Source organism: Carassius auratus, unplaced genomic scaffold (assembly GCF_003368295.1).
Source record: "Carassius auratus strain Wakin unplaced genomic scaffold, ASM336829v1 scaf_tig00216164, whole genome shotgun sequence".
NCBI classification, from domain to species: domain Eukaryota; kingdom Metazoa; phylum Chordata; class Actinopteri; order Cypriniformes; family Cyprinidae; genus Carassius; species Carassius auratus.
In genome coordinates, this window is record NW_020528437.1 from 249142 (window position 1) to 321030 (window position 71889).

The 71889-nt window shown below is 39.8% G+C and overlaps 1 protein-coding gene and 1 pseudogene across 1 annotated transcript; one reads left to right on the forward strand and one right to left on the reverse strand.

The window, feature by feature from the left end:
• The first annotated feature begins 26321 nt into the window (after positions 1 to 26321).
• On the forward strand, positions 26322 to 45539 carry LOC113097266 (gastrula zinc finger protein XlCGF8.2DB-like). Its single transcript, XM_026262492.1, has 3 exons — positions 26322 to 26364; positions 26947 to 27089; positions 43322 to 45539. Exons 2-3 carry the CDS (start codon positions 27008 to 27010, stop codon positions 44368 to 44370), a joined length of 1131 nt encoding a protein of 376 aa, XP_026118277.1. The 5' UTR covers positions 26322 to 26364; positions 26947 to 27007; the 3' UTR covers positions 44371 to 45539.
• Positions 45540 to 70315: 24776 nt separating this feature from the next.
• The window catches only part of LOC113097262 (uncharacterized), a 2588-nt pseudogene continuing 1014 nt past the window's right edge, over positions 70316 to 71889 (reverse strand).

The window sequence follows — 71889 nt, forward strand, 5'->3', positions numbered from 1 at the left end:
GAGGAGAGGAGAAAAGAAAACGCTAATGACAAGCTAACGAGTGCTAACGCTTTGCAGGTGTGCTGCAGTCACGGAAGAGTGAACGATCAAAGTTAATCTGATAAGATTGATCGGTAATATCAAAAATATGGTGTGAATTAAGTTATATTTTACAATTAAAAAAACAAACAGACAGTGATAGTAAGAAAGATTATAGAGAAAAAATATAAAATAAAAACAGCTACATGGAGCTATGATTAGCTACAGAAGGCCAACAGGAAGTAGAGAAAACACTATCCAACAGCGACACCAACAGGCACCAGCCAGCTACTGTCGTCAATGGGTCAGAGCGAGAGCGTCGCGAAAAGGTACAATGACTTAGTCATTGGTCAATTAGGTAAACCGGAACCGGGAACACTTCACATAACACCGTACATTCTACATCATTAGAAGAATGGCATCTACGCTAATATTTGTCTGTTTCTCTCTTGTTCCGAGGTCACCGTGGCCACCAGATCCAGTCTGTATCCAGATTTCTCCCAAGGTTTTTTTCTCCATTCTGTCACCAATGGAGTTTCGGTTCCTTGCCGCTGTCGCCTCTAACTTGCTTAGTTGGGGACACTTCATCTACAGCGATATCATTGACTTGATTGCAAATAAAAACAGACACTATTTAAACTGAACAGAGATGACATCACTGAATTGCATTATTGAGACACTGTTTTCCAAATGAATGTTATTTAGTGCTTTGACGCAATGTATTTTGTTTAAAGCACTATATAAATAAAGGTGATTGATTGATTGATTGATTGATTATACTTTCCGCATGAGCAATCCAGACGCAGACAAGGCCAGCGCGGACGCAGACTTCTTCAATTTATACTTCTGAATGCGCAGGCTGATGGCCAGCTCTGCAATTGCCCAGAATTATTGCACATCTGACTGTCTTTATATTTTTTTATTGACGGATTGCACAGGTTTGAGTAGCAATGAGCTTCTTCACTCTGCCTGCACATGTGCAATTTTGTTTTTGAAGCCAACTGACCTGTCCGCGCGGTAGTCTGCTAGAGTCTCTGCACACACTCTCCAATGACGATTTTTACTTCACACCTACCTAGCGGTCCATAGTGGACTCGCGGACACAGAAAGTTTGACAGAGGGTTTAAGATGCAGGCTTGCATGACCTGACGTGCAACATTTCAGAAAATGTGCGTTCACAAATGTAGCCTATTTTGATCCAAATATGGAAAGCACTTTTGAATTTAATAATATGAGGTTCTCTCTTGAGATATTTTGCCACATTTCTTCAATTAAGGATTGTTACATAGTGTATGAGTGTTTCCAATTATCTGAAGTTCTTGAAGTGAGTTTCGGGGCAAAAAAAAAAAAAAAAAAACGAAAATCCAGCACTTCTCCTTCAATACTGATACTGCGAATATTGACAGTTTGTACATGTTCATTCGCTGGCATTTTTTGAATTTCTTTTATTTTCTCCCTTAAAAAACTAATTTTTCCATTCTGATGCGCAATGACTATTTGAATTGAATTCTGCCAAATTGCGCGCTTGTATGTGTTCGTTAAATGTTTATGCCAGTGCTCATGTCTTAAAATAATATATGAAGAAGAAAAAAATCACAAAAAACATTAGGATATAGCTTATATTTCATTAGTAGCATATTTGTTTAGTAGCATATTGATGTAAACCATACAATTTTACAAACTGATAAAGTTTATTTGTTTTTCAACATGTGGTGCAGGCCGCATTTGAATTCGTGACGGGCCGCGGGTTGAGAACCACTGCTTTATATCAAACATTTTTAAATCGTCCACAGCTGAGCATCGCAGGAGGCTGATCTGCACCAGAGCAGAGCACGTGAAGTGAATGTAATGAACAAAGTCATTTTCAGATGCAATGAAAAAAAAAAAAAAAAAAAAAAAAAAAAAAAAAACCTTGGATTACCTAGATTAGTCCCAGGCTATGTTCAGAAGTAAAATAATTATAATTAAAAAAATCGCCTATTTTCATTTGCTGAATGTTTTCTTTATTTTTTATTTTTTAAACATGCAAAAAAATAAATTAAGTTTGTCAGAGGAAAAAAATATATGAGTCGTGTATAGGTTTCATTTTAACGGATCAATCACCTATTTTCGTTTGCTGCATGTTTTTTTTTAACGCTAAAATATAAATCAGAGTTTGTGAGAGGAAATAAATAGGCTAATAGAAAATATTTTACAAGAAATCCTTTAATTTTAACAAATTTATCAGAACAAAACAATAATTGAAAATATATAATTCTAGTGGATAAATATAATTGCAGTATATAATAATAATAATAATAATTTAAAGCTAAGCATAAGGTAAGCTTGTGCTTTCTTAATCGGGAGAAATCAAACGTTTCCATATTTTTTTGATGTTTCCCATTTGAAGCTTAACTATTATTCATGAGGTAAATAGGCTGTGTGCGTTTCAGTATCGATGAAAAAAAATCATAATTAACAATATGTCAAAGTGCTCACACCGAATGTCTGGTGAACGACTGCTGTTTCCAGTAAATATGTGCGCGAGGCACCAGCACGATCAAACAGCTGAAACAAATAATACTTAATTTTTGGTCACACATAAGGCATAATTCAAAAATGCTGGTAGTTTGAAAAATCAAGAATAATAAGAGTTAATACTAATTATTGCTAAATGCTGGACCGCTCCCATTTCGCTCTGAATATGGAACCTGAAGATTTGTTTAAACCAAGAATGAATCGAAATGAAAATTAAATTAAAACATTTAGCTTATATATATATATATATATATATATATATATATATATATATATATATATATATATATATATATATATATATATATATATATAGGCCTTATATTTATTTACTGTTTAATAAAAATAGCATGCATATGATCCTTTGTGTTAAGGTCTTCTTTTAATTTTTGTTTAGTAGACTGTGGTCTAAGACTATCCTACATTTTAAAAATTAACAAATTGTAAAAAATTATTTTTTTTTTAAATCTTACAATGTTACATCATAATGTTATTGTTGTTTTACTTCCTTCTTTTATCTCATTTTACAATTACATTCATTTCGCAATCCGTCCCTTTGCGCCACCTGGCGGTAGTTTCGCGAATGATTTTAACACGCGACTGAATTACAGTTACCACCGCGGGTACGCGCGGCGGTAAGCCCCACAAAGGCTGGCTACCTACTGTATTGATGCAATAGGAACTAGTGATGGGATTTATGGCTCTTTGAGGGGATCCGGATCTTCGCGATCCGTTCCTTTCAAAGAGCCGTTCAAAAGAATGGCTCTTTTGGCTCTTTTTAAATATTTAGTCAGTTTTAAGAAGCCAGCTTGGGAGCATCTCAGTTTATCCTGGAAATAATCACTGGGAGGTATTATGAGGTGAGATTTGTAGTCAAATAATTAAAGCTCAGATATCACACACCAATATCTGAGTTTGAATTATTCTGAAATATTGATTATTACCTCATTTCTCATGTGTCGACTATATTCCATAGGGTTGCACAAATCCCTCTGCTTAGACAGTGACATCATTATTTTGATTTACCTTTAGTACAAAGTGTGTGTGTGTGTAAAACTACGTTGACTTATGTTATTCATACAATACCTACTCACAAATAAACATAAAAAACAAAGCCGGCTGCAATGAATTTCTGTGCAAAACAGCTTTTACTACAAATACTTCCACACAAGAACATTGTTATCACACAAGAACATTTTGATAGAAAACTAATTTTTTTTTAAGTAGATAAAATTAGAATAAATAAAATGGAAATGTCTACATACTACATACTATTACTACTGTAAACTTTGCAAATAGGACATCAGCCCCTTCAAGTCAATGAACAATAACAAAGTGGGCTGCAGTGAATGTCTGTGGAAAACAGCTTTTAGTGAAACATTTCTATACAAGTACAGTATCACAAAAGAACATTTTTAATGATTTTAAAATAAGTTTTAAATGAACACAAAATGCAATGTAAATGCATGCACAACTAATAACTAATATCATCACGCTATAAAGGGTTGGCCTGCGCTGGGTGCGCCCCTCCCCCTATAACTGTTCTGTCTCCTGGCGGAGCTAATTTGTATGAACACGCATAGGAAAAAAGAACGATAGAAAGAACGGCTCCTCTCCAGTCGCGACTCGGCTCCCATCGTTCATGTTTATGAGCCGTTCAAAAGAATCGGTTCGTTCGCGAACGTCACAACTCTAATAGGAACAGAAACACAAATGATGGTTGCAGAGCCAAAAGCAAATGTTTATTGGATAGGACAGATAGAACAAGATGTGAGACAGACAGTCAATAAATGGAGAAAGTTTATTGAAGTACAGATACCTGAAGCACAGCTATCAAAGTCTGAATTTCATTGCACAATGATGTATGATCAAGAAAGGGATGAAAACATAGAACAGAAATGGCAAGAAGAAACAAAAGGACAGCGGATTGAGATAGTCTCCCAGTACACCATCATAGGTAAACAGGGAGCAGCTTTAAACATACCAGAAGGTGAATTTGTCAAAAAATGGTTCTATGTAAATAACTCTGTCCCGCATATTGCAGTATATGTAGGGAAATTGGGAAACAAAAGATTTAGGACCAATGATGAAAAGGGCAGAACAAAGCAAATGGGTATCAACAGAAAACCCATTAATTTTTCATTCAGCTGACAAAAATTACATCAAAATTTTGTGTGCAACCAGTTTACTGGGAATTCCACATGAAGTAGTCATCAGCCAAAAGAAAGTGACACAGATGACTACAGCATCTGATTTAATAAACACAAATGAGACTGAATTATTTAAGGAAATGGAGTGTCAGGTACCAACTGAACTATGGTCTCAACATGACACAGATATTGGATTAATAAAATCAGCAAATCCAGTAAGAGTTCAACTTAAGCCAAATGCACGTTTACCTAGAAAAGCACAATATCCTTTACAGGCAGATGATGAAGCAGGAATAAAGGACACAATTGAAGACTTAGTGAAGGCAGGGGTATTGATAGAAACTACTAGTTACTGTAACACTCCAATTATGCCTGTAATCAAATCAGACAAAAACAGATGGCCACTTGTTCATGATTTACGAACAATAACACCCTCCTGATGCCAAATACTTTATTGAAATTGATCTTTGCTCTGCCTACTTCAGTGTACCGCTTGCAGAAGAGAGTAGATATCTATTTGCATTTACACATGCCAATAAACAATATACATATTCTAGAATTCCTCAGGGATATAAACATTCACCACATATATTCAACAAGATTCTTAAGGCTGATTTAGAAGACCTCGTAATAGACGGTACACTATTACAATACATGGATGTTTAATTATCTGTTCTACTTCACTAGAACAATGTCACAAAGACTCAATTAAGGTGTTGACAAAATTAGCACAAGGAGGACACAAGGTGTCTAAAAACAAATTGCAGTATTGCCAGCCTCAAGTGGAATACTTGGGAAGATTAATTGTATTTGGCACACGAGCTATAGCTCCAGCTCAGTTAGAAGGTATAAGTAAAACACCGTTACCTCAGACAGTAGGAAAAATGATGACTTTTCTAGGAATGACTGGCTTCAGTGCCGACTGGATAGAAGACTATGCAGTAAAGACAGGGCCTTTGAGAGAAATGATGAAACAAGCAGGATTACAACATTTAAGCAATCCATTAAAATGGAACACAGATGCCTTACTAGCATTTGAAACAATAAAAAAAGAATTACAACAGGCCCCTGCCCTGGGAATGGCAGAATATGATAAAATGTTTCATCTATATGTAGCAAATAGAGTTGATGGTTATGCATCAGCTGTATTGATGCAAGAGACCTGGGAGGAAAAAACAGCCTATAGCATACTACAGCACAAAGTTAGACAATGTAGCCCAGGGATACCCACCATGTTACCAACAGGGTTTAGCTGCAGTGTATTATGCTTATAAAAAAGCATCCACAATAACTATGGGGTATCTAGTAACAATATATACCCATCACAAAGTTGTGGAATTAATAGAACAAGGGAAATTTGTTCTGACACAAGCTCGAATTCTAGCCTATTCCTCATTACTCACATATCCAGATGTTAACATTAAAAGATGCCATACAGTTAATCCAGCTGAATTAATTCCTTTGGCTTTCGAAGGAGAACCTCATGAGTGTGTGAATGAGTCCTTGGCATTTACTAGATTTCGACCAGATCTGGAATCAACACCTATTACTGAAGCAGAAGTTACTTACTTTGTAGATGGTTCTAGCTTTAGGGATCATGAAGGAAATCATACAGGATATTCAGTAGTGAAGAAAAACAAAAAAGAATTTGAATCTGTGATATCACAACATTGTGTACAGCCTTGCTCTGCTCAATTAGCAGAATTAAAAGCTCTCACAACTGCATGTCAGTTAGCAAAAGGACAAACTGCTAACATTTTTACAGATTCAGGCTATGCTCATGGTGTCAAGGGCGAGACTGGGACTCAGTTGCAGGTGCTCAAAAGGTCAGTTTATTAGATGGGCTTAATTTAAAAAAGGACAGAAAAAATAAAAATAATTAACAACAAAAACTATCCAGGAACAGGGCAGTCTGGAGCAGATCCAAAAGAGCCTCCTGGACGAATTCCACTTGGAAATCCTCTGATGCAATGCCCGGGTAAACAACTCGACGATCTGACAACAGACAGCACACATGAGGAGACTAAATAGAGAAGGAGTGATTTTCATAATGCAGAGCAGGTAATGGTGACCAATAACAAGATAATAATGAAACAAGAGGGCGGAGACGGGCACCACGGTGAGGGAAGGTACCACCACGCTGCCGGTTGAAGTCCTTGATCAGCGACCAATCCAGAATATCCCGAGCCGGGACCCAACTCCTCTCATCCGGACCATATCCCTCCCAGTCCACCAGATACTGAAATCCCCGACCTCGACGTCTGACATCCAGCAACCTCCTGACAGTGAAGGCTGGGGAACCATCCACTAGACGGGGAGGGTTAGTAGCAGATGGGTTAAGGCGAGAATGAAACACAGGCTTGACCAGAGAAACATGAAAGACTGGGTGTACCCGACCAAGTATGGGAGGTAACTTGAGCTTTACTGCCACCGGACTCAATACCTTGGTGATCTGATATGGCCCCATGAACCTGGGGGCTAACTTGTGAGAAGCCACCCGGAGAGGAAGGTCCTTGGTAGACAGCCATACTCTCTGACCACATACGTAGCAGGGAGCAGGAATACGGTGACGGTCAGCCGCTGCTTTGGTTCGTCTGGAAACCCGAGCCAAGGTTTCCTCAGCCCTCCTCCAGGTGTGGCGACGCCTGCGGACGAAGGCTAAGGCAGACGGAACAGCAGCATCGGGCTCCTGTGAGGGGAACATAGGAGGTTGAAAACCAATGGAGCACTGGAATGGAGACATACCTGTGGCCGCCACTGGCAAGGAGTTATGGGCATATTCAATCCAGGATAACTGTTGGCTCCAAGAACTCAGAATATGGGACGTCAGTCTGCGGAGAGCTTGTTCCAGAACCTGGTTTGCCCGCTCGGATTGCCCATTGGTCTGAGGGTGAAAACCTGACGACAGACTCGTAGAGGCCCCGATCTGTCGACAGAACTCCTTCCAGAACCGGGAGAAAAACTGTGGCCCCCTATCAGAAACCACATCCACCGGAAGGCCATGAATCCAGAAGATGTGGTCAACCACCACTTGAGCGGTCTCCTTAGCTGAAGGCAGTTTGGGAAGGGGGATGAAATGGGCTGCTTTAGAGAAGCGATCAACCACCGTCAATACTACGGTGTTACCCCTCGATGGTGGAAGACCAGTGACAAAGTCAAGGGCTATGTGTGACCAGGGGCGGGAGGGGATGGGTAAGGGGTGTAGCAGAACAACAGGAGGCTGATTAGAACTCTTGTTTTTGGCTCAAATTGGGCAGGCAAACACAAACTGCCTGAAGTCCTGGGCCATGGATGGCCACCAAAATCGCTGGCGGATGGCAGCCAGAGATCTCCAAACCCAGGGATTACAGACTAACTTGGATGAATGCCCCCACTGGAGGACTTCAGGTCGCAGGCCAGCCGGCATGAAAAGTCTACCCTCTGGGCACTCCCTTGGCACCTCTCTCTCTCGTATGGCTTCCAGCACTCTCCTCTCCACGTCCCAGGAGAGGGACCCTCCCACAATTTCTTTTAGGATAATTATTTCAGTAGATACACCGGATCTTTTTGTATCCCTATAAAGACGGGAGAGGGCATCAGGTTTTATATTTTTGGAGCCTGGGCGATACGAGAGAGAGAAGTTGAACCGGCCAAAGAAGAGTGCCCATCGGGCCTGGCGTGAACTCACCCTCTTGGCCGAACGGACGTATTCCAAGTTCTTATGGTCCGTCCAAACCAAGAAGGGCTGTGCTGACTCCTCCAACCAGTGACGCCACTCACCCAAGGCCAGTCTGACCGCCAACAGTTCCCGGTTCCCCACGTCATAATTCCATTCTGCTGGGCTCAGGCGTTGAGAGTAGTAGGCACAGGGATGTACCTTCCCAGCTCTAGGGGATCTCTGAGAAAGGACCGCACCTACTCCAATCTCAGAAGCATCCACCTCCACAATAAACTGACGTTCAGGGTCTGGAAATGAAAGAACAGGAGCAGAAATGAATCGGGACTTTAGGTCATTAAAGGCCCCCTGAGCCTTCAAATTCCACCTAAACGGTACCTTAGTGGAGGTAAGAGCTGTCAAGAGTGCAGCAACCTGACTAAAGTTTCTGATGAAGTGCCTGTAGAAGTTGGCAAATCCCAGAAACCGCTGCAGTGCCTTTCGTGAGTCTGGAGGTGGCCACTCAGCTACGGCCCTTGCCTTAGCGGGATCAGCTTTGATTCCCTCCGCCGAAATGATATAGCCCAGGAAGGGAACTGACTTGGAGTGGAAAACGCACTTCTCCGCTTTGACATATAGCTGGTTCTCCAGCAGCCATTGTAGCACCTGGCGCACGTGTTGGGTGTGTACCTGAAGTGAAGGAGAAAAAATAAGAATGTCATCAAGGTACACAAAGACAAACTTGTTAACCATGTCTCGCAACATGTCATTAACCAGGGCCTGGAAGACAGCTGGGGCATTTGTCAGGCCAAAGGGTAGCACCCGGTACTCATAATGTCCCGAAGGAGTGATGAATGCTGTCTTCCACTCATCCCCCTCTCCGAACCAGGTGATAAGCATTACGGAGGTCCAGCTTACTGAAGACCTTGGCTCCCTGCAAAACTTCAAAGGCAGATGACATTAAGGGCAGGGGGTACCTATTCTTAATGGTAATGTCATTCAGACCTCTGTAATCAATACAAGGGCGCAAGGAGCTGTCCTTCTTCTTAACAAAGAAAAACCCTGTGCCAGCAGGAGACGAGGAGGGACAGATGAGACCGGCATCAAGGGACTCACAAATATATTTGTCCATAGCCTCTCTTTCTGGACCAGACAGAGAATATAACCGACCCCAGGGCGGAGAAGTGCCTGGGAGGAGGTTGATGGCACAATCATAAGGCCGGTGAGGAGGCAGGGACACAGCCCCGGGACTTGCTGAAGACCTGCCGCAGATCGCAGTACTCCTCCGGCACCCCGGACAGATCAGCCTCATCCACCTGCACAACAGGAGACACAGCACCAGGAAAAGAGGCAGAACCCAAACAAGACTCAAGACAAGACTGTTTCCAAGACAAGACGGAGTTTCTGGCCCAATCCACATGAGGGCCGTGCTGCACCAACCACGGGTGTCCCAGAACCATGGGGGCACTTGGGGAGTCAAGAAGGTACAGCTCGGTTATCTCATGGTGATTGCCAGAAACGATAAGACTTACAGGAGGGGTGAGGTGAGTGATGGTAGTGATGGGGGAATCATCCAGAGACCGAACAGAGATAGGAGTAGAGAGGGGAATGGCGGGAATTCCCCACTGCTTGGCCAGTGCCATGTCCATGAAACTACCACCAGCCCCAGAATCCACCAGGGCCGAACAGGAGTGACTAGAACCTCCTAACTGGACACCCACGGGAAGCAGTGTGCGGGAGGTGTGGGGGAAATTAAGCGGAGATGTGCCCACCGGAATCCCCGTGGCTACTGATGGGCCTTGGCTTTTAGCGGGCATTTTCCAACAAAGTGTCCGGCCCACCCACAGTAGAGACATAAGCCCCGGGTGAGTCTCTCTTGCTTCTGCTGAGGGGTAAGATGCAGACGTCCCACCTGCGTGGGTTCAGGGTCAGCAGGAGATGGCAGAGGCAGGACGGGGGTGGATTCGCAGTCAATTGTAGGTGACGAAGGCGAAGGCGGCTTTCAACACGGAGGGCCAGGTCGACCAGATCATCAAAACTGCGTGGAAGCTCTTGGGTGGCGATCTTGTCTTGGATCTCCTCGTCTAGTCCAGCACGGAACACAGCTCTGCAAGCCCCCTCATTCCAGTCACAGGCCGCTGCTAAGGTCTTGAATTCAATGGCAAATTCAGTCACTGAACGGCCTCCTTGCCGTAGCCGTGCCAGCTGGGCTGCTGCCTCATCACCCCGAGCAGAACAGTCAAATAATTTGACCATCTCCTGTCGAAAAGACTCAAAAGAGGCACAAAAGGGAGCCCGGGCCTCCCATACCGAAGTTCCCCAATCACAGGCCCTGCCTGTGAGGAGGGTTAGAACATAAGCAACCTTAGTCTCTTCCTGGGCATACCGGCGGGGCTGGAGGGCGAAGACTAGGGAGCACTGAGACAGGAAGGCTTTGCAGGAATTAGGGTTCCCATCATAGGGAGGTGGGTTGTTGGCATGAGGCTCAGGATCATGACGGATAGAGGAAAGGCTAGTGGGGTCCTCCGATCTAGCAGACGTCTGTCTCCCAAGTCCCTGGAGCTGGGCAGTCAGCTCCGACAACTTGGCATTAAGGAACTCAACCTCCCGGGACGTGGATGTTAGCTGGGAGGCATGTTGGCCCAAGAGAATGCCCTGCTGGGTGACGGCTGATCTGAGGGGATCTGTACCTGCTGAGTCCATGGTGGTCAGATCGTTCTGTCAAGGGCGAGACTGGGACTCAGTTGCAGGTGCTCAAAAGGTCAGTTTATTAGATGGGCTTAATTTCAAAAAGGACAGAAAAAATAAAAATAATTAACAACAAAAACTATCCAGGAACATGGCATCCTGGAGCAGATCCAAAAGAGCCTCCTGGACGAATTCCACTTGGAAATCCTCTGATGCAATGCCCGGGTAAACTGACAGGGAGGCGGGGGCGCTGTTGAGGCGGGGAACTGGTGGCGCGCTGTGGCGCGGCGAAGAAGAGGAGTGACAGCGATCGGTGATCACTAACACGGAAGGCTGGGGAGTAGCGCTGCCTGAAAGCAGGAGGAAGCGGGAGAAAACAAAACTAGAGGATGAAAACAAAACGGGCACGATCTCTGTGCAGGCTAAACAAGAGATGTGGACAAAGTTGAGACATGGACGAGAACAACTCGATGATCTGACAACAGACAGCACACATGAGGAGACTAAATAGAGAAGGAGTGATTATAATAATGCAGAGCAGGTGATGGTGACCAATAACAAGATAATAATGAAACAAGAGGGCGGAGACGGGCACCACGGTGACACAGAAGCACATGGTAATTGTAAACAACACACACTATGGGGAAAAAACAGACAGATCAGCCCGGGGGCGTGACACATGGTGTATGTCATCTATTCGGAGCAGTGTGGAAACAAAGAGGTTTCAAAAAGAGTGATGGGACTCCCATCCAACATAGTGAACAAATAGGGCAATTGATTTCTGCTATGATGCTACCAAAATGACTAGAAGGGAAATGACTATGTCATTAAAGGAAATAATGCAGCAGATTTAGAAGCTAAAAAAGCTTCAGGGTGTCAAGTAGCAGTATTAGCACCTGTACTTATTGAACCTCATCCTCAATTGGCTGACATTATTCGAATTCAACAACAAGCAGGCCCCAATGAACAATCAATGTGGCAACAAAGGGGAGCTAAAAAAGACTCACAGGAGATCTGGCGTACACATGAAGGACACATTGTTGCACCTACTTCACTGTTGAATATTCTTATTACAGATGCACATGGTTTTGACCATTGTGCAAGGGGAGAAGTAGTAAGAAAAATTAAACAGCAAGGATATTGGTCTCCTTATTTATATGCAATGGTGGATGAATTTTTGTCCACATGTGAAGTATGTGGTAAATACAATGTAAGAAAAGGCATAGTGACACCAATAGGCCATATTCCAACACCTGAAGGCCCCTTTAAACATCTTGTATGGGATTATGTGGATATGATAAAGCGTGTACAAGGCAAAAGATACATGCTTGTTATCATAGACAGGTTTAGCAGATGGGTGGAGGCGGTACCATCCGCAGATCTAGGAGCAGGAACAGTAATTAAATTTCTAACAAGAGAGGTAATTCCTAGATTTGGAATTCCATCAGAAATAAGTTCAGATAATGGGTCGGCATTCATACAAAAAACTGTGAAACAAGTGTTGCAACAATTAAGAATAAAACAGAGACTAGGATGCGTTTATAGACCTCAGTCACAAGGGTCAGTGGAGAGGGTTAATGGAGTTATCAAGGCCAAAATAAACAAAATATGTGAAAGTACTAAACTTAATTGGATTGATGCATTACCGCTCGCACTAATGAGCTATCGCATGCAAACTAACAGGAACACGCACTTAACACCGCATGAAATGCTTACGGGTCGACCCATGCCTGGGCAATATTGTAGAGGTCCCTATAAAGGACCGCCTCTAGAACAATTACAAATGGAACTTCGCTCTTATATGAAGAAACTATCTGCCATACATAAAGCTATCTATTTACAGGAAAAAAGAAAAGAGCCCAGTGAGGAATCGGAGACTGCCTGTCCAGTTGTTCCAGGGGACCAAGTTTATCTGAGGGTATTCCGGAGAAAATGGAATGAGCCCAGGAGAGAAGGACCTTACACAGTGGTGAGAGCTACTCCAACAGCAGTCCAAGTGGAGGGAAGCACAACGTGGTATCATCTAAACCACTGTACTAGAGTTCCCACAGGAAAGGCAGAACAAAAGGAAAACAGACAACCAGACAATGCAGGAGAGAGCAATGAGAGAAAAATCCCTGACTGAGTGGGATTCTTCTGAGAACTAGCAAAATACACCCAACTACCAGCGCCTCCCCACGTCTCTGCTGAACTAACAGCCTTTCCACGCCTCTGTGGAACATCCAGAGCCTCGTCACGTCTCAGCCGAACTCTCTGAGAGCTCGACTGATCCTGTCGTGGCCACGGAGGCTACCCTTAACTTGTTAATGTTCTCGGTTTCAGACTTGCCGAACCAGGCTTGCTCTCCTGTTAATTCGATCCCACTGTGGTGGTCTTCTGCACCGCCCTGTTGGACTTCTGTGTCAACCACACGGATGTGGTGGTCTTCTGCTCCGCCCTGGTGGGCTTCTTGTCTCGACCACACAGATGTGCTGGTCTTCTGCGCCCCCTTGGTGGGCTTCTGTCTCAGCCACATGGAGGTGGTGGTCTTCTGCTCCGCCCGGGTGGGCTTCTGTCTTGACCACATGGATGAGGTGGGCTGCTGCGCTGGCCTGGGGGCTTCTGTATCGACCACACGGATGTGGTGGTCTTCTGTGCCGCCCTGGTGGGCTTCTGTCTCGACCACACGGATGTGGTGGTCTTCTGCTCCGCCCTGGTGGACTTCACGTTAGGTCCTTCCTGAACTTGTGTTTGTTGTTGTTTGATTTTAGTTTTTGTTTCTCATCTATCTGTTTCCATTTATGGACCTTGCCCTCCGTCCCTCCCCCTGATCCTCCGCCGGTCCACCTCCCTCCTGGGCTCCTTGTTTTTGTGTTTGCACTTCTTGTCTCTGTTTTCCCATTTTACCTGGTCCTCTTGTCTCTGTTTCCCCATTTTACCTGGTCCTCTTGTCTCTTTTTCCCCATTTTACCTGGTCCTCTTGTCTCTGTTTCCCCATTTTACCTGGCCCTCCGTCCCTCACCCTGGTCCTCCACTGCTCCACGTCCCTCCTGGTCTCTTTGTGTCTTTGGTCTCGTCTTGGGTTCGGGTGAATCATCTGGAAGCTGCTCCTTGGAGGAGGGCATAATGTCACGGATCTCTCTCTCCCTGTGTTTCAATGGGTCACGATCGTCACACAAAGAAAAAGCTTGCTGCTGCTGGTGAGGTAGATGGTCTAATATATCCCTGTTTCAAGGTTTCTTCAACATACTCACGCATTGCAGCTTGTTCTTGAAGGGTCAGAGAGATATCCGTGGGATATTGATGTGCATGTTGTTCTAGCGCGAGAGAGCATTGTAATAAGAACCCGTTGCAGTCCTCCTCCCTGCCTGAGAAGGGAGCTGGTCGAGTGATCGTGTTCGCGATGTACACCAGTGTGGAAGCGGGGTTTACGGAAGTGCCGTCCTCGGGTGGTGTTGAATCCATCAGTGTTAGTATGCTTCTGTGAAAGCCAGGTGAGTATGCTTATATATCGAGACGTCAAAGTCACACAATAAGAGATTACGATCCTTGTCTCTTCTCTTGCAGTGGGAGTTCAATATTTGAAGGATCACTTAGGCACTCAGGAGATATCAAGGCACGTAAGGGAGTTCAGATCATGGAATATGCCTGGGGTGTTCTGGAGACAGGAGAACAAATACACACAGGTTACTTTCTCAAATGTGAGTATACTTTACGGCTGGAGTTTTCGTGAAGACGAGGTGAGTCGGAGACAAGTTCACGAGGTCGATCCCTGTTGGAGGCTTGACAATGCATTGGGGTTTCCGGAGGTGTTTTATAGTGCAGGGGTAATGGAGATCAGGTGCTGGTGATTAGTATTCGGGAGAGAGTGAGCGCTGGTGATTGGTTGGAACCAGGTCTGCCCGATCCCTGACACTTACGTATTCAAATATGTCTGTTAAATAAAGATTGGAGAAATATATATTGGGGACAAAAACTGTAAGAACAAGGTAATAGGGAATGTATTAAAATGTAAATTATTTTCAGACTTCAATACACCTTCAAAATTAAAACAATTTGAAAATGAAATATTTACAAAACAAATTCTGTAATTATCTTAAATGGCCAGTTTAACTAAAATGAAAGATATTCAGTTTAGGATTATTAATGATGTGTATCCAGCTGCTGAAATGTTACGGAAAAGATTCAATTTTGAGGAAGATCGTTGTGTTTTTGGTTTAGAAGAGCCTGAAACCATTGAACATTTATTTTTCTCTTGTCCAGTCACATTAAAGTTCTGGCAGGATCTTTACAGCTGGCTAAATATTGATATCAACACTGATATTCCATCAATAAATTTGTTTCAGGTTTTGGTTTTTGCCGATGTAGATGGTCTTTCGAAAAATGTGTCATTGATGTTAAACATTATTATTACAATGGGCAAAAATCATATACGCCAAAGTAAGTGGAGTAACAGTAAACCCTCTTTAAACTGCTTTAAAAATGAAGGAGGGACTTTATAGAACAAGGAAGTCATCAGCCCGTTTTTATGACAGTGAAAACAACGTTATTCATATAGGTGAATTGTGTGAAAAATACTATTTTTTTACACGCAAAACATGAACACATGTTATTTTGTACACTGTAAACACAATCAAAGCTTCAAAAAAAGCACGAAAAACGGGACCTTTAAAAGATGTCTGCATAATAATAGCAATGCAATTCAGGGTGGGGGTGCAGACAGGGGCACAATTAGAAAATTAATCTTAACCTACTTTTAAGTATTATAATAATATTAACTCTTGTTAGATTTAGATGTGTGTTAAATAGAGAATTGTGTTTTGCAAAAAGTGTTTAATGAAAATGAAAAGGCTGAGGATTAGTGTGTGGTTTTGCAGATTTGGTGTGTGTTACTGCTGTTGGAGTGTCAGCTATCGGAAATTGTGTGACAAGTGAAGATTTTGTGTAAGCAGCTTTCCTGCCCTGTGAACACTGAGATCAATAACGCTTTAACAAAAAACTCTTACTAGGATCCAGGAATTATTTTTGCTGCTCAATGTCTATTACAGTATTCAGCAATGAACTTTTGCGAAAACAAAATTTTCATGTTACTACTGTAAATTGTAATTGTAAGAATTGTATGAGCTCCATGAATATTCAAAATATCTTTTTACAATGACCACAAATTAATATTTTATTTTTTCCCCATAGGTTTTGTGTTACTATGTCAAGTTAACACACATGGGTCCAAAATGACCCATCTATGAAAAAACTAAACAATAAAGACATTTTGTTAAAATATTTATTTTAGCAGTAATTTAGACTAACATATTTAACAATTTAAATATGTTTACATGCTACTTAAGCCCTATTCGGACGGGACTAATTTTACAGGTGGACGTTAGAGAAATCTGCGTTTCACAGACGTACTTGGTGATTTTAATCCCGTCCGAATCTGCCACGTCTGTGTTTTTCTCACACAACCTCTGTGATAATGCCAGAGCAAATTACCTACTGTTTTTCAGCAAACTCAGTGATCCTCTGAGAAAACTAATCCCGTCCGAATGCGGATGTCTGTGATTGCCGGTGATATTTTATTTCACAACGCGTTTCCTTGTGTGTTTTGTCCAACGTGAATTACCGTAGATGCTCTTACCGCGCGGATGTTTGATATATTTAATATATATCAAATAAATAATAAAAAAATTATAATAAAATAAAGAGCAAGATCGCGTAAACTGTTAATACCGTCTATTGTAATATCAGCATCAGGTAAGATTACTCACGTTCATTTATGCAGTCTGTGGCAGGGGGGGCGTGGTTTAGCGAAGTCTGCAGCGGGAGAGAGGATCGGGAGACGAGCGGTAAGTGAGTGGTTTGGGCAGAAATTATTATCACCTGTTTCTTGTTCTAGTAATTGGCGGGGAGAGGGTATAAAACGCCAGGAGAGACGGAAGCAAGTGAGAGAGAGTCGGACTGCTGACGAGAACCGAAACCGGAAACCGGAAAAAGGAAAACGGAAATAGCGCGGGAACGTGGCAGAATAAAAGTCACCGTCTAGTGCTAGACTTTTGAGTTGTTTTTTTATTAAATAAAGATACGTCAGCAGTCCAGCCGACCCCTTGTCCTCTTCCTTGCCCACACAAACTCACTACACTGGTGCCGAAACCCGGGAGATAAGACGAAACAGGGCATCCGCGACACTTTTGGCGGAAATGTTGCGGAGGGCCACTGCTTCAGGATATCGTGTTGCATAATCAACTATGACTAGTGCAAAGCGATGTCCTCGTGCCGATCGCTCTAATGGCCCGATGAGGTCCATACCAATTCTTTCGAAGGGGGCCTGCATTAATGGGAGAGGACGCAAAGGCGCTTTTGGGGCGGCCGGTGGGTTCACCAACTGACATTCCGGACAAGACGCGCACCACCTGCGCACGTTGTCATGAATGCCCGGCCAGAAGAATCGGGTCATGAGGCGATTTAGTGTTGCTGCCTGTCCCAAATGGCCCGCCATAGGATTAGAATGAGCCGCATGGAAAAGCATTTCCCTGCGGCTCTTTGGAATTAACAACTGGGTTGTATTTACTTTTGTCTGAGCGTCTTGGGTCACTCGATACAACCGGTCTTTTAAAATGGCAAAATATGGATAGGAGAGCGGGAGGGCAGGTTGGAGAGACTGGCCATCGATGGTGCGGACCTGTTGGAACGCATGTTTTAGCATCTCATCCTGAGACTGCTCCAGAGGAAAGTCATCGTGCTCCGAAAGAATTAGTCTCCCGATTCCACTCGGTTCCCCTGAGGCAGACCTCAGCGGTCCTGGCTCAGTTTCCCCCACCTGAACCCGCGCGGTCTCCTTCCGTGCCTTATTTCCCCAAGGGGCATCCGCACATAACGACCCCAATAAAACCGTAAACGCGGGCCAATTCGTCCCCAAAATTATTGGATGCCGGAGGCGGGGACTAACCGCCACCTCCACACTATGCTTTTGTCCCCGAAATTGAATCAAAATTGGGACGACCGGATATTCCACCACATCCCCGTGTACGCACCGCACCTTAACCACGCGGCTTGTATCCAATGCCCCCGGTTGAACCAGGCTTTGATGGATTGAGGTCTGGTTGCATCCTGAATCCACCAAGGCCGGATATGTACCCCCCTTGATACTCACGGGAATTTGGTACTCGCCAGCCTGACCGGGGGTAGCCTGTGGGTCGTCCGGGACCCGGATCATCATCTCCACCTCCATCACTGGACACCTGTCCACAAAATGGTCCGGGTCCCCGCAACGCCAACAGGCCAGCCCAGACCTACCCGCCGCCCCAATGGCAGGGAGTGGAGAGGGGAATTGGCGTGGAGAGAGCGGAGAGATGGAAGCGGGGCGGTGGCACTGGACCCACTCGGCCGTCTTCTTGGGGAGGCGAGTGATGAACTGCTCCAGCACCACCAGGTCGACGACATGCTCCACGTCGCTCCCCTCGGCCAGTAGCCACTTGCGGCAGGTGTCCCGGAGCTGTTGGGCCATCGCGAAGGGCCGGCCGGCCTCGCCCAAGTCCAGGGAGCGGAAGCGCTGGCGGTGTTGTTCTGGCGATCGGCCGACCCGCTGGATGATGGCCCTCTTCAGGTCGTTGAAGACCAGGAGATTCGCCACCGGAAGTTGTTGGGCGGCCACCTGGGCCTCGCCGGAGAGCAGTGGAATGAGGCGCACCGGCCACTGCTCGCGGGGCCACCCGCAGGCCTCAGCCGCCTTCTCGAAGAGCTCTAGGAAGGCCTCCGGATCATCCTGGGCCCCCATCTTGTGCAGTGGCAGGTGCCACCTCCCGATCAATCCAGCCCCGGAACCTCTCGCGGTCCTCCTGCTGGGCCTGGACGATGGCCTGGAACCGTCGCTCCTGATCAGTCCTCAGGTCCAGCAGCGCCTGGTGTTGCTCGCGGTGGAGGACCGCAAGGGAAGAAATGATGTCCACAAGCGGCGTGGAGGACGGGCTTTGCATGGCGGCGGCGACGGTCCTTCTTCCTTCCCTGGTTTCGGCACCAGTGTAGTGAGTTCGTGTGGGCAAGGAAGAGGACAAGGGGTCGGCTGGACTGCTGATTTATCTTTATTTAATAAAAAAACAACTCAAAAGTCTAGCACTGACTTTTATTCTGCCACGTTCACGCGCTATTTCTGTTTTCCTTTTTCCTTTTTCCTTTTTCCGGTTTCGGTTCTCGTCAGCAGTCCGACTCTCTCTCACTTGCTTCCGTCTCTCCTGGCGTTTTATACCCTCTCCACACCAATTACTAGAACAAGAAACAGGTGATAATAATTTCTGCCCAAACCACTCACTTACCGCTCGTCTCCCGATCCTCTCTCCCGCTGCAGACTTCGCTAAACCACGCCCCCCCTGCCACACAGTCACATAATGTTTTTTAATTACATATGTACCTTTATGAAAATTAAACATACGGTAGGTTTAGCCTACTACACACACACACAAAAAAGGAAAACTAATTAAACTAAAGTAACCACACGTTAACATGGTTTTGCTATACTAGCCATTTAGTATTTATTGTGTAATAATAATAATAATAATAAGGCAATCATTCTGAATGAATGCAATGCACGCATACAGAGCACGTGATCTCTGTGACGCCCAGATGCACAAAACAGACCCTCCCAACTCTGTAAAAAACACGGAGATACTAGTCCCGTCCGAATTGGTACATGAAAATCGCAGATGTCAGGTGGTAAGAATCAAAACAAACGTAGTTTAGAAAACTAGTCCCGTCCGAATAGGGCTTTAGTCACACATGACACACAGATCACTGACAACCGATAACACTGAAATTGAACTGTCTGTAGTGCAGCTGTAGTGAATGTGACCGAATAGATGAGAATAAAACTAACTAAATAAAATTACACAGCTACAGCGACATCTTACACTGACATCTCAGTGCTGATGTCACGGAGTGAGAGGAGAAGTTCCGCCCGGACCGAAATGTACAAGCACCCGTCACTTCCGGAAACTCCGGATAGCTCGAATCAAGGGAAATCTTCAGCAGGTGTGTCCAATGACGTTTCGATCGCGGATGGGGCAGTTGGGACGCTGAAGGGAGTATAAAGAAAGCATTGAAGATACAGGAAGGTGTGTTGTTTTTGCTTCCCAAGGAACGGCACGAGTGAGACGGAGTGTTTTGGGTGCTGGAGTAGGGCGAAGCAGATGAGAGTAATTGTGAAGTCGCTAAGCGAATTGGAGGATTTAAATACGACTACTGGAACAGGTTTGCCAAAGCGAGGTTTTTGTGGAAAGAAGTCATACTCACCCGTGTCTGTTGTATGAAGGTCCCGCAGGAAAATAGTGCCATTGTGGAACAACGATAACACTTCCGGGCGTCTGTAAGAAGCTGGGGAGAGAAAGAGAGCAGGAGAAGATCAGTATCACGAAGACTGTGAGTACATTGTATTGCTTATATCATTGTTTATATCTGGATGAGAAAGAGAGCGGGAGAAGATCAGTATCACGAAGACTGTGAGTACATTGGATTACTTATATCATTGTTTATATCTGGATGAGAAAGAGAGCGGGAGAAGATCAGTATCACGAAGACTGTGAGTACATTGGATTGCTTATATCATTTTTTATATCTGGATGAGAAAGAGAGCGGGAGAAGATCAGTATCACGAAGACTGTGAGTACATTGGATTACTTATATCATTGTTTATATCTGGATGAGAAAGAGAGCGGGAGAAGATCAGTATCACGAAGACTGTGAGTACATTGGATTGCTTATATCATTTTTTATATCTGGATGAGAAAGAGAGCGGGAGAAGATCAGTATCACGAAGACTGTGAGTACATTGGATTACTTATATCATTGTTTATATCTGGATGAGAAAGAGAGCGGGAGAAGATCAGTATCACGAAGACTGTGAGTACATTGGATTACTTATATCATTGTTTATATCTGGATGAGAAAGAGAGCGGGAGAAGATCAGTATCACAAAGATCGTGAGTACATTGGATTGTTTATATATCATTGTTCATACCTGGATATGGATAACTAATATCTGCTGGAATGATTAATAGTTTGTTGAGCGGCCCCATCGTGGAGGACGAGACTAGTGGGTGAGCCGAAGTAAAGTGGGGGTGAACGGAAGTTATTTGGCTGTGGCTACACCGCAAAGTTTGGAGCACTTACTGTGCCAGCGACTTTAAACTCCTCCAGGACGAAATCCGACCGGGTGTGGAGTACCGACCTTAAAAATCACTGAAGTGTGTGTAGTGCAGTGGGTGAGTCTGTCTTTGACGTGTGTACACCTGAAGTTTTTCAGTGCTGTGCCGTGTCCCTGTTGTCTGTACTCGCCCTCTAGGCCGAGAAAAGTTCCTGTTGGAGAGAACGTAGGCTGCCGTGGCGGTGCCCACCTATCCCACCTACGCCCGCCCATAACTCTGTTCCCCGTATTCAGCCTGAAGGAGGTGAAGCGTGAATGCAAGACAAGGTATTGTGTGGATATTGTGGGGAAAGCCATTTATTGGAGGGGAGCAATTGACCATCATAAGTGAAACAGTCCGCTGTGTATAATTACTGTGCTGTGGAGCAATTCCAGCTGTACGCCCCTATCAAGATCTCTGTCCTGTTGGCTGGAGGAGAGGAAAGGGAAGCGGGCGAGTCGGCCCAGCAGTATTTACCGGGTGTAGCCAACCTACCTGAACTGTCCACCGTGGCACCACTGGCTGCACCAGGTCCAACGAGCCGCAGCTTGGAGTTCGTAGCCTCATTTTCGCCTTTGAACGAAGCCAAGAGGTGAGGTATGGTTTTCCCACTTATCTGCTAGAGCCCACGCCCTGTAAGCCCAGCGTGAAGATACAGTCACTATGTTGAATGCATACCCGTCTGCACGAGCTAAAATCTATTGACCTTGAATACGCCCTGTAAGTCCAGCGTGAAGATACAGTCACTTTGTTGAATGCATACCTGTCTGCATGAGTTAAAAGCTATTGACCTTGAATACGCTCTGTAAGCCCAGCGTGAAGATACAGTCACTTTGTTGAATGCATACCCATCTGCATGAGCTAAAAGCTATTGGCCTCGAACATGCCCTGTAAGCCCAGTATGAAGGACTAGTTATCTTGCTGGATACCTACCTGTTGACACGAGTTAGAGATCACCTACCTCGGATGCACCCGCATGCGTCCAGTGTGAAGATTCAGTCACCTTGCTAAATGCTAGGAGGTCTATTGGAGTAGAGGAGCTGTCCAGACACTGGTGAAGCAAAACCCGAAGAGCAACGAATACAGGAACAAGGCATTCTTCTCCGTTTCACCCATTACTCATCGTGTGTTTCTGTTGCCTTCAGGAGAAGAGAAGGGCGCCACGGGAAATCAAGCCGATAAGGAAGGACCTAGGATCAGTCAGGAGATTGGTGGGAGTTCTGCGAAAGGACGAAGGAGCCCTTTGCCCCCTCCCCTGGTGATCACTTACCTAACGACCTCCAGATTTCTCAGGCCCAGTCCCCTCCTGTCAAGAGACGAAAATCTAATTTTAGATTCCCCTTTCCCCTTCCCTAAATTATCTTTTTAAATAATTTAAATAAAGTTTGTTTTAATTATACTTAACTTCTCTCGTGTGTCTGGTCATTGGGGTGCTCTTGGGACCTCCTCGAGGTGGAAACTAGGAAGGGGCGTGACTCGCAACACCTGTGGTCCGCTCCGACCTGTGACACTTACTTACCTCACAAATGACAACTACAAGTTTGTGCTCCTTGCACACAGTTCTGACACTGAATCACAGTCTTTGTCAGATCCTGCACCTTTTGCTCTTCCATTGATCCTCCTGCCTGCTGATAATCAGCATGTTTAGAATCAAACCATCATATTTAAAAACATGATATTAATAATTTCATATAATAAAATATCATTTGTTGTTACTACTGTAAACATATATTCAATTATTATTGGAATTCCTTCAATACATTCAGAATCTTTACTTTATTTTAAAATATTTTTTTATTTTAACATTTTATTGGCAGTATATTTATTGAACAAACAAAAATTAATTCTTTTATTTTCAAAATAAGCAGAAAATAGTACAAACTTTTTTTAAAGTGATTGTTTTGAACAAGTATTAACTTATTATTTTAAAAACATTATTTTAGCTGAAGTATTTGTATCAATACCGTGTGTGGAGTAAAAGGCCCCTATTGAATTACTGAACAACTTGAATGATTGATTTTCACACAAAACCTGTTGCTCCATTAAAGAGCCAGTAAGATGAAAATTCTAAGCTTCCTATCACTGTTTATAAGTCCTGTACATAAGGTTTAAATCCATCCAAGGTTAAAAAACATTGTCATTTTGTCAAAATATCATTTTAAAATTACCTCAATTCTCAGAGATCCCCAAACGGTTCGCGCGAAGCTGTTCAAAAGATTCAGTTTCCTTAAACCCCACCTTTCGGTAGCATACTGTGTTCTGATTGGTCAACTAACATAGTCAGTTTTGATTGGTTGTTCCGCACACACCTCCACAGTAAACTATGCGTTAGCATCTGTTTGGGGTGAATTATGTCTTATTCCTCTCACCGTGAAGCAAACAGTAAAATAAAAAACTTGAACAGTCTCGCTGCTTTTTCTTCTGTGTGGGCGGATTCAAGCCACGTGCTTCAGTTTGAATCTGAATAGCGCGTTCAGCGCGGGGGCGTGGTCACATTAGACATAATGAAGGGAGACATGAAAAACAGACATCGCGTTGTTTTCATATGGATTACTTTATCACAGAATATCTGTTTTCGGCAGCACTTGTTTCGTTTTAAAGTAGACATGTCAAGCTTTCTATAGATATCTCTCTCATGTCTCTTCGTTGAGTATTCACAGAGTTACACTTCATTTTAATGACGTGTTTGTACATGAAGATCAGCGCAGACAGGCTGCAGACAGCGCACATACTGATAAGACGCTCGGGAGAAAACCAACACATAACTTCATAATCATACTTCACGTTGAGATTCGGAGATGCTTGTTGGTCTAAATCAACCCTCTTTTATGGCCAAACGCTTTGAAAATCCTGCTGTACTCACCGAGATTAGAAAAGCAGTCATCAGTGAAATGTTGTGAACACAACAAAAGGGATTTGTTGTACTGCTCTGGTATTGTGGTGAAAATGAATTTTAGCCATTGGTTCTTCTGATCTTCATTCTTTTGTAGTGAAAATAAAACACACTGTCTCCTCGACATGATGCTCTCACACCAACCAGAGCGTCTGTCTGTGTGTGTGTGTGTGTGTGGGGGGGGGGGGGGGGTCAGGTCAGAGGTCAGTTTCTCCGAAGACGGTAGGCGGAGATTATTATGCTAAGTGCTCTAGTGACGTACATAGAGGCCTAACCTGATTTTACCAAGTGAGACATGTTCCTGGGACAACATCGTTGTTGACCCTGGAACAACATTGTGATTAACCAATCAGATTTGAAGAACCAGTTTATAGATTTTGTGAAGTTTATGCTTAAAATCAGTGTTTGGTGCTTGTACATCAGTGCCATTCATCTATCATTTCCTCTGATTTTAGGGATTACTCATGGTTAAGGTTAGGTTTAGGTTTAGGGATATGGTTAAGAATATATTTTTGGAGTAAAATGTTGTTCCAGGGTCAACAAAATATGTTGACCTAGGAACACATCGGACTTGGCAAAATCAGGACGTGCTACATAGAGATGGGCAAAAGATTTGAAATCTATAACGACTCGTTTCAGCGATTCAGAGTCGACTCCTAACTTTAGAAGCCAATAACTTTATAAATCATGTACTTTTTGGTTTAATTATTTGCACATTGTTTACACAGATGGACAGCTACATCATACACTGTGATACAGGTCATTTTTGATTTCCCATCTGTGTGGCTCTTTAATGTTCAATACAATGTATATATTTTTCTGCAATTATACATTTTAGGCGCAGTGAATAGCAAATTTATTCTCTAGGTGGGCCTTTAAATTCTACCTAAAATGTATTTCCTTTTTTTACAATTGTTTTTTTAACTACAAACACACCTAATATAAGGTGGGACCTTGTTTTGTAATATAGTACTGAAACTGTATAAGACACAAGACATTTGAAGTGTAATGCAAAATATAAAAATATATAATGTTTGAGAGTGCAGAGAAACGTTTTAGAGTTTCTCAATGAATGTACTCTATGAACTCATACACTCGTTTTTTTCTGTTTATTACATTTGTCACATTTGCATTTTAATCTTATGTAGTTTCCTAACATTTTCAGCACATAATTGACTATATACATTATATGTTTCAATAATACATTACATTCTGAATTTCTTTTTTATATCATGTTCTATGTACATTTCTATGCATAGACACTATCGTGTGAGCAGGACTTTTCTTTTGGCGTGGTGGTGTGACGTCATGATGATGCGCCGCGCTCCTGCATCTGTTATTATTCGACTCAAGAAAGGTTTATGTTTCATGCATTTCATGTCTAGAAACTGTTCAACTTTAAAGTTTTAATTGTTTAATATTTACTGAAACATATTAATGTTTTATGTAAAAGTTATTAACGATATGTGTGTGAGTAAAGCGCATCCACACACGAGTAATGTAAACACAAAATGTGAGTCTCATCTCATTCCGTGTATCAGTCAATCAGTTTATCATGTATTCATGGAGAAACTGAGCTTTTTTTTTTTACTCAAATGAATGAATCAAATTATTCACAAAATTAGTCTCTGACGTCACATGCTAGTCAAAACCGTTTAATTTGACACAAACTTGCCAAGATAAAATATTTTCATTTAGTGTAGTCTATTAAATGCGATCAGCAAATCATTATCATTAGTTAACTAATATACATAATAACTACCTAAATGTGAACTTTCATTATAAGCTGTGTTATTTTATGAATGATTTGAGTGTGTAATCAGGTCCTTTTAAGACAAGTCATGTCACTCAGCTGCCATCTCGGGCTGCCAGCACTTGCGATTAAATTTCATATTTGTATTTACCAAAGACATCTGATAACAACTGTGTCATAAATGGGGTTTATTTTGCTCAAATAGCATTATAAAAGCTTATTCAGGCTAGATCAGCCAGTGCGCATGCGCAGTCTCGGAATGCTAACTGTTTCTATAGCAACCGCAACGCTTCTAACGGTAGCTGTAGTGCTGACTTTACCATAGACAGTAAAATAAATGGACACAGCGACCCCATTGGAACTCAATTGAGACAATTAAAGCCCATTTTTAGCGTTTTTTAGCACTTCTGTTTCTGACACGCAGACTCAAACTAAGCTTGACGACGTCAGCAACCTGTCTGACAGATGTAAATCTTCTAGTAGCTGTGCGTGCAAACTGTCATCGTTAATCTTGCAGAGACGGCGAGCTTGAGCGGGGAGTTCTTTGTCGTGAGTGAGCAGGAGTAAGTATTCTGATTAATTATTTTGTATAGTATTGTCTCTTGTCTGTACGGTAATGCGACAGAGAGCCGAGTGGTTATGACGCAATTGTTAGCCTATTTTTTACAAAAACTGTTTATACGGGGCCATAATGTAACATAGAAGGTAATGGAGCCCTTTATACATTGTCGTGTATCTTTAGAATAAATGATGGACAAACGGAGTCTTTAAACGCCTCAGATGTAAAGTTATTCCAAAATGAATAGGAGTCAATGGGAATGCTAACGCAAGTGAAGTTCTGCTACAAGATGGCAGCACCCTGCTGACTTCAACTTCCGGTCGACTTCCTTGCCGCCTGGACTTTACCGATTAGCGATTGGCTCCTTCATTCAGAAGGCGGGGCTTCCTGCGATTCAGCATTGCATTTTCCCCATTCAAAACTATACAAGTGACATGTCTTGGGTATTCTATAGTCCTCGTTTATGTCCATGAGCTCTCACTCTGACTGACTCCCTCATCAGTGCACTGAATACTGAACTAGAGCTGATTGAGATGCACCCAGAGACTGGGTTTATTTCTCTTTCTGTTACTCTCATCTTAAACAGAACTGAGTGTCCAAAAAACTCCTGCTGTAGTGACTGAGATAGACGTGACACACTGATAAAGATGGCGTTTGTTAAAGAGGAGAGTGAAGACATCAGGATTGAAGAAGTGTTCAGTCTGAAACAAGATCCTGAGGAACAAACAGGTCTGTTTTTATTCTCTAAACTAAACCCAGCCGTTTGATCCATATTCAAATGTCCAGCTCTACAGAAATGAAAGATATTTTTGAAGAGTGTTATATGAGCATCGTAATTAAGGTGGTTTTATTTGACATGGAGCGTGTCGAAGCATGTGTACAGACATGTGGAGATCACATGACGAGACAAAAGGTGCGTTCGACTTCATGCAGCGCCGCACAAACCGATCGCAGTCTGACTTCATGCAGTGCATGCTGGGTAGAAATGTTGTCTGACTTGAGACGGCACTTGATTTAATAACTAATTTATTTGTATTTCACTAGTATTAATTAATATCTAAAAAAGTTTCCGATCTCTCCTGATCATATTACAGGGGAACAGTCCGTGGATAATTAGCATTTATATTTCTGCATTTAGCAGACGTGCATTTAAAAGTCCATGCATTACGAAAACAAGCAATATCAATCCCCAAAAGCAGTTCACTTAATAAAAAAGTTGGTTTTACCTTAGCTGAGGGATGTCTTTGTTGATTTCCTCGGAGAAAACCGCAACACAACATCATCAAAATCCAGTTCCCTCACAAGATCGCATTCAATGTCCATTAAAGACAAACAATTGAGACGTCTTGACACATTTCGCTTCTAAGTTCATATTTTTTCTCTTGCCATGAGAGCAAATGAACGTACTTCTTCACAGTTGCTGACTGACAGGGTGAGAAATATCTTAAGGGCAACACACACATTGGGGAAAACCAACGGCAGTCCATAATCTATAACTGTTTTCATCGTCTTTGATGGTGATCTGTCCGGCTCCATTGAAATGAAAGATCTGAACTGAATCAGCTCATCAGCAAGACAGCTGTTCAAGTCATCAGGGTCAGCAGAAGAAAGGTTATGGGCTCCTGTAGTAATGTTGCTGTCAGATTCTGCAAAGAGACTATTGATGTGTTTATAGGCATCCAGTCTGTGATCAAAGCAACTGACAGGATTGTCATTGGTAACTTTAAATGTGTGGCTTCCACTAGGACCCACATCACCAGCTGTGGTCTCGTCAGCAAAAGTTGTTCTTTTCTTGATTCGGTGTTCCTCATGCTTATAAGACTGGCATACACCAGGCACACTTAAAGCGCTCCTCTCAACATGTTCAAATAGCTCGCGCTGAGCTGATACAAACTCATGCAATGATTCAAGCAGTCGCACCGCTGTCAGAAGGGCCATATCACTTTTTCACGGACACACACTCGTCGCGTGGAATCGTTCAAATATAGTATTCCAGAACGGCACCATAAATTCAGTTTCTAGTTTGTCCATCATTGCCCGTAGTCCCGATGCTTCGTTGTTTGTTTCCCTTCTTTCACTCTCATCTTCAGCTATACTGTTTAAGGCCTCTCTTATACTAAAGTCATTTTTCCAAAGAGATTTGGCTGAATCTGCCTTAGAGCTCCACCGAGTATCAGACAAATGTTTAAGTGTTAAGTTTGTCTTTGCGAATACTGTTCCCCATCGGCGAGTAGAGGCCGAACAGAATGAATACAATGACTGTAACAAACTAAAGATGCCTACTGTATGACCTCTGGGCTGCTGTGTACACTGTTTACACCTGCTAAATTCAATGAGTGAGCAGCACAAGGTATGTAATGGATCAGCACATTTATCTGTGTTAAGTGTGTTAAGTGTGCCATTGTACCTGCCAGACATATTACTCACGTTATCATACGATTGGCATGTCCAAGCCAAGGTCATTTACCATTTTAATGATGCAATCACACAAACTCTCACCCGTGTGACCTGAAAAGTGCTGGAAACCTATGAATCGTTCCATCACATGATTTTGCCGATACCGATAGCTAGGTTGAACCACACTGGCCGATATCGATTAATTAACCGATAGTTTTTAAAATGGATACTGAACAAAAACTAAAATAGTGCTTTATTTAAAATAAAAAAACAGTACTGAATCATACTAGTAGTAGTAGTAATAATAATAATAATAATAATAGCAATAGTAAATTTAGAAATTACCACAAATTCAGTTTTATTTTTTTCCAAATTCTGTTATTTCTGTTTGATTTATTTTCTGGATTCAGTTTTTTTGTTTTAATTTTTCTGCACTCCGTTTTAATAGTTAAAGTTTATTAATCAAAAAGCAAGTCTGATTAATTAAAACCATGAAACTAATACATTTTCACATCAATTTAATAAAAGGTTTAACAAAAATACATTCAGGGCCCGATTAAATGTTTAATTATTTTCCTCACCATATTTATATTTTTAGCATGTCTAATTATATAAATGAATAAAACAACTTAATTGATAATTGTTTTTTTTTCTTCTTAAAGAAGCTTTATGATTTTTTCCCTCTCAAAAATTCAGTGTTGTGTATTTAACATTTTCTGGTTATCAAATCAAGGCATGAAACATTAATTTCATTTATCTTTTAATTACTGAAAATTAAGCAAACTTTTTTTTGTCAAACAAAAGGGATTTACTATTAAAATTAAAACATGGAAGAAATGTTGTGTGATTATTCCTTAAAAAATAATGTTTGTTTCATTTTAGTAGTAGTAGTAGTAGTAGTAGTAGTAGTAGTAGTAGGTTATGTACCTTCTACTGAAAAATAGACCGGACTTTTATTTTGACGGGTTGCCGTGAATACTTTTACAGTTCTGTGTATGTGATATGAGTCTAGTTTTACTCAAATCAAATGGTCAGAATCTCATGAAAGCTCTCTCAGAGCACTTCTGGAGATGTTGTTCATGTGTTTACAGCACAACGTATACTCTCACACTTTAACTGCTTCTATTTTTGAACACTTAATGATTATCTAATCAAAATAAAAGAGCAGCGCTGAGTCTAGGAGAACTCACCGGTATCACACCCTGGAAAACTCCAGCAGCGGTCTAAAACAGTTCATTTAATCACCAAACAGACACAAATTTACTTCAAGAATGAACAATGAGGCACAGTTAAGTTTGAAGTTCAGCGTTAAAAAAAAACGGAGCAAAAGGAAAGAGCGATCTATATTATATTTACATTACATTGACTCAGCTGTACGAATTGAGATTGGGAGGTCATTCCAACAGCTGGGCACAGTCCAGGAAAAGGTCCTTGAGAGTGATTATGAACCTCTTTGGGATGGCACCACAAGGCGTTGTTCACTTGCAGAGCGCAAACTTCTGGAGGACACATACGATTGAACTAGCTATAATAACATAAAGCTCTAAATTAAACATACAGACTTTATTAGAGCCACAGAAAGACAAACGATGAAAATGTCAATATACAATTCAATATGTACATTAACAATGATTCGGGGTGAATATAATGTAATTTATTGGAAAACTTTGAATGGCGTGCTGTGGCGCAGCAGGATTTTCTGTCGGCTGCATTTAAATCGTGGTCTGAAGATTATCGTTCTGTTCAGTGTGAAGCGTCACGTGTCTACACAAATAGCAGGTGCTGTCAGTGATTCCAGCCACTAGAGGCCGCTCTCGCACTGTATAATGAAAACAGACCCTTCTTAGCGGCTTCAGCAACAGACGCAACCTGGAAAACTATCTGCGTGGATTTTTGCTGATAACCAATAACTATCAATGCAGATTAATTGGCAAAACCAATATATCGGTCGTCCTCTAGTTTCCAGTCACTAAATCCATCTATAAAGGCATGTCGTTTGGACGAGAAAACCTGTCCTGTTGATGGGGAGTATAGAAGCCACTCTCGTGAAACAATCTGGCCATTTGGTAAGCGAGTGTGTAATAAATCATTGGTAAGGGAGCGAATCTTACCACCCAGACCACAATCCCTTAGGGAAGATGTATATTTTGAGATTCGGTTATGGAAAGCGGTAGCCCACATCTTGGCGTTCGATTGCAGGCCTTTCCGCTCATTGAGTTCTCTCCAGTGCTGGAAAGCTGATCCAATATTTACACGGGTCCTACTTCTTGCCTTAAGCCTTCTTTTGGTTTGCAGAAGTTTTCCTCTTTTGTTTTTATCCTTCATCTCTATCTTTCTGTAGCTCGGCTCGGCTAATGCACGCCCCTTACTGCTGAGATACAAGTTTGTTTTCCTACTCGGCCCTAATCAGTTTTCTAAAGCGTTTTTGAAAAATCGCTTACCCCACCTTTGATGCAGTTTACAGCTCCTAGTCATGACGGGGATCTTTTATCACTGGGACTGCCCAATCTTTCAGTATCAAGCGATGTGCAAATCCAGTGTCAGAATGGACCTTGAAAAAAAACACAAAAAGCTTGTGAAACTCCATAGCTGCCCGGAAAAACAAGCCTACACTGGTAAAAATTTATTGTAGTTTTACAGGAAATTTCTGGCAACTAATTGCCATGAATTTACATCAAGTGATAGACAGGATTATATATATATATATATATATATATATATATATATATATATATATATATATATATATACAATAAAGTACTGTGATTTATAGTAGCATTATTACAATAAAATACTGTGTTTTGTATTGCTGTCATACAATCCTCAACAATGGTGACATATTAAAAAAAAAATATAATAATTGCAGCAATGCATGCTGGCAGCCATGACTGTGTTTGTATGTTGGCATGAAGTATGTCACCATTGTTATGTTTCATACACCAAATGTTGATGTGAGTGTATAATTAACACAAAACATGTTTTAAACAAAAAGTTAACAAGGACAATATTTATACACTCCTAAACATAAACATATGAAACACAGTGTTTCAGATTATTATTTTTTATGTAAGTTATTTAAATCTCTTAAATGCAGTTATTTGTCTGTTATTAAAGCAGTCTTGTTGATCTGCATTATCAGCGCAGAAATGTTTTCTGAAAACAGCTGCAATTGCTGCAAAACAAGCAACACAACAAAAGTCGAGGCTCAAAAGCCCAACTGAATCAAACACTGATCTCCTTGATGGTGATCTCAAACAAAACATTTTCAATAAGACGTCAACATCTAAACCTCTGTAAATTCTCAATACGAACTTCTGTAGACGTGTGACAGAAATAAAGTCAATCTGGTTAGTAATAATTGAAGCTGGTAATGCTGTTTGTTATGTTTTTTTAATCAGATCTTGAGAGACTTTTATCTTCCGTTCATCTAAGGCTGTGTCTGAAGAAAGTTGTAGTTTGTGTTCTTATGTCTCTTTCTTTCAGAGCTTGTTCACAGCAGGTGTTTGAATGAATGAATGTTTCAGGAACATCATGATAACCTTTAAATAACATTCTACTAACGTTCTTGGAATGTTACAAATCAACGTTTCTAGAATGTTGAATTTTAAATCAAAATAAAGTTGAAAGAACAATTGAGGAACATCATACCTTTTAAAAACATTCCTCTAACGTCAAGAAAACTGGACATTTTGTATGTTCCCAGAACCAACACTGAATATTTGGAGAATGTTCTTATAACAAAATTCTATTAGCTGGGAAAGTACCCATTTGAATGCTATCCCACAAGTGCTATGTGGTGGCTACAATAATATTATAGAACTGTCCCTTAGTTTCCTATGATGCATTTGCATTTACAATAAAAACATGAATACAATGCGTTGTTGTAAAATGTATTGTAAAAATCCTGCATTGTAAAAATGTATGGTAATTATTCTGCTGGTGCCGATACAGGATGGCTGCCTCCGTGACGTGCACTGCAGTTGTTGTTGCTGTTGTGTTTTTGTTAGTTTGTCCTGTCTTTAGTTATATTCCTGCAATCAGTTTCACCAGGGACAAATTGCTGGACATTCGGCACCACACACCTCCAGATATATCTCCGGTTTTTGACTATTCTAATGTTTTGCTGGACATTTTTGTCGGCGGAGCAGCTGCGCTGATCACGCGCTTCAGGACACGAAGATGGGGAAAGAGAGCTGGGGCGCTTGTGAAACTCAGAAAATGCGTATTTCGAGCACTGTTGCCTAGAATCCATCTGACAAATCTCCGCTCTCTACCCAACAAAACAGACAAACTCCTTCTGCTCTCAGAATCAGAAAGAGCTTTATTGCCAAGTATGCTTGCGCATACAAGGAATTTGTTTTAGTCACATAAGCTTCCAGTACACAGATACAACAACACACAGAAAAAACAAATAAATAAAATAAAAAAACAAATGTCATATAAATAAGTGTATAAACAATTGTGCTATAAATGATAATGGAATAGGATTGAGTAAGATCCAGGGATGTACTAGGATGGAGGGATAACAAATAAATATAAGGATATTCCAAATTTTTATTGCATAAGCATAAGTAGGGAACATTTAACTAATCATGAGGTAGATTGCCTGGGGGAAGAAACTGTTTTTGTGCCTTGCTGTTCTGGTGTTTGCGGCTCTGAGACGCCGGCCAGATGGCAAAAGTTCAAAGATGGGGTGACTTGGATGTGAGGGATCCAGAGTGATTTTCTGAGCCCTTTTCCTCACTCTGGATGTATACAGTTCTTGAAGGGTGGGCAGGGGAGCACCAATAATCCTTTCAGCAGTCAGAACAGGTCCCGGACAAATAAGGATTTCTCACACTCCTCTGCTCTGTGTTTCACGGAAGCTTGGTTAAACGACGCCATTCCAGACAGCGTGCTCCATCTGCCGGGCTTTCAGCTGTTCAGAGCGGATCGCGACGCAGAATCAATGGGGAACAAGGACAATAGTGTTAAAGAAGACATGCTGTTCAGATCTAAAAACACTCTTCATTAACTGCCAGCCATTCTATTCGCCGCGGGAGTTTCACTCGTTCATTCTGGTCAGTGTTTACATCCCTCCGCAAGCGCATGTGAGCTCAGCTTTACAGAAACTCGCTGATCAGATCACAGAGACAGAACAACAACGCCCGGACTCTGTTTTAATCATTCTGGGGGACTTTAATAAAGCCAATCTCTCCCGTGAACTGCCAAAATACAGACAGCATGTTACATGTCCCACAAGAGACAGTAATATATTGGATCACTGTTACACCACAATAAAGGATGCATTTCACTCTGTTCCACGAGCAGCTTTGGGACGTTATGATCACCTTCTGGTTCATCTTATACCATCCTACAGGCAGAAACTAAAATCAGCTAAACCTGTAGTAAGGACAGTAAAAAGATGGACTAATGAAGCAGAGCAGGATTTACAATCTTGTTTTGACCTCACTGATTGGAGTGTTTTTGAAGCTGCTGCCACCGATCTGGATGAACTCACAGAGACCGTAACATCATATATCAGTTTCTGTGAGGATATGTGTATTCCTACAAAGACTCAACTAATTTACAATAATGACAAACCGTGGTTCACTGCAAAACTCAGACAGCTCCGTCAGGCCAAAGAAGATGCTTACGTGAAGGGGGACAGTGTCTTGTATAAACAGGCTAAATACACATTGGAAAAGGAGATCAAAGTGGCAAAGAGGAATTATTCAGAAAAAATAAGGACTCAGTTCACTTCCAACGACTCCGCATCAGTGTGGAAAAGTCTAAAGAAGATCACCAATTACAAGACACCACCCCCCAGCACTGTAGAGAATCAACAACTGGCAGACGATCTGAACGAGTTTTACTGCAGGTTTGAAAGAACACCCATCACCTGCCCTGAACGCCTCCCCACAAAACCATTCACACCATTCACAACTCCTGCAACCAGCCCTGAGTGCCTCTCCAAACTACCGTTCACACCATTAACAGCTCCTGCAACCCATCCTGAACACCTCTCCAATCAAGCACTCTCACCATTCACACCTCCTGCATCCCCCCTCTCCCCCACACCTGCAATTCAGATCAGCGAGGATGCGGTGCGCCAGGTCTTCTGGAAGCAGAAAAGGAAAAAAGCACCAGGCCCAGATTGTGTTACACCAATCCTGTGCTGACCAGCTGGCCCCCATCTTCACACAGATCTTCAACAGATCGCTGGAGCTGTGCGAAGTCCCTTCATGCTTCAAACGTTCCACCATCATCCCCATCCCTAAGAAACCCAAAATTACAGGACTAAATGACTACAGGCCTGTGGCTCTAATGTCTGTAGTCATGAAGTCATTTGAAAAACTGGTGCTGGGCCACCTGAAGGACATCACTGGGCCCTTGCTGGATCCTCTTCAGTTTGCCTACAGAGCAAACAGGTCTGTGGACGATGCAGTAAACATTGGACTGCATTATGATCTGCAACACCTAGACAGACCGAGGACTTATGTGAGGATCCTGTTTGTGGACTTCAGCTCGGCCTTCAACATGATCATCCCAAACCTCCTCCTGCCCAAACTAAATCAGCTCTCCGTGCCCACCTCCGTCTGTCAGTGGATCAACAGCTTCCTGACAGACAGGCAGCAGCTAGTGAGGCTGGGAAAATACACATCCAGCACCCGTACAATCAGCACCGGAGCTCCCCAGGGCTGCGTTCTCTCCCCACTGCTCTTCTCCCTGTACACCAACGATTGCACATCTAAGGACCCCTCTGTCAAGCTCCTGAAGTTTGCAGACGACACCACACTCATCGGCCTCATTCAGGACGGTGACGAGTCTGCTTACAGACAGGAGGTAAAAGAGCTGGCTGTCTGGTGCAGTCTCAACAACCTGGAGCTTAACACGCTCAAAACAGTGGAGATGATCGTGGACTTCAGGAGAAACCCCCCTGCACTCCCCCCACTCACCATCATGAACAGCACTGTGACTGCAGTGGAGTCATTCAGGTTCCTGGGCACCACTATCTCTCAGGACCTGAAGTGGGACATTCACATTGACTCCATTGTGAAAAAGGCCCAGCAGAGGTTGTACTTCCTTCACCATCTGAGGAAGTTTAACCTGCCACAGGAGCTGCTGAAACAGTTCTACTCCACCATCACTGAATCCATCCTCTGCACTTCAGTAACTGTCTGGTTCAGCTCAGCTTCTAAATCTGACCTCAGAAGACTACAGAGGGTAGTCCGGACTGCTGAGCGAATCATCGGTTCAACCCTCCCATCTATTCAAGAACTGTACTTATCCAGAGTGAGCAGGGGCCTGTACCATGAAGCTGGATTAGGTGGCTAGTCAGCTATGTTTCAGCTTAGTTTCCGTCAACTCTGGGTTTTAGGTACTATGAAAGTAGCTCGGCTTTACTCGGTGTTTGTTGCCATGGTATCTTACGCTGCACGGCTAACCTGCTCCGGGGCAGATTATGTTCTGGGTTAGAGATCTCAGACTGAAGGTGAACCAATCAGATGTGAGAGAAGTGACACATGTCTGACACAAAGTCACTCCAGTTTATCTTGCTCCAAATTAAAGGTCACTTATGCTTAAAAAAAAAAAAAAATAGAAGTCTGGCTTTAATGATAATATCGAAGTCATTTTATGATTTATATAATTATTGTGATTCATATTATTATTTATCTCTTACACACAAGCAGTTTTAGTTTAACAGTTATTATAACTTATTTTAAATAAATATTAATGTATAGATATAATGTAATATAAATAAGCTGTAGTATCAAAAGATTGAACTATTTTAAAAAATACAAATCTGACCTTACATGTTCAAGTCTCTATCACTATATATTTTCAAATGTATAAACTAAGTTAACAAGTTCCACTTGTGACTACACTGATGGAGCAAGATCATTTATTTTATTAGTCCTCCTTCATTTTTCATATGACATTTAAATTTGTCATAATCTTCAATCTCTTAACCTTTAGCAAAACCTTTAACCTTTAGTTTTGAATCTTGCTGGGTCTCTCACGAGAAGTAAATCAATCTTGCTTTGTGTTGCAAGGCTCGTGATTGGCTGTTCGCCAGTGATGTCACACATTCCTGTGCACACGCTCCACAAACTCAGGATCAAAGCCTGAATTGACAAAGAAAGTTGATGAACAGCATCATGGTACCAACAAAGCCGGATTGGAGAGGTTTGGTTTTGTCAACTCAAAACTAATCCTGTAACTCTGAATTTGTTCAGCTACCATCATGGTACAGGCCCTAGAAGGGCTGGCAAAATCACTCTGGACCCCTCACATCCAGCACACTCCCTCTCTGAACCGCTGCCATCTGGTCTACGCTACAGAGCTCTGAGCACCAGAACAACCAGACACAGGACCAGTTTCTTCCCTCTTGCAATCCATCTCATGAACACTTGAAAATAACTGTGGAACACACTACACTACACTTTATATTTATATACACATAAACTTATTTATCTCACCCACATACTTCGTCTACACTTCAAATTTGCACATAATATACCTGTACATACAAAACTGTCTATTGTTATATACCTGCACATACAATTGTCAGTTTGTATATAAATATTCCTTACCTACTTATTCATACTTTTTATTATTTTATTACGTGTTTGTTGTTCTGTTGCTGTCATTCTGTTGCACTGCGGAAGCTTATGTCACGAAAGCAAATTTCTCGTATGTGTAAACACACATAGCAATAAAGCTTATTCTGATTTTGGAAATTATATCAATTTCTAACAGTTTAAGCAGCGCAGATAACCATGCATGTCCCCAATAACCTGAGAAGTTAGGGTTAGGAGAAGGAACGTAGCTTGTTCGAAAGAGTGAAACAGCAGCTGTCACATGAATGCTTGATATCTTGATATCAACTGGGTATGAAGTTCTCATCTGAACTTGTTCTTGAGTCAGTCACATAACTCGTGGAGTCCATTTCAATAATGTAGTGATGCATGAAGTAGTGCTAACTCGATCATTTCCGAATCAGGCAGCTTAATGATAAATGTGGTGAATTCATCGGAGTTGAGTCCATTGGGGAAACAAATTCCATTTACTAAATTCCCAATTCCAAGTGATGATAGTGTTTTGCCTGCTGAAATCGCCATTTAATTAGCCACTGAGCAATGTGAAAACTGCTAAAAATACTGAAGGACCATATATGGATGATTAGGAAGGTGTCGTATCCTATAGGTTGATGGGGATTAGTTGAGAGTCAATAATACTGATAAGATGATGATGATGATGATGATGATGATACAAGTTCTACTAATAATAACAGTACAAAACGCCTAAGGAGCTGCTGGATTCATGAATATTAATCAGATTGTGTACGTTTGCTCGAACTGATTCACTGAAATCAAAACAGAGACGATAATAGGTGAGCACCAGAAAATGAGATTGCCATTTGTGCATTAGGTCTGCCCACTACCAAAGAAAGCCGCAGTTCTTAAAAGCTGAAAAAATCCATAGGAACCCCATATTTTGACTGGAAAATACAACAAAAAATATATTCTCGCTCTCTCTTCTCTCAACCAAAGCGACGGCAAGTCGTGCGCCGATAAACTGCAGTTCACGGTATGTCAAATAAAGGTATTCTGCACATCCATTGAGAAACTGAGAAATATCACAGATCGCTTGACTGAGAATGAAACTCTGAAGCACTCCGTCTGAATGTTCAGCGAGTAAAAATATATCTGTGCTAAACTTATACTTAGCCTCCAACTCACACACTAGCAAGTAAAATCCAAGAATTTATTAGTCATTGGTTAATATAAGACATCATTTAGTCGCCCAGAGTTAAGTTTTAGTTGCACATGCGAGTGATTTACTCACAATGTAGAGGGCTGCCTAAAGAAAGAGCAGCATGACCACCTCAGAGGCCATCACTCCAAGATGGCAGCTTGTTAGTTTATCAGCGTCTGCGTTTATCAGCGTCTGTTTTTATTCTTCGTTCTTTATTATTGTATGTTTTATATTTTCTGTTTTAAATGTTTGAATGGACTACAGATACAACAAACAAATTATTTCAACCTCCGCAAACGTTTTTATTATAGTACATTTCGGTTGACCAACGTGTGCTTGGGACTCAGCACAAATTCTATGGGCCTGGCAGCGAGGGAAAGCAGCCCGCATGTGAAGGAGAACAGTGGTCTATCCTTAGACGTCTTTGTAAACTTCGGACTCGAGGCCTGGGGAAGTCGTGGCCTAATGGTTAGAGGGTTGGACTCCCAATCGAAGGGTTGTGAGTTCTAGTCCCGGGCCGGCAGGAATTGTGGGTGGGGGGAGTGCATGAACAGCTCTCTCTCCACCTTCAATACCACGACTTAGGTGTCCTTGAGCAAGGCATCGAACCCCCAACTGCTCCCCGGGCGCCGCAGCATAAATGATGAACACTGCTTCGGGTGTGTGTTCACAGTGTGTGTGTGTTCACTGCTCTGTGTGTGTGCATTTCGGATGGGTTAAATGCAGAGCACAATTTCGAGTATGGGTCACCATACTTGGCTGAATGTCACTTCACTTCACATTCACATTTTTAACAAAGGCTTGTTTTGCTGTTGCTTTATTGGTACTGTTCCCTATCTTCATCTAGAATTGGCTGTTTTATTTTGCAACTTGGCTTTTTTCGACGGTGTGCTGGGGATCCTGGTCATGCGCAAAGGAGTTTGTCAACCTTGCATCCACGGGCTTGACAGCGGAAAAACAGCTTCGTAGTTGCAGCCACTTGTGAAACAGCACGTGCACGAAGGAGAGCAGCATTTGCTTTCATTTTTGGAACGATCTGAGTCCTGAGAACTGGTTGCTCGGTCCCGCAATTTGGGCGTTGGTTGGTGAACCTGCTCAAGTACAAAGGAGTTTCGGTACGTGCTTCCACTTGCACTTGTACGGAATTACATGGACCCTGTGGCTATAGATTACTCGGTGAAAAATGTGGTGTGTAACCGTTGGATGTGTACTCTTTCTGAGCTCTTTTTGTTGGACACCGTACCAAGTTTACATCAGCGGCCATGGGTATTTTTCTGGTGCTCTACCATTGTTGTGCAATTCATCTGTAAATTTAAAAACAAATTTGACTCTCTATGGACTGTCTACTAACATTGTCTCCTCTGAACAATATTATCGGTTGTTGTATCCCTTAAATACTATGTATTTTGATCTTACAAGATGTGCTTTAACCAGGGAAGAGAATTATTGTATTATTAATATTTATAATTGTCGGCTGATTTTTAGAATTAGAGTGAGTAATCTAGTCAAACGAAGGTGCCTAATAGTTTTATTGTTATTAATGTCTGGGAATGTATTGTCTAACCCAGGACCTTATGCTGCTTCAAATTTTACTACTCCGACTGAACTAAAATCCAGGTCAGGACTGGGTTTTATTCATCTAAATGTTCATAGTCTGTTGCCAAAATTAGATATGGTATATATTTGGGCAAGAAATACAAATGCGTATGTCATAGTTATATCTGAATCTTGGTTAAATAAATCGATCTCAGACAAAGAAATTAGTATTTCTGGATACAAGGGTTTTAGAGCTGATAGATCAAAAAGGGGTGGAGGGGTGGCAATTTATGTCAAAGAACATTTTGAGACGACATTACTACTTTCAACTTCCATAGCTAAGCAATATGAATTATTGGCTCTAAATTTATCTGTGTCTAATAATGTGCAGCTCACCATAGCTGGTTGTTACAGACCTCCGTCGGGCAACTAGTTGTACTTTGCATTTAGTAATGAATTTGTTGGCTTCTTTAAATTATAAAGAACTGGTCTTATTAGGTGATTTTAACTTAAATTGGATGCATACAATATCCGATCAATTAAAAGTGCTTTGTGATAATCTAAATCTTTTTCAATTAGTAGATTCACCAACTAGGCCTAACTCGAAATCTATGGAAAAATCTACATTAATAGATCTTATTACAAATGTCCCACATAAATACTCGTCAGTTTCTGTATTTGCCAATGATATTAGTGACCACTGTTTTGGTGCAGTAGTTAGAAACATGAAGTTAACTCAGCAAAATCCAAAAATTATTACGAGACGTTTCATGAAATATTTCTATGAACAAGCATTCTTATACGATCTTGTTCAAATTGATTGGAACAAAATTATTCTAATACCGTATGTTGATTGCGCATGGGAATATTTTTATGACAATTTTATGCTAATTATTAATAAGCACGCACCCATAAAAAAACTAGAGTTAAATGTCGTGATAATCCGTGGTTTTCGATTGCATTACGTGATCTCATTCAAGAACGTGATGCTGCATGGGCTAAGGCTAGACAAACAAATCAAAGTTCTGATAGGCTGCACTTTAGACAGCTTCGAAATAAATGCACGGTGGCGACCAGAAAGGCTAAATCAGATTATTTCCTTGATAATTCAACAAACTCTAGGAAGTTTTGGGGGGATATTAAGCTCTTAGACCTTCCTTCCAGTATTATTAAAGATTCTATTAAAATCGTAGATAAAAAGCAAATGCTTAATAGTTTTAATACAAATTTTATAGAATCAGGGTCTTTAATTCAAACAAATAGTTATATACATTCTAATTGAGATTTTCTTGAAGCAGAACGTAATCTATGGCAAAATGAGTTTGCTTTTGAACAAATTACTTGCTCTGACGTCTGTTCTGCTTTAAAGGAACTGGATGTAAATAAATCGCCAGGTCCTGACGATATTGCTCCATTGTTTTTAAAATTAGCGGCTGATCTTATTTCACCCTCACTGACGTATTTGTTTAACCTTTCTTTATTAACAAACAAAATTCCAATGATCTGGAAGTCAGCATTCGTCGTTCCTTTGTCCAAAGGGGGTGATCCTTCTTTAATGGACAATTATAGACCTATATCTAAACTGTGTACTATCTCGAAAATCTTGGAAAAATTAGTTGCAATTGACAAAGTATTTATATACTCATAATATTCTGTCTACTAACCAATCCGGTTTCCGTGAAGGATACAGTACGTCTACAGCTGTTTTAAAAGTTTTGAATGATATAGTGGAGTCCTTAGATGACAAGAAACACTGTGCATGTCTTTTTTTCGACTTATCAAAGGCCTTCGATACTGAGGAGCATGACATGTTACTAAAAAGGCTTCGATCAGTAGGACTATCAGAAAATGTTATCTTGTGGTTTAGTTCTTATTAAGGGGAAGATCCCAATGTGTCCAGATGGAAGGTATACGGTCAGATCCATTAGAGGTCGTTAGGGGAGTCCCTCAAGGATCTGTGCTAGGACCACTATTGTTCACCATATATATAAATTGTTTAGATTTTAATATTGAAAATACAAGGTTCCATTTTTACGCTGATGACACTATTATATATTGTTCAGCTCCCTCTAAGCAACAATCTGTAGCCTTTTTACAGTCTGCTTTCGATATAATCCAAAAAATGTTTTGTGCCTTGAAGCTGGTCTTAAATGAGAAAAAAACTAAATGTATGTTATTGTCGAACTCAGCAAATTTCTGCTGAAAATTCAATTTCTCTTCTGACTTTTCAGGGTAGTCTAAATACATCAGTATCAGAGTACAAATACCTTGGTATTATTATCGATAATACATTACGTTTTTGGTTCACATATCAAACATCTGAGGCAAAAACTTAAGAAAAATGTGGATTTTATTATATAAGTCATGTTTTTCATTTAATGCGAGGAAGAAACTAGTATCTGCTAGCTTTTTAACAGTTCTTGACTACGGGGATGTAGTGTATCAGCATGTGCCCTCTTATCTTCTTGTTTCTTTGGATGCTCTGTACCATGGTGCTCTTAGATTTATAGCTGGCTGTAGATTTTCAACACACCATTGTGACCTATACAAAATGGTTGGTTGGTCGCCGTTGAATATCAGAAGGCAAAAGCATTGTTATCTCTTGATTTACAAAGCTATATTGGGTTATTTGCCCTCTTAACTTTGCGGTCTCATTAAACAGAAATTGCCCTATAAAGTTAAAAAATTTAGTATCTTGTGGTCACTTCAAATATTTATTACACAATCATCAGAGTAATTTAATGGTGTGTAAATGTTTCTAATCAGATGCATGTTTTTATATCTATGAAATGATGTTTGTTTATGTTTGTGTGTTGTAACTTCAATGTAAAATTGTCTATGTAAACTCAGCTGCCTATCTTGGCCAGGACACACCTGTAAAAGAGATTTTTATCTCAGTGAGTCCTCTTTCCTGGTTAAATAAATAATTAAACTCTAGCCCTCAATGTCCACTTTTCTGCAAACTCAAGCGTTCAAATAGAGCTTTCTACTCTTCAGCTTTCAAATAATACAGAAGACCTTGATTAGCATGTTCAGGTGTGTTTGATCATTAGGGTTGGAGCTAGACTCTGAAGGAAAGGGGGTTTCAAGGGCCTGAGTTGAGAGTTTCTGGCAGGTTTATTGGGACAAGTAGGACAGTGGTCCTTCAGAGCAGGTTTGGACACCTCTGGTGCAGGATCAAGCATACTCTACACGTTGTTGATTTTTATGCATTACCTAAATGTTTTGATGTTTGTTGTATTGTGGCATTAAACTGGGGATAACTTTTGTTTGTTTTTTTACCTTAGACCTGGTGTTGAAAAAAGAGAAAGAAGTACTCAATGACATTGAAGAGAAAGATCAATACGAGAATCAGCATGATTTCACAGCTGGAAACAAATATTTTAGGTGTTCACATGCTGAAAAGATTTCCACACTAAAAAAAGCTCAAAAGACTGGAAAAACTAGAAGTGATTTCACTTGCCTTCGGTCTGGAAAGAGTAATAATCAACAAGGAAACCTTAAAGTCCACATTAAGGAAACCCCTTTCAGATGCCAACATTGTGGGAAAAGTTTCACTCTTAAAGTAAGTCTTTACAGGCATATAAAAATTCATACTGGAGAAAAGCCGTACACCTGCCAACAATGTGGAAAACGTTTCACTTATAAAGTAAGTCTTGACAGGCATATAAAAGTTCACACTGGAGAAAAGCCTTACACCTGTCAACAATGTGGAAAAAGTTTCAGTTATCAAGTAAACCTTACCCACCACAAGAGAATTCACACAGGAGAGAAGCCTTACACCTGCCCACAGTGTGGAAAAAGTTTCTGTCATCAAGGAAACCTTAGCCACCACTTGAGAATTCCCACAGGAGAGAAGCCTTACACCTGCCAACAGTGTGGAAAAAGTTACCGTCATCAAGGAAGCCTTAACCACCACATGAAAATTCACATTGGGGAGACTCCTTTCAGTTGCCAACACTGTGGAAAAAGTTTCACTTATAAAGGATGTCTTGACAGGCATATAAAAGTTCACACTGGAGAAAAGCCTTACACCTGCCAACAGTGTGGAAAAAGTTTCTGTCATCAAGGAACCCTTAGCCACCACATGAGAATTCACATTGGGGAGACCCCTTTCAGTTGCCAACACTGTGGAAAAAGTTTCGCTTATAAAGGAAGTCTCGACAGGCATATAAAAATTCACACTAGAGAAAAGCCCTACACCTGCTCACACTGTGGAAAAAGTTTTGCTCCGCATGCAAACCTTAAAGTCCACATGAGAATACACACTGGAGAGAGACCCTTCACTTGCCAGCAGTGTGGAAAAAGTTTCAGTCATAAAGGAACTTGGACATAGAGAAAAGTCTTACTCATGCCAACAAAGTGTAGATGTAGTTTCACTCAAAAAGGAAACTTAAACTGGCACACATTAATTCACACAGAATAGAAGCCTTACACCTGGCAACAGCATTTACTCAACTCAGCTCAACTCAACTTTATTTATAAAGCACTTTCAACAACTACCCGTTAAAAGTCTGGCAGCTGAGTTCTGAACGAGCTGCAAACGAGAGAGAGAAGCCTGACTCACACCGAGATACAATACATTACAATAATCCAAACATGAAGACACAAAGGCGTGAACAACTTTCTCCATATCATTAAAAGTAAGAATAGATTTCAATTTAGATATTAATCTAAGATGGAAGAAACTATTCTTAACAACAGCATTAATTTGCTGCTAAGATTTAAGCTCAGAGTCAAAAATGAATCCAAGGTTCCTCACACTAGACAGTTTTTTCCCTGGAAACAACCCCAAGCAGTCATCATCCACACACCCATTATTTCCAAATAAAATGAGCTCAGTCTTATCCTCGTTTAATTGTAGAAAGTTATTTGCAAGCCAGCACTTAACTTCTGCCAAACATGCATGAAGAGACTGAATGGCACTTTTATGCCCATGTTTTAGTGGTACATAAATTTGAAAATCATCTGCATAAAGATGATATTGAATCCCAAATATTTCAAAAATAGAACCTAGAGGGAGCATATAAAGGGAAAATAAAATTGGTCCCAGTATTGAGCCCTGTGGAACCCCACACACAAGGGGGGCAATGGAAGAAAAATAATCCCCTAAACTGACTGAAAGAGTCCTATCCTTCAAAAAGGAAGAGAACCATTTCAGGACTAAGCCCTGAATACCAACCTGATCCCTAACACGATCAGTGAGAATGTTATGATCAACTGTATCAAATGCTGCTGTAAGATCTAACAACATCAAGACAATGCGGTTTCCAGAATCAACACCTCGTAGGAAATCATTAGACACCCTCAAAAGAGCAGATTCTGTACTATAACCAACTCTAAAACCTGACTGGAATCTATGGCAGATGTTATTCCCAGCTAAAAAGTCATTAAGCTGTGCGTGCACAATTTTTTGTAGTATCTTTGAAATAAAAGGCATTTAGAGTGTTTCACTCAACATGGAAACCTTAGAAGTCCACATGAGAATTCACGCCACTGTAGCCGCACTGGGTTGTACATAATAATTAATTCAAATGATATATAGGGAATTAGAATAATTTTTCAGGAATATGGTAAATATATATATCTCATATATAAAATTATTGAAGATGAAAAATAGCTCAATTGCATATATCAATTACTCATTAATATGTCAATATTCCATTCTTCATATCAATTATAGTGATATCTCTTACTGTAAATTACTGCAAATTAAACAGTGGTTTGTCCAGCAAACGGCCGTAAGATTAACTTATAAATTTTCAATAAAGTTATCACTTCTTATAATTCAAGGAAAAATATTCTCTGGCCATGAAAACATTATCCTATCATTATGATGAATTTAGTTACTAAAAGTAAAGCTTGTAGCTAAAGATCAGACATTTCATTGACTCGTAATGTGAGCGGTTTAGAGGCAATCATGAATATATATGGGTTTTTAATAATTGAACTAATAATACATTAAACGAGTAAATATGCGTACGACAATACAGACAGTAAACTTTGTACAAGACATAATTGAATCCAAATAAGGGAGAGAGAGAGAGGGAATGAATGAGAGAGAATAAGCTCAGTTATTGCAAACTCACAGACAGTAACCCTTGAAAGACAACAACGAATCAAACCATAGACAAACTTTAAGCAGGATTTAAATCTCCATAGAAAATGATACTTGCACGTGTCTCTGTGATTTGCCAGACTGGCACGCGTGTGAGCTGCATCCTTTGTTCTTTCCGGGGGTTGCTGCGGAATCGTGCTGTATTTGAAAGGTCCAACAAAGCAATGTTTCAGAATTCGTCTTCCTCGTGTGGAGAGGCGAATAGGTGAATAAACTTAGTAAAGAAAAGAAACAAAACAACGAGATGAAAGCTCCCGAAGGTGCCATGAGAACAGGCTGTTCTCAGCCCCCGTGCTGAGATCAGCGGCGATAGGAGAGCGGACCGAGGCCGCGAAGAAGGACGAGCACCGGGGAAGAAGGGCAAGAGAAAGCTAAGAGGGGGTGGAACTTCCTGGGTCAGTCCTTTATAGCTCGACGGGTTCACGCCTCTGTTCGCGTGAACAACCAATGAACGTCCGCGATCTGAAGCGGGAAAAAGTTCCTTTGTCTCTGGGGAAACACCCACTCTAAAAAGTTCTGACTTATCAGATTTCAGCAGTGATATTCTAGCAAGTTCGTAATTCCAGATTAATACATTTTGCCTTAATTCCCTTTATGTAAGTGAGTCGGTCAAAGCATGACGATTAAACAGACACCAAAAATAACCTATATAAATGATCAAAACATGGTTACATTCAAATGCAGAATTACACACATTTAAAGTTTGATTAACACATGATAAAACTGCAGATACTCCAGTTTATATGGGGAAACATCTACTGCACAAAAAGGCAATCCTCAATACATTTAGAATACATTGAGAAAATAAAAGGGTACTATTCTCTTTTCTAAGAGTTAGCTTTCCTGTCCTGTTTGTTAGGTCATAAAGTTTTACAACCTGGTCAGGTGTAGGGTTACAGAATAATGACTCTTATTTGAGAACATTAAATTAGGAGAAGCATTTCCCATTCGCAAGTCAGCAACTTATAATCCTCGCATAACAAGGATTAATAATTTTATGCAACACAAACATATTCAAGATGCATATTATTTAGGCCTTACATAAAGAGCATAAAGAAAAGTTTGTTTGTGTGTGTGTGCTTATGTGTGTGTGTTGTGGAATGTGTTTCGTTTCTCCTTTGAGGCTGCTCACGGGTATCCCTGGACAGTCTCAATAGGTGTAATAACTGTCACCCACGGCAGGATGTTGCCGACATCGCGGCGCCCCAAGTGGTGAATTATGTTGGAAGATGTTGTAAAACAAAGGTCCTTGTTTACTCACGTTCTGGTCTTTGAGTGCAGAATGTGTTAGAGTCAGGATTCATTAATATGGAACAGATTGCTGAAATACCATCAGCTCATTAGTGTTACACCACAGTAAAACCCTTACACCTGCCCCCTGCAAAGTGAGTAGAATTGTCAAAGATGGATTAGTTTGTCAAACTTCGTGTCCAGAACATGCAAGTATAGCATGTTATATTTTGTGAATGTGCTTGTTAGCATGCTGTATAGTTTATGTGGCTTAATTATTTTGAAGAAGTAATAATAATAATTTTATAGGCAGTGAGCATTTTGTGGTTAAAAATCTAAAGCTCTTGTCTCTGTGAATACAGTAAGAGACAATGACAACTTTAGCCACATAAGCATATTCAGAAAGGCTTTTGCAAACATACTTTATAAAGTGCGATACTTGTGTTATGGATATGAAGGTGGACCACGAAGAGCTGGTATTGATCCATCTTTGAGAAGCAATTTTTCAGAAAATCCTGGGTGTACTTGTGTGGCAAGTATAATATTGTTACACTATTTTAGGGAGGGCGAATGCACTAGTTTATTGAAATTATTATTATTAACTAATGACACTAATGCCAGAGGCTTTTATTATGAAATTTATACAAGGGAAAACCATGATGAATGGTCATGTGATCACAAGCACAATACTGTTGTGTTAATTTGATATTTCTATATACATTTATAATTTGTATTTCTTTGTTATTAGGGCTCAAGCCTGGAGGGCGAGAGCCCTATTGTTTTCCTTAGGATTATTATTTTTTTTTTTTTTTTTCTTTATTCTTCTAATTTTTTTCCAAGGTTTCGGGGGCTTTTGGGGTCCTTAACATACTCAAAAACTCTTGAAAATTGGCACACACCTTGGAACCTGCGGCCATTAGGGCCGGGCAGAGTCTGATACACGGGCGTGGCACAGGGGCTCTACAGCGCCCCCTGTAGTACTGAGGGCCATATATCATGCATACTTGCACGTATACATATGAAACTTGGTACATATATATAACTCATCAAACCAAACAACTTTCACACTGCATGTCATAAGCTCCGCCCAACAGGAAGTTGGCTATTTAGGGTTTTATGAAAAACACATGCTCTGGAATTTGATATACTCCTCTGAGGAACTCCACCCGTTCACCACAAAACTCGGTGAACACGATCTCAAGACATTGGGGATGCTAAATTGCGAAGAGATTTTTGATATCTCGAACGGTTTGCCCGTGGCGAGGCGTTGAAATTATGGCGAGAAATGAGAAACAGGAAATGTCTAATAACATCCACATACATTTCCTGAATTTGATCAAACTTAATTTGTTTGTTCGTTGTATGATACCGATCGTATATATGTGACTATTAGGAGTCAAAGTTATAGCGCCACCAACTGGCAGCAGGAAGTGAATCATTTTCAAAACGCTTTGAATTCAGCATCTTATTTTTACTTGATTTGCTTCAAACTTCATCAGAATAATGACAATACACAGCCGAAGAAAATCTGTTGTGGGGATATTGATATCTAATATAGTGTTGCCATGGCAACGTGTCAAACTTGAATGTTCTGTTCTGGTGATTTTTAGGCAGACAACAAGCTCAGATTTACATGAAACTCGAAACAGATATCAGTATTAAAGATAGCTAAACCATGGCAAAAGCTTTGAAAAGGGCGTGGAAGAGGCACTCTATAGCGCCACCTTTTGTCAAAAGTGGGGGGGTTAGTTTTAGCTACAGACACCAAACTTGGTACATAAATTGTTCTTATCAAGACGGACAACTTTCTAATTCACAGTCATAAGCTACGATCAACAGGAAGTCGGCTATTTTGATTTGAATGTGTATTTTTGAGATTTTACAGTTGTAAAATTAATGAATACTCCTCACAGGGGAAGTACACTATACACACAAAACTTTGTCTACATGAAGAAAAAACATCGAGGAACTTAAATTGCGAACAGATTTTGGTTAGCTTGAACGGTTTTGTCGTGGTGATTTTTTGAAATGACAGTAAAAAGTGAAACATTAATCGTCTTCTATTTTTAAATTGCAGCTTCCAAACCTTTAAAAAACATTTTTCATTTAGAAAACCAGTGATTCTGAGGAAATATGCATAGTTTCATGACTTTACAGCACTGTATGATTAAAAGAAAATTAAAAAACTGTCAGACATCTGATCTCACTCTGTCACTCTGTTTGAGGAATGTATGAGTGCTGACTGTGTGTGTGTGTGAGTGTGAGTGGGGGAGGGGTGTGAGCTGAGTGGCAGACAGACAGACAGAGAGAGAGAGAGAGAGAGAGACTTAAACATCTCTTTAATCACCAGAAAAAAAAACTGTTTTTTAAATTGTTATTTTTTTGTTGTTGTTGTTAATTGTGCTGTTTTCATTACAGCTTAAGAAATATCTTAGGCCTTATCCTTTTCTGACAGTTTCAGGGATTAAAAAAAATCCTAAAAAACCTTATTTGTGCTGCAAATAATAATTTCAAACTCATTTGATACTGACCTCTGACACCCTGTAACATGACATTTATTTGAATTTACATAATCTCAAGGATGTAACAGTAAAACTGTTCAGCTCACAGATGAAGACTAAGCTGTAATGCAAGCAGAACTATTTCACAAATGCTTATAGGTTAATGAAATCATAACAAAACACTTTTAAATTATTTAAGGATTTGGTAACACTTTAAAATAATGTCTCAATTGTTAACATTAGTAAATGCATTGGTAACACTTCATAATAGCTGCAATTCTTAGCTAAGCATTAGTAAATAGTCAGTTCATGCTTTATATAGCCTTCTCCCAAAATTTATATTTTAGTAAGCATTTTATAAATACAGCTATAATTAAATTGTTCATGGTTTATATGCACATTTATTTTGAGGAGATTAAAGGCTGTAATCTTCCTAAAAAAATGTAAAATAAAAAATAAAATAAATAAAATAAACAAACACAGAACTCATAAATATTTATTTCAAGATGCAATAAAAGAAAACTGTACACTTGAATTTTTATATATATATATATATATTAGGGGTGTAACGGTTCACAAAATTCACGGTTCAGTTCGATACGATACACTGATGTCACGGTTCGGTTCGGTTCGGTACGTTTTAGATACAGCAAAATGTAAAAACATCTCAACTTTTCAGAATGCCGCAAGCGCACCGCGGGTCATGTGACAAGAACTAACCAATCAGCTTCATCCTTTCCCGTAACAACGTTGAAAACTCAGCCAAGATGAAGGAACAGCTGTTCACAGTTGTATATGGATTGCAATTTTGAAATAAATTTAGTAGCAGAGCTACTGCAAGCGATTTTTAGAGCTGCAAATCCATTTATCATTCGCTGAAATTTCCGCGTCTCATGGAGAGAGCACGTCATTGTTGCTTAGCAAAGACAGACGCCTCATGAGCGCTTCTGCCCGAGCGCTTTGGAAAGGAGGAGAAAGATGCGCTTAGCGTTTTCCATGCGTTTTTAGGCGCGATATGTGAACGGCCTCTAAGGCGCTCGCTCACTCAGCACGCGCTGAAGGCTCGTTGCAAAATGTCTAATGCATTTAACAGACCAGAAATATAAGATCCTAAAATAACCAACAGGTCTGGTGTGGGTGCACTTTGGATTCCCTGTAAGCTATAATACCGGTGTCTAAATGCTGCAGGGATAGTTTGTTGCGTGCTTGTTTCTCCTTCTTTTCGTCTTTTCCCAGATACTGACACAATAAGGTGATGTCAGCGTAAATGAGTTGACATGTTTCAAGTATTCCCGCTGGTGTTTTTTTTAATTTTTTTATTTTTATTCCCGCTGGTGTACCCTGTCATGTTGCAGATGCGACATACCGTTGTTTTTTTATCCACCACTCTCTTGCCATCACCATTATAGCTTAAAGGGAATCCAAAGTGCACCCAAACACCAGACCTGATGGTTACTGGAGGATCTTCTTTTTTCTGGTCTGTTAAACGCATTGGCCGTTTTGCAACGAGCCTTCAGCGCGTACTGAGTGAGCGAGCGCCTGACTGAGTCGCCCAACATAAACATATAAGTTGGTGTTTTTTTCTTCTTCGGGAGTGTCAGGGGCGTTGCCTGTTACGTCGTTTGGGTTATTGGGCTACCTTGTTGAACGCATATCATTATATTTCTCTTTTTTTTTTTTTTTTTTTTTTTTATATAATGAATTAGTCCAACGAACCATTCGGTATACATAATGTGTACCGCATACCGAACCGAAAGCGTCGTACCGAACGGTTCAATACGAATACGCGTATCGTTACACCCCTAATATATATATATATATATATATATATATATATATATATATATATATATACACACACACACACAATTGCATAAGTTTATATTGAACATTTTTTATCAAGTGTACAGCTAATAATAGTAATAATAATAATGCATTTTATTTAGTTTTAGCTACAGACACCAAACTTGGTACATAAATTGTTCTTATCAAGACGGACAACTTTCTAATTCACAGTCATAAGCTACAACCAACAGGAAGTCCGCTATTTTGATTTGAATATGGATTTTTGGGAAGATTATTTTGTGAATTAATGAATACTCCTCACAGGGGAAGTACACTATACACACCAAACTTTGTCTACATGAAGAAAAAACATTGTGGAACTTAAATTGCGAACAGATTTTTGTTAGCTTGAACTGTTTTGTCGTGGTGATTTTTTGAAATGACAGTAAAAAGGGAAACATTAATTGTCTTGTATGTTTAAATTGCAGCTTCCAAACACTTCAAAGCATTTGTTCATACAGAGATCAAATCATTCTGAGGAAATATGCATAGTTTCATGACTTTACAACACTGTATTGATAAAAGAAAATGTGAAAACTATCAGACTTCTCAACTGACATGATCTCACTCTGGCCACTCTGTCTGTGTGAGGAAAGGGAGGGGGAGAGGGAGGGGGAGTGTGAGTGTGAGGGGGTTGGTGACTGTGAATTTTTGGTGATTGACAGTGTGTGTGGATTGTAGGGAGGGGCTGTCTGGCAGAGAGAGAGAGAGAGAGAGAGAGAGAGACCTAATCATCCCTTTAATAATCAGGAAAAAAAAATCTGTATTTTAAATTGTTATTGTTTTTGTTGTTGCTAATGGTGGCGTTTTTTTTTCCTTTCATTACAGGTTAAGAAATCTCTTAGGCCTTATCCTTTTCTGACAGTTTTAGGGATTTAAAAACATCCTAATAATCCTTATTTGTGCTGCAAATAATAATTTCAAACTCATTTGATACTGACCTATGACATTCTGTGACATGACATGTATTAATCTCATGGATGTAACAGTAAAACTCTTCAACTGACAGATAAAGCTGCAATGCAAGCAAAACTATTTCACAAATGCTTATAGGTAATTAAAATCATTACAAAACACTAATAAATTATTTAAGGATTTGGTAACACTGTAAAATAATGTCTAATTTGTTAACATTAGTAAATGCATTGGTAACACTTTATAATAACTGCACTCATTAGCTAAGCATTAGTAAATATTTCATGATTATAAAGCCTTTTCCCTTAATAATAGTCATTATTAAGCAGTAATACATCTATAAATAAATTGTTCTTGGTTTAATTAAAAGCACATATATTACAAAGGAGATTAAAGTCTCAGTTGTCTCATAAAATAAATAAATAAACCCAACCCAGTTTGATTCAGAATTCAGAAATATTTATTTCAAGATGCAATAAAAGGAAACTGTACACTTAAATAGCTTTTGAGCGATTCTTCAAGGATTAGCATCACCTCCACTTGTACGATGGTTCAAGGAATATATCTTCCAGATAGTACCACCACTCCCTATATGCAGAGTATGCAGTCTTCGTAGGGCACCAACTCCCAGAGGGGGCACCATCCCAGTTGCTCAAAAAAAAAAAAAAAAAAAAAAAAAAAACATGCGCCATTCTCCCATCCGCGCTCGCAACCGCTCACACCTCATGTTTGCGGCTGAATGTTCGTAATTGATGGATGGACATCTATGCCTGGGTATAGGACATCAGCAATCCGACACAGAGAAAAGAAAACTAAAGAAAAAAAAAAAAGGCATAAAGCTGTCTTGACATTGGACATTCAAGAGTCTCAAATTTAGGGACGGTCTCTAAAGTTACATGTGATATTGTTATACACTTTTCTAACGTCAGTAGCATTTGAAGAGAATTACTTACAAAAACAACTGTAATTGTTCATCTAGGTGACAGCTATAATGCACAATTAATTTGAATGTTTGATATTTATTACAACAAACTGTAAGTCATATGTAAATTTGCTACTTTTTCACATGGGCTCAAATGCAATTTGAAGCTCAATAGCATTTGAGAAGAAAGACTTGCAGTCACAAAACAATTGTAATGTGTTCATATAGGTGTCAGCTATAATGCACACCTTATACATTTTTTATAAATATAAAAATAATGTGTTACGAAAGTTATATATATTGTTCTGTGTATGTGATTTCAAAGTCTAGATTGGTCGGATTAACCCTTTAACTGCCGCATTCCTTAAAACTTGATTGTCAGAGGGTTACTGTAAATGCTTATGCCCGCTGGGCACAGTTTTCCCGATGCCACCGGGATGGCGTTGCACTGATGGCTTGAGCCCGACATCGCTGCTTGCAGCTATATTTGGTTTTGCTTTTCTCTTTGTACGAAATTGTTAATCTATATAAAATGTTCAGGAATCACTGTTCACATAAGTTATGTGTAAATGTGAGGGTAGAGCTGATGTAATTTCTGGGAGCCTTCTCTCTTTCGCGAGATATCATTGCGATGAGAGGATTGTTTTTTACATCTTCTTGAAAAAGTGTTCAAATATGGTTCATTGCTTACTGTTTATGGATTTTCTGCACAAAGTTTTTTTTTGTTAACTTTTCTTTATTAAGAGATTAGTACTCCCAAGTATAAACGTTGTAAGAGTATGTTTATTGAAACATGATTTTGTGTAATGGCCACTACTACACGTGCTGGATGCTGATGAGTTTCGTTATATGACAATGCATACTTGAGTAAAACTTTTTACTCTATTTTACCAGTGTTGTGAGTAACAAATTTATGATTGTGTGTTGTTGTATCTGTTTACCTTTAATGATCCATGAGAGTTTTGAATGTATTTCCCGTTATATGAAAGTAAATTGTAACAGTATGCAATGATTGACAGGCACAGATGGTGTCTGTTATACTTTGATACAGGTATGTAAATGGTCATTATAGTATTATAGTATATTTTCTTTTCCCATTATTGTTGTATTTGTTTCTATAATAGTTATTGTATGCTATGACACTCACTTGCGCAGGATGTCATTGCGATGAGAGGGACGGCTAAACCAGATATTCTCCTGTTACTATCTGAAGGTGTCTGGTATACATTAAAGGGGGGGGGTGAAATGCTATTTCATGCATACTGAGTTTTTTACACTGTTAAAGAGTTGGATTCCCATGCTAAACATGGACAAAGTTTCAAAAATTAAGTTGTACGTTTGAAGGAGTATTTCTGTTCCAAAAATACTCCTTCCGGTTTGTCACAAGTTTGGGAAAGTTTTTTTCGAGTATGGCTCTGTGTGACGTTAGATGGAGCTGAATTTCCTTATATGGGTCCTAAGGCACTTCTGCCGGAAGAGCGCGCTCCCGTATAGCAGAGCACTGAGAGCACAACAGACTTCACTGATCAGAGCGAGAGCGTCGACAAATGTCACAAAAGGAGTGTGTTTTTGGTTGCCAGGGCAAGACAACCCTGCACAGATTACCAAAAGAGAAACAGCATTAAGGGACCAGTGGATGGAGTTTATTTTTACAGAGCATCAACGGAGTTGTGCAAGTGTTTTTGTTTGTTCCCTGCAGTAGTAGTAGAAAACTTTAATGTCCTCAAAGAGGCAATTTGTTATGCAGTACAGACATATTGACACATAATCCACAACACAAGCATTATCCACATGCACATGTCACATGTTTGGATAATGTCACATGTCATAAATAAAAAATACAAATAAAAACTACTTCACATATGTTCTCCAGTCATACCCCTCCCCATACCTTATTTGATTGGGTTATTGCCATTGGAATGAATGAGTTTTTTGCTCGGTTGGTTCTAACCTTAGGGTATCTATATCTGCGACAAGAAGGGAGAGGCTTGAACTCCACTGAGAGTGGATGGGTTGTGTCCATGCAAACCTTGTCTGCCTTCTGTGCCAATCTCATCAGATATAGTTGGTACAAGTCTACCTGTTGTTTACCAATGATTCTTCCACAGGTTTTAACAATCTTACCCAATTTGTTCCTGTGGGTGATTTTTGAATGTCCATACCAGCATACAATACAGTAGGAGAGAATACTCTCAATAAAAGACTTATTTTAATGTTGATAACAAAATGTTGTCTCTTTTTTATAATTAAGTTTTCTAAGAAAATATAAACGTTGTTGGCCCTTTTTAAAAATGGCATCAGCACACTGATCCCAGGATAACTTGCGGTCAATGATAAGACCGAGATATTTATACTCCGTCACCATCTCTATCTCCTCTCCTTTTATCAGAGTTGGAGTGGATGAGGGAGCCCGATGTCTAAAATCAAAGACCAACTCTTTGGTCTTGGACGTATTCAAATGCAACTGGGAGGCTTCACACCAGTCAACAAATTCATGCAACACTGGACCGTGTTCAGTTTCATCTCGCTCCAGTAAACTAATCACAGCAGTATCATCTGCAAATTTAATTATATAACGTCCAGGATAACTACTGCGACAACAGTCAGTGTACAATATATACAATAGTGGTAACAAAACGCTACCCTGTGGTGTCCCAATTGAAGTGAAGCGGACCCCAGATAATGTGTTTCCCACCCTTACTCTTTGTGGCCGCCCACTCAGGAAGTCCAAGATCCATTTAATTAGTGTTGTGTTTAGTTGGAAATTGTCTCTAAGTCTGTTTGCTAAAATTTGTGAGTGGATTGTATTGAATGCTGATGAAAAGTCTGCAAATAAAATGCGAGCATGTGTTTTACAACCCTCCAAGTGTGTATACAGATAATTTAAAAGCACCACAATGGCATCGTCCGTCCCCCTCCCAAGTCTATAAGTGAGTGGAGCATCAAGAGCATGTCTACAGGAATTCATGATGTGTGTTTTAATGATCTGCTCAAGTGATTTAACTAAAAGAGAGGTGAGAGCAATAGGCCTGTAATCCTTGGATGAGGATGCATTTCGAAGATGCTTGTTTTACAAACAAGGCCCAGTTTGACGCCGGATTTGCACATCGTTTATTTCCTAAGGATAATGCAGTCCCAACGAAAAAGGGGCACGATCGTGTGTTGGAACCGCATATCTCTGTGTTGTTAACTTAGCTATCGGCGCGTAAGCACATCAAGTAAACCTTGTAAACCTTTAAAGAAAAAACAAGACGACATAAAGTGGAACTTAGTCATTTTCCAAAACCGCTAAGCAAATATATACAGTTTCAGTACATACCACATACAGACGTCGTTGTTGCTGCTGCTCTTGTTCAATTTCAGCCTCTGGATCTGATTCTGGATCATAAATAAACAACTGAATCTGACTGTAAGCCATGGTTTGTTTTGGATGATGGTTTTGTTTCCCTCACGGTAATGTCACAGCTTCCAAACGCTCTCAACGCAAAAGCTTACTGGCTCTCGTGATTCTTTAGCTCCGCCCACACGTCACGCCTCCAGCCGCTCGTGTTTTTCCGGGAAAAATCGGTACAGACTATCTTTCTCTTATGAATATAATAAAACTAAAGACTTTTTGGAGTTATGAAGGATGCAGTACTACTCTATAGGTACTCAAGATTAACAGGAGATTGAGTGAAAACGAGCATTTCACCCCCCCTTTAATACAGAAACTGAGAAGCCGAAAGTAAACCACATGACGACCACATCATGGTGTAAGGTCTCTTTTATTATCGAAGACAACCCACTACATTTGCAAAGCAGTCCAGTGTACAATGGTTCACACAAACATAAAAATTAGCTAATTGCTTGGCACACAATTGAAAAGAATCTACTGCATCTGCATTTGAGTTAACGGGTCTGGTTTTCACCTTATTGAGGAGCAGAAATTGTATTTTGTGAGTAAAGCTGCAAATAATGTCAACTGCCTTCAGAATAATCTTCTGACACATGCAAGTGAAAATCACAGTGCAGCATAAATTATAAATATCCTAGGAAGTAACTAATGAATTTTTTTTATACTTAAGTACAATTTATTAGTATGTACTTTGCTATAACTACACTGTTTACTATTTATTGTAATTTTACAGGAAACTACTGGCAACTAATTGCCCTGAATTTACAGCAGGTAATATACAGGAAATGTATTGTAACTTCAATAAAATATTGTGTTTATATAGCAATGATTCTGTGATTATAGTAGCATTAATACAATAAAATGCTGCATTTTGTATTGTTGTCATACAATCCTCAACAATGGTGACAATCAAAAATAGAAAAATGCAGCAATGCATGCTGGGAGCCATAAACATGTTTTGTATGCTGGCATGAGGCATGTCACCATTGTTGTGTTTCATACGCCAAATGTTGATATCTGTGAATGTTGTGGGAATACAAATTTATAAAATGTTAACTGAAAAAGTTGTATACATTGTGAGGTAAAAAGAATGATATTTCCACGAAGATCAAATCAGGTGTTTGAGATAATGACCTTTTGTCTTTGTGATATTCCTTGCCATTTGCCCTGTGCCTTTTGTCTTTATGATAATGTGAAGGTATGGGCGATACTATTAGGCATCTCTGTATTTAAATGACACTGTTATGCTGACAAGATCAAAGATGGGGAAATGGCCAGTATCAGGCTGATCCCTGTGTTCAATTTGCATGCTTTGTCTAAATTGTCTCCACCTCTACTGTATGTATCCCTCCCACTTGAATGTATAAAAACTCCAAAGTATCATTGCTTTGGTTAGACTTTTGATGACTGCAGTGCTAAGCAAAGCGTACTCAAATAATTCTGCTGAAGATTACCCAAGAGTCTCCTGGGGCCTGTACCATGATGGTAGCTGAACAAATTCAGAGTTACAGGATTAGTTTTGAGTTGACAAAACCAAACCTCTCCAATCCGGCTTTGTTGGTACCATGATGCTGTTCATCAACTTTCTTTGTCAATTCAGGCTTTGATCCTGAGTTTGTGGAGCGTGTGCACAGGAATGTGTGACATCACTGGCGAACAGCCAATCACGAGCCTTGCAACACAAAGCAAGATTGATTTACTTCTCGTGAGAGACCCAGCAAGATTCAAAACTAAAGGTTAAAGGTTTTGCTAAAGGTTAAGAGATTGAAGATTATGACAAATTTAAATGTCATATGAAAAATGAAGGAGGACTAATAAAATAAATGATCTTGCTCCATCAGTGTAGTCACAAGTGGAACTTGTTAACTTAGTTTATACATTTGAAAATATATAGTGATAGAGACTTGAACATGTAAGGTCAGATTTGTATTTTTTAAAATAGTTCAATCTTTTGATACTACAGCTTATTTATATTACATTATATCTATACATTAATATTTATTTAAAATAAGTTATAATAACTGTTAAACTAAAATTGCTTGTGTGTAAGAGATAAATAATAATATGAATCACAATAATTATATAAATCATAAAATGACTTCGATATTATCATTAAAGCCAGACTTTTTTTTTTTTTTAAGCATAAGTGACCTTTAATTTGGAGCAAGATAAACTGGAGTGACTTTGTGTCAGACATGTGTCACTTCTCTCACATCTGATTGGTTCACCTTCAGTCTGAGATCTCTAACCCAGAACATAATCTGCCCCGGAGCAGGTTAGCCGTGCAGCGTAAGATACCATGGCAACAAACACCGAGTAAAGCCGAGCTACTTTCATAGTACCTAAAACCCAGAGTTGACGGAAACTAAGCTGAAACATAGCTGACTAGCCACCTAATCCAGCTTCATGGTACAGGCCCCTGGTCTTCGCTTCTGAGTTTCCAACGGTGTATAAACAACACAAAACATGTTTTAAACAAAAAGTTAACAAGGACAATATTTACACACTTTTAAACAACAAGACATGAACCACAACAGTGGTTCAAATTGTTTATTTTGTTTTCTGAAAACAACTTCAACTGCTGCAGAAAAAGCAACACTACAAAAGTAGAGGGTCAAGAACCCAACTGAAGAAAACCCTGATATCCATGATGGTGATCGCAAACAAAAAATGTAAACAGACATCGAGAACGAGTCAGTCTGTTGTTCATTATCTGGCTCTGTGTTCATCTTCAGTTCTCTCTTCACAGCAGTTCAGTCAGTGTACTGTTTGAGTGCATGAATTACTCCGGGATATTGGTTTGTTTGAACTCAGAGGGAGTGTCAGACACATTAAAAAAGTTAACAGCTTAAGTCATTTGTGAATTATTGCGTATTGGAGACGCGAACCGTTTAAAACGTTTCAGTTCGATTTGGTGAACTGGTTCAAAAAGACCCGGTTACATCAAATGATTCGTTCGCGAACAGGATATCCAGACGGCTTTGTTTTGAAGTCTCTCTCACACAGACATGGAAGAGAAGACTAAGCTGAATAAAGTCATAGTTTTTGGTATTTTTGGACCAAAATGTATTTTCGATGCTTCAGAATATTCTAACTGACCCTCTGATGTCACATGGACTACTTTGATGATGTTTTTCTTATCTTTCTGGACATGGACAGTATACCGTACACACAGCTTCAATGCAGGGACTGAGAGCTCTCGGACTAAATCTAAAATATCTTAAACTGTGTTCAGAAGATAAACGGAGGTCTCACGGGTTTGGAACAACATGAGGGTGAGTTATTAATGACATTAATGAACTATTGATGTTCTGTACAGCGCTCATAACTTGATTTTATCGGCGAAAATGGACATTTAACCGATGATAAGTGAAATGTTTATTTATTTTAACTGCAAGAAAACATTATTTCAATGAATATGAAAGATGAGTACCTTTTTATTTGATTTAAATACAAGTTAATTGCTGCTTTTTTACCAAGCCAACATAATTACTTTATTGGGCATGAAAACTCATTGATGGCATGGTGGTAATAAAAACATTCGGGGCTTTACTGAAAACATTCGGGGCTCCAGCCCCCTTAGCCCACCCCTAACGCCTCCCCTGAGGGTGAGTATATGATGACAGAATTGTAATTTTAAAGTAAACTATCTCTTTAATAACATGTCACGTAGTTATTGGCTAACATCAGGATCCACTCATCACCACCATAGATGTCTATGGTCACCACGACCTGCAAAACTCCAACATGACAAAAACTTGTACTAAATCCCAACTCTGAACCATAAACAGTAATAAAAAGGATTCCTGTTTATATGTGAGCTTATTTTAAAATCTTCATTATAACATGTATAGCTTATTTTTTTATTGCAAAAACTAGTAGGACTTTTATATATTAAGAACAGCTAATGTGGCCCTGAATATGTGCAAATTATATGTGTAGATAATGAGTAGATTGTATGCGTAGATAACTGGATACATAGATAATGAGTAAATTAAATTGCTATTATGAGACACAATTTGCCCTGCTCCTTCCAAAATGGACAAAAATTCAAGACATGTGGGTAAAAAAATTAAAATCCCCCCTACAGAATCAAAATAAATACTCTATGACTGTCACTATCTCAAAGTGAAATGTGAAAATAAATTAAAAGTGTTCTGGCATACATTGAGCACACACGTGTGATTGTGTATTGAGCTCAGTACCCAATCAGATGGCTGGTGAAAAAAAAAACTCTGGATTGGCGGAGGTTTTACCGCGTTCATGCCATGTGCTCAGCTCAGCTCTAGTCAGTGCATCAGCGACACTCAGAGTGATACCAATTCTCTCATCAAATACTGCAGCAGGTAAGATTTGATTTATAATCGTTTTGTTTTTCATGTTAATAAAATAAAAATGTCTTGATTTTCTAATGCTTATAAAGCAATCACCTAATTCATCAACGGCTGTTGACTTACCAGGCATACGTGATATGGCCTTAAAAGGATTAATGCATCTTTTAATCGACATCAATCATTACAGTTTCATGAGCAATGCTCGACTAAAATGATGGGCATTTGTTTTTAAGCCATACTATATTAGTTTATATCTGTTTATTAATTAGTTAAATTAGGTGTTGATTACTCAAAGGCTAATTTTTTTAATCTATTTTTATACGTATTATTATAAATCTGCTGTCCTTTCTGACAAATAGTTTGATTCAACCTAATTTAAATAGCTGTATTTTAATATTTTGTGAAAGCTATTTAGATTTGGTTGAATCTATTTGACAAAAAGGAAAGCATATTTAATAATAGGTATAAAAATTGTTTTCAAAAATTTGCCAATGGGTAATCAACACCTAATTTGATTTTTGTTGGCAAATATCACTGTTGTCAAACTCAAGTTCCTGGAGGGCCACCGCCCTACAGAGTTAGTGCCAGCTCTGCTTCAACCTATTTTTACAGTCTATGGCTTCAACACACACGCCTGCAGTTTTCAAATAAGCCTAAAGGACTTGATTAGCTGTTGTTGTCATGTCAATTTTAAGTGTGATGTTTAAAACAAACAAACAACACTTTGTTATTATTTAAGAAAATAGTGTGTGTACTTCTCTATATAAGTATTATATCAATATAAAATTAACTGTTATAACGAGTTAATGTTATGTAATTACTCTCTTTATTCCTTATACAACCTTTAAGAGTAACATTTTCTACAAACGGTTGTAGAAGTAATGAAGAATTAAATAATCATTAGCCTAAGCCTGATGCATTTTATCACCTCCCTACCAAATTTTAACATGGTAGCATTAAGATCAGAGCAACATTAAGCATTTGTTTATGGTAAGGAGGTGATGCAATGCATCAGACTTAGGTTAATGATTATTTAATTTACATTTATGGAAAGTATAGAAAAACACTTAAAGCTAAATTTATTCAACACATTTTATTTAATTAAAAGGAACAATTCCTGAACGAAAAAACTAATAAAAAATGTAACAATTAAGTGATTAAACAATTAATAAAAAATGTAACTCTTAAAAACAAACAAAAAAAGTAAAACTGATTCAAACATTCCCTCAAACATCTCCCCCAGTGGTTCAATACTCTGAACCGTTTGGTTTCGGTGAGTAAGCGTAAGTTTTATTGGCAGGTCATCCGCAGCGATGTCGAGGGCCAGTGCTGCTGGGACTGTGTACTCCTCATATGCGTCAGAAAGCAGAACTGTCTCGCCTCCATCTCCCTCCAACACCCCGATGAAGGTGAGCTCCACCTCTACTGGCTCAGCTACAGTCTTCTGAAATCTAATAACATGAACGGAAGTCTCAGCAAAGGCATTATATATCAATAGACATGAGTCATTACATGAACACTTTAATGTTAGTTGACCACATGATCTAGCAAGAAAAATCATTCTGAAGCATTTATTATTTATCTTTGTTAATTTCAACATTTACTAAAAAGTTATGAAAGGGAAAGGTTTGGAACTGTTGTATTTTATTAACTAACATTATGTGTAACACAGATTGACAAGTACTGTACTTAGTCAATGCATTAATATTAACTAATAGTGCCTAATTCTAAAGTGTTACCAATATAAATTATTACCAATGAATATATAAAAAGTGTATATACACTTGGTACACACACAGGAGTGTAGGAAGATGCAGAAAGATCAATTAGAGAATAATTAGGTTACATGATGCATAATGTTGTGTACCTCCACGGCTGAATAGCTGGATGAGTTCAGCTTGGGAGAAGGTCTGAGACTCGCCCTGAGGCACGAAATCTCAACATGATCCCCCAGGCTGAGCTGGACCAGGGCCTCATCACGCCAGAGGGACACCTCCAGCACCCTCTGGTCACACCGCAGAGACAGGTCTCTGATGGGGACCTCTCCATCAGCCACTCGGGTCATCCTGGGGACCTGCAACTACATGATCACAAGGGTAGGATTGTTAATGCAATGCAAGTGAATACAGTTACTAGTGCTTGGACATAATCAAAATAACATTGGCTGTGAATCTGATTAAAATGTGTCTTTAAACAAAACATTACCTTAATTCAACGTGTATTAAAGGGATAGTTCACTTTGATATTAAATGTTGGTATGTTTTAGCTTACCTGAAGGGCATCCAAGATGTAGGTGTCTTTTTTTTTTTTCCACAGTAGTTTCAATTTTGATATTTTTAGATCAAAACGTTCTTGTCTGTCAGTCATTTCATGCAGGAATATGGATACGGTCTCAAAGAGCATGCACAGAGTCCAAATTAAACTTTGAGCAATGTTGCTTGGGCACTTTCTCCTTTAAGATGGGCAACAAATTTCTCTCTGGATATCTCAATGGAAAAGTGCCCACCACAACAACAAAAAGTTGGCCCATGTATCATCATCTTAAAACAGAAAACCAATGGCAATCATCAGCAAATAATACGACTATGTCCAACAGATGCACCATTCAGTTGGTTTAGTGCAGGGGTGTCAAACTCAATTTAGAGTCACATTACAATTTTACTTCAGAAACAACATTTTCCTGTCAGAAATACTCCTCTCAGAACAAATCCTGTCAGTAAATTAAGCCTCCTTTGTCTACCTGTCTAGTCACCATCATAGGCCTTATCACTTTCATTTTATTGGAATAATTACGTTTTTAGTTGTCAAGTTACAACTTTTAAGCAACATTTGTAGAAAAGTACAAAGTGACTTGCCTCAGAAAATAGGTGTAGTGCTTGATGAATGATCCTTGATGTGGGGGTGGTAGGGGTCTTTTATTCTTGGCAGCAGTCCAATCAGAGATATCACCAAGGCACATGATGAACTTTGGCCAATGGTTTTCTTTTTTCTTGTGAGCATGCAATAGACCTTATATAGCCCCGCCCTTTTCCAGCGCTGCTTGGGTCTGTTAACTGTAATTTGTTCTGTTTGTTTTTCTACTGTACCTTGGATGCCTAGTGGAATGATTTTTTTTTAAATAAATGTTTTTATTGAAATTAAATTATTTTATTGTTATAATGTATGCATTAAAATAATTCCTTTTTAATGATTTGTATTTATTATAACAATGCATGCATTTAAATTAACTTGTTTTAATGAATTGTATTTGTTTTTAAATGAACTTATTTTTAATGAAATTTTATTATGCTTTTAAATGAACATATTTTTATTAATTGTATGTATTTAAATTAACTTATTTTTAATGAACTTCATGTATTCTAATGTATTTAAATAAACTTTTTTATGCACTAGTATGAGTATTCATTATAATGGATGTATTGAAATCAGTTGACTTCATTATAATTTACTCCTTTTGTTGGTGTTCTTTAGTGATGTATTCATTAATTAAATGTTTATACAATGGGGACAATTTATATAATTTTAAACATACAAAATAAGATTATCAGTTTTTCAGCACGTGATTGATTATAACCAATGAGATTGCTGGAGCTGCGTGAGGGAAATCATTCAGCTCCTCGACGACGAACTCTCATTGCTTCAGTCAGGTAAGTGTTTGTCTTTTAAAATTATCAAAATAGTGGTGGACTAATTAATTGGATTAAAATTAAACTTATTTTAGCCTGATTATGACTGAGTATTATGACTTATGAGTAATACTTTCATAAATGCTGTTCAAACTTAGAGGCCTCATGCGGAGAAGGGTATTCCTGCACAACCGGAGGCTACAGTTACAGGACCGCAATTCTGTGACCGCAGTTTTAGGACCCTAGTATTTTTGTGACAGTGCCACCTACTGTACTGAATCAACACTAATTAAAGATGGATGACGTGGTCAGCAACCAGACGGTGAGTATCGATATTTAATTAAGTTTTATTTTATAACGTTTAAACGGTGCAAAGTTTACATAGTGAGAACTGCTACCTATGAATTAATAATTAATTCCCACCAAATTAAGAATTTGTGAGCTAGTTTTATTAATTACTACGACGTTAATTCGTGGCCATGATTTCATAAATCCTTGTTGAGTTTTAATGACGAAGTATTATAAGTGAATCTAGCCTGCACATTAATTAAACTTATCAGATGACAAGAGCATGGTTGATGTAAGGTTTGTTAGATTTACCTGCAGCTTAATGTATTAGTGTGAATACTGGCTTAATAGTCGTTGTTTTACTATATTTATGTATAAATATATTTCAGAATTAAACTGCACTGACTGCCTAGTTGCAGTATGTGTTTGCCTGTTGTTTTGGCATTGTTTTGCAATGATAAATGAGGCATTTGGCAATTTTAATAGTTTGTTACTATTGGTCTAATCTGCAGGTCTACTCCACATACAGTTATACATTGCTATCATGTGTTAGTTTCTGTCAGGTTTTGCATGGCCAATATGAAGTGATTTTATGGATTCGATTAGGCTCATTATAGGACAGCTGATTAAAAAAGACACTAGGGATATTTTCATGATCTCAAAATATTCTAACAAGTACACTCTCTCTTTTCATAGATACATATAACAATCAAAAAGGGAGATCCCTGCCCGAATTGAAGAGATGCACCACATGCTGCAAGGACTTTCACTTTTCATATTCATATATATATATATATATATATATAATATATTCCAACAAATGTTTCTTATTTATCTCTCTCTGTCTCTCGCTCTCTCTTTCTCTAGAGTTGAAGCCTACAGCTGTTCTATCCATGCAGCACCTGATGGAAAAGGGGTTCACTTTGGTGCTGTTGTGATGTTGTCACAAAAATGACATGTATATACTGTACAGACCAAGAGTTTGGACACACCTTCTCATTCAAAGAGTGTTCTTTATTTTCATGACTATGAAAATTTTAGATTCACACTGAAGGCATCAAAACTATGAATTAACACATGTGGAATTATATACATAACAAAAAAGTGTGAAACAACTGAAAATATATAATATTGTAGGTTCTTCTTTTGCTTTGATTACTGCTTTGCACACTCTTGGCATTCTCTTGATGAGCTTCAAGAGGTAGTCACCTGAAATGGTCTTCCAACAGTCTTGAAGGAGTTCCCCGAGAGATACTTAGCACTTGTTGGCCCTTTTGCCTTCTGTCTGGGGTCCAGCTCACCCCTAAACCATCTGGATTGGGTTCAGGTCCGGTGACTGTGGAGGCCAGGTCATCTGGAGCAGCACCCCATCACTCTCCTTCTTGCTCAAATAAACCTTGATGCCTTCAGTGTGAATCTACAATTTACATAGTCATGAAAATAAAGAAAACTCTTTGAATGAGAAGGTGTGTCCAAACTTTTGGTCTGAACTATAATATATATATATATATATATATATATATATATATATATATATATATATATATATATATATATATATATATATAAATAATATGTATATATGTATATAAATAAACATTCTTGAATCATTCTTGTGTCTTGTCTTGCCTCTCACCAACTTTTAAAATATTGGCAGTAATTTAGTGACTCCATATGCTGATTCCAACTTTAACTTACCTGATAATGAGCTAATTCACCTTAAGGAAGTGAATCAATATACTGTATAATTCAAGAGACAATTGAAGACTTTTAAGGTTCAGGACTTTTAATTTTACAAAATTTATATTTCATTTATATTTTGTGTAAATTCATGTTTAAATTTAAAATTGTGACTCAAAGCACACTTAGTAATTTAACTCTGCTGCATTTTGAATCAAAAATCACATTTAAAAACATGCTCCTGAGATTAATATATTGATGCTATATACAAAGTAACGTGACTGCAAACTAAACCAACAGGATACTAGAACTGCGTTCCTGAAACTGCAGCCATCGCTATATCGTCCAGTACGGTAGGTGGCGCTGTCAGGAAAGACTAGGGTCCTAGAACTGCGGCCCAGATCTGCGGTCCTGAATCTGCAGCCTCTGGTTGTGCAGGAACATACTATTGCTCATGCGGCCGACTAGCCACTAACGTTATTGGGAATTATAAGTGAAGTCGTGGCCTAATGGTTAGAGAGTCGGACTCCATGTAAATGTAATACGTAACCTTAAACCTACACTACTCTTCTCTATTGCGCGTTCACAAAACCCGCCGCCTTAAGTAACCTTACCGTTGCTATCGACGACGCACTCACTCACGCGACGCCACTCATGTTCTCATGCAGTGAACAACTATGGCGAGTGGAATGTGACAGGATTACCAGCCGAAGTCGACAGTCGTGTACTTTCACGTGTGAGAAGGGTACTTCGCCTCAGCTTATGTCTGCCACAAAAAAAAAAAAAAAAAATTATTCGTTAAGTACATCTCTGCATTACACTAACCCTCTAAATAATACATCATCGGAGGTGTAATTTTACCAAGTAATAAAATGAAAGTGAACATGTTTTTCTATAATCCAGTTATAATAAGTAATATCTGAAGTATACTTTCATGCATATAGTAATGTATTTGACTTTACTTAAGGGATGTATTTGTATTTTACTTAAAGGATAGTTCACCAAAATCAAGAACTTCATAATCAAGTAATCACTGAGTAATCATTTACTCATTTTCATGTCTTGCCAAACCTGCAGGATTTTATTTCTTCTGTGGGACATAAAAGTTATTCTAAGACTTTCCTATAATCCAATACTTTTTCCATGGCCCTCAAAGATATGATTTTTGGCTTCTGATAAGTATACAATGGCTCATTTCACTGAATATTACAAAAAACTATCATGACTAATATTTATAAAACATATCATATATGGATTAATAAAAAAAAAAAAAAAAAAAAAAAGAGAGATGAGATAACATGATAAACAGCCAAGTATGACCCATAGAATTCATGCTCTGCATTTAACCCATCCAAAGTGCACAGTGAACACACACCCGGAGAAGTGCCACTTTGACACTTTAGTAGGTTATCAATTTATTTTCTGGTATTTTTCCCCCATTTTAATTTGTTGACTTCTGCTGTTTTCAGATTTCATTACTTAAACATTGTTCATACTCTGCTTGCTCATGGAATTAAGCAAAGTATAAAAAATTGACACTGCTTTATTTAATATTGTGGGAAGAGGTCTTAAAGCCGTCACAATTCACTGAATCATAATTTTGGATTGTGAGAAATCTAGATAAATGAAAAAAAAAATACTAAGAATAAAAATCAAAGTATACTTTCATATTATGATCCAACTGTTTTGATGACTTAAAAACAAAATATATTAACAAATATATTATCGGTTGGAGTTTTTGTAAATGTTTTACAATACAATCTTTAATCTTTAACTGTTATTTAATTAACAAAAGTACAAAAATAATAATTTAAAATATCAAATATATTTTGTAAATATAAACACATTTTAATTTTGATGGCTGCAAAATAATAATAATAATCATTTTAAAAAATAAAATAAAAATGAAAGTGAAAGAACACCTCCTGCATGAAAAATATTCAAATTAGTAAGTAACCCCTGAATGAAATTACCAAAAAATTATTTAAAAGCTTAGAATATCTCAGCTCTAATTAATGTAAGTAATATTATTTTTGGGCTTTATTTTTTTTTTGCTCATAACTTTATAAAACATAAAACAAAATTTAAATAGCATTATTTAGATTCTCCTGATTAAAAAGAGCCCAAAACCACTATAATCCGTCATTATCTTAAGATATTCCTCATGAAGTTATAACACGCATTAAACTACACAGGAGCTTGGCAAAAAAAAAAAAAAAAAAAACATTAAACTACACAGGAGCTTGGCAAAAAAAAAAAAAAAAAAAACATCAAAGGTATCTGTAATGGCGATTTCGTTCGTAACCTCATGAAACATCATATATCATAGAAAAAGGCATGTCATTATTTGCAGAAAATCCATCATTTAGATCCTAAGATATTGCTCATAAAGCTATAATACATATAAATTAATTATGACATGGAGCTGAGCAAAATATTAATTAATTAATTAAATAATATATATATTTTAAAAAAAATCTGAGGTTGCACTCCTGCCAAACATGCATAGATCTTGAAAAATTACACATTCTTTTCGGAAAATTCTTCTGATTAATAATCCAAAATTTACCATAATCAGTCGATCAGATCGATAGATATTCCTCAAAGCACAACACATTAAACCAGACAGGGTCACAGGTAGGGATGGGTACCGAAACCCGGTATTAAACTGGCCCCGGGGCTCTTATGCAGTCCATTGATTTCGAAGATGACGTCACTTCTAGGATGCGTTGTTGGAGTGTTGAGGCAGCCGCTGCTGTCGGCGGTGCCATTGAAGGTGGCTATAAAGCCCAATCCGAGAGCCACATGTCCTGCTGCAGTCGGGACATGTGAGTGCAGAATCTGGTGATGGGTGTAGTTGTGGCTGAGCGCGTTGGTGTCTGCGCTGACGTAACACAGTTCTGTGTTGGGTACACTGTGATTCGATCAGTTGAACCCCCAGACCACATGCAGAGCTCCATGCCTGGCGGTCGGCAGCAGTTATTTCTAGGACTCCAGGGTTGATTCAGGGTCGACTTGAGGTGGTCCTTGGCGATGCTTCTGACCCCCAGGTCTCCTGTTGGCTGCGTATATCTGCCCATAGAGGACCTGCCGGGGTAGGCGGTGGGAGGGCATGCAGATAACGTGTCCAACCCATCGCAGTTGCCGCCTAGCAATGGTTGCCTCCATGCTGCTGGAATTAGTGCACTGTAGGATGTCCGCATGGGGGATTTTGTCTTTCCATGTGTCAACTAGTATGAGCTGGAGGCATCTGATGTGAAAGCCTTCAAGGCCCCGAATATGCCTGCGAATTGGCCATGAGTCCAAGCTTCCGCACTGAATAGCAGGGTGGAAACACAGACTGCCTGGTAGACGGCTGCTTTGGTGAAGGTACGGAGATCTTTATTAGCAAAGACTCTAGATCGAAGTCTACCAAAGGCATGCGTGCCTGGACCTCGTTGTCTATGAGACAGGTGGGTGTTAGGATACTTCCGAGGTAACAAAAGTGCTGAACAACCTTTACTGGTGTGCCATGGATGTAGAATTCAGGAGGTGTAAGGATGGGGGCTTTGGTCTGTGCAATGATCTCAGTCTTTTGGATGTTGATTCATAGGCCACAAGCTTGGTAGACTGCGCATACAACATCCAGTGTGTGCTGCAGTGCAGTAGGGCTATGAACTAGGAGGACACAGTCATCAGCGTATTGCAGTTCATGAATTGTGGTGGTGGTGGTGGTGTTGGTGATGGCTTGCAGGCGGCAAAGGTTAAAGAGGTTCCCGTCCAGACGAAACTGTAGGCAGACACCATCGTCGGGGCTAGGGGGATTGCGGGAGAGGAGGGTGACTGCTGCCAGGAAGAGATTGAAGATTACTGGAGCCAGTACACATCCCTGTTTCACTCCTACCTGCACAGGAAAGGAGGGGGATTGAGATGTACCCACAATTACACGAGCCTGCATGCCATCATGAAACTGCTGTAGGATTTCCAGAAACCTTGGAGGCACTCCAAACTTCTCCAGAATGACCCAAAGGACTTGGCGGTCAATGGTGTCAAAAGCCTTTGCCAGGTCGATGAAGGCAATGAACAGATCTTTGTTCTGTTCTCTAGCCTTCTCCTGCAATTGGCGTAGAACAAAGATCATGTCGGAGGTGGACCGATCCTTTCTGAAGCCGCACTGTGACTCAGGAAGGATTCTCTCTGTGATGTGCTTAGTAAGACGAAACAGCATGACCTTTGTTAATACTTTCCCTGCCACAGAGAGCAGGGATATCCCACGACTGTCTCCACAGATGGACTTGTCGCCCTTTTTCTTGTGGATAGTAACAATGTGAGAGTCTTTCCAGCCTTATGGAACAGCTTTTTGTGCCCATATTATCTGGATAAATTGGTGGAGATTTTTGGTGAGCAGATACCCACCTTTCTTTAGAGCCTCTGCAGGGATTCCATCAGGACCAGCAGAGTTATTGTCCTTGAGACTTCGTACTGCTACCAGGACTTCTGAGAATCTGGGAGGGTCATCTAGCTCATGCACAGGTGGGAGCTTTGGAAGGCGCTGCAGGACAGTGGGGTCAGTCGGATTATATTGGTTAAGAAGGGTGTTAAAATGTTCAGCCCAACGTTCAAGAATTTCTTGTTTGTCCTTGTGCAGAATTGTGCTGTCTGCAGATCTGATAGGGGTGATTCTCCGTTTTTGGGGTCCTTACAGTGATTTTATTGCATTGTAAAAAGCTTGAGAGTTGTTGGTGTCCGCATAACCTTGAATTTCATGGGCTTTCCTAAGCCACCAGTCATTTTCCATTATGCAAAGCCGTCGATGCACCTCAGCACGGATCTTACTCCATTGTGAGTGTAGAGAGGGAGATTGTGGGTTGGAGAGGTGGGCAGAGAGGGCTTTGCGCTTCTCCTCCAGAAGGTTGTGTATTTCAAGAGAGCTGTCGTCAAACCAGTCCTGGTGACGTTTGGAGGTGAAACCAATTGTATCGGAAGCGGCTTGTTGTATAGCTGAGCTAAGGTTAGCCCATGC

What these genes read in the sequence shown, in the direction of transcription:
- LOC113097266 (XM_026262492.1), top strand. Translation starts at nt 27,008, where the DNA reads ATGGCGTTTGTTAAAGAGGAGAGTGAAGACATCAGGATTGAAGAAGTG. An exon ending in AGATCCTGAGGAACAAACAG is followed by an intron (nt 27,090 to 43,321) that starts GTCTGTTTTTAT and finishes TTTTTACCTTAG; the next exon opens with ACCTGGTGTTGAAAAAAGAG.